We start from the raw sequence: 60948 nt of genomic DNA on the forward strand, positions 1-60948 counted from the left end.
TTCCGTTTCCACATTCGGATGTCATAGCAATGCCCTGCACTCGTAAACAACTCAGATTCGCTGTCTTTGCTTAACCAACTCGGCTCCTGCAGTAAATGCTGGAAACACTTCCCTACACAATCTGTATAGCAAAGTGCCAAATACGTTGAGGTGGCTATTTGAGTGCACGTTTATAGTGTCTGCAGACGCATTGGTTGGTTTTCTTTGGCAGAGCGTTTCCAGCCAGCTGAGTGGCAACCGGACTGACAGGACGGAACGAGAGCTGCTCCGTCTCCTACAGAAAGCGATGACTCACCGATGTTTCCATGCCGTCTATTGTGTGGCGTGGGCGGGGCGGCCAATAGCCGCAGCGGCTTTCACAGAGAGGCAAGTATTAATCTGCAGCTGTGTTTTCACATTGTGGCCGTGCAGGGAGAGCCTGCGATAAGTTCGTCAACAGGTGGATGTTTTTAGTGAACCCGGGGCTGAGCGCATCGTTTCAAGCTGAAATCACTGTGAAATGACTGTGTATACACACGCGCGCACACACACACACACACTGGTAACTTTGACATCAGTGTCAGTGTAAAGAAAATAATTGGACAGCAGAGGTTTTTTCTTTGCCCAGTCTGAATATAAAATACTGAAAAACGATGAGTTTCAGCCTCGACAGTGAGTTAAATTAAGGCGGCATCAGTGGATTAGTAATTGGTTTATACATAATGTGGAGCTGCTCTGGTCTGCTGTGGTTTCAATGTTCATCTACATTTGTCTTCAGAAGCCTTTTGCAGCTAATTACAGAAGGATTAGATTGAAATGTCAGAGTGGATAGATTTGTGATGGACTGGCCACATGTCCAAGAGTTACCTGATTGTCTTTTCTCTGACATTCATGTCAATGGATTATTTTTTTTTTTTTTACCGAATATAAAACATGATGCATACAAAGTAATTAGTCTCGAAACTAAACAGTGACAGGACAGACTGAGGCAGAAGCAGATCTGTGCCCAACTTATTATTATCATAAACAATCCTTCCGAATTATAGAAACAACAATAACAAAGTAGGTTCGATATAACCCACAACAAAGATTCATTCAAAGAGTCATTTGGTCATGTGACCTATTAGATATTAACTACACAAGCACTTCCATTGACGAATTCTGCTGTATTTCGAAGAAACGTCCCTTTACATAGAGATTATCATGAGGTTCAAATAAGCAAACATGGCAATTGTAAACAACCACCTGACAACAGGACGAAAAAAAAAAAAACAGAAATCCAACACGAGATATGCAATACCATGACAAAACAGAATGAATAGATACAAACATATACAAAATAAATGCAATAGATCCAAACATTAACACGGAAAATATCAAACGCAGATAAGAACTGCAGGAAATAACAAAAACGACCCCCCCCCCAAAAAAAAAGCTAAATGTTGACATATGACAAAACTTAGAAAAAAAATATGGAACACAAACATGAAAATAACAAAAAATAAAACAACAAAAAAGCACATGAAATGAATCAAAACAAATCCGACATGGACACAAAGTAGAAACTAAATAGTCTACACCAAAATCACTCCAAAAAATAAGATATACATCTTTAAACAACAGCCAGCATAGGAAGTAGTCAAAAATTGCTTCGGCGGTCATGACGACGATAAATTGATGGACGTTGCGCAGGTGAAGGACGAGGGAGAAAGTATGAATAAATGGGACAAGGAAAGAAAAGTAGATCCGTGAACTTGGTGCCAGAAATTTTGATCCTTGGATGTCGGCTCTTCCTCTCGTCGTTCACCGACGAATGGGGAACGCGAGCTGGGATCACACACTAATTCGGGCTCCGAGGAAAAACGCAGTGGGTTCTCATTAGAAAACGCTGCCCACACTAATTAGAGCCGGTCAACATCAGAGCCGAGGTCTGAACTCGGCCACTTCGCCCGTAAAGACGGAGCTAAAGACAGCGGCTCAAGTGCAGGAGCTTGATTAATGAAAGGAAATGCCATGAGGAGAAGAAGACCCGTCTACGGAGCGGGAATCGACCTTTATTAAAGCTCACATGGTCAACAGACTCTGGAATCCCCGGTCCTGACGAACGTGTCAGCAGAGGGATATTGCTCTTTGAGGAGTCACAAACGCTGCTGCAGTTTTTCACGCATTTTTTTCATGTTCATTGGACGGTTGGAGCTTGTTGACGAGTTTAATCCACGAGTCGAATGATGGGCTGCATTCCATTTAGCTGTACCGACTGAAATGTGTTTTCATGTGCAGGATACCTTCCATCTGAAAGCTTGAGAGATCGTTTCCCATTGGACTTTATACTGTAACAGAGCATTTAACGGTTTGAGTGACAATAATTCAAAAGTGTACGCGTATAAACAGTCTATTCAACGTCAACACTCACTGTTGTCAGGCAGAGCGCTTTTATTGTGGCGCTAATGAAAATACGATCTCTAACCAACTAAATTTCAAGTTAATACAATAATAATCTTAACTTACCGCCAGCTTGACGCTTTTTTTTCTTTCGTCAAAGGCCTAATGGAACGCTAAATGCTTGTGTTAAAACACTGAGATTTAATTGCGCCCTTGCAGGAAGTGAAGTGGCTTGTTTTTCCAGCTCATTGTTGGCGGTTCACCTTCTTCGTGCTGAATTATCCCTGTGAGACTGTCACTGCGCGGATCGCCGCTCTGAGAGCTTTGATAGTGCTGACGCAAATAAAATTTACTGTGAAGTCCATCAACTGCTGCTGCATCACCTCATCGCAACTTTTCTTGGTCTTAGTTGAGGATTTTCTCTCAAAGGCTCCACGAATGCAGAAAACTACCCCCCCCCCCCCCCCCCCCCCCTCCGATTTTGGACTTTTAGCGAATCGGAAATGTACTGACGTTTACAGACTGTATAACGATAAAATGAAATAATGCGGACCAGAATACAGTGTATATGTGCATGGAAAACGATAAAGAAAACTAGGAGACGCAGATTCCAGTTCAGGGCAAAAGAGTCCAACTTTAGACTGAAATCTGTAAAAGACCACGATCGTCTTCTGATCAGCCATCTCTTTCACCACGCTGTCCATGAGGCAGACATTGACGAGTTACCTTCAGCTGGAATCGCCGTGTTTTGCCACCCTCTGGGTAGAGTAACGCTCTCGGAACCTCTCGCTACACGACCGAACCACACCACTCCTCAGGAACGCTCGTCGAGTTTGGAGTTTGATCAGATCGATGTTCGTCACAAAATGGAGACTCTGATGCTTCTCAGCCAACAGCTACAAGCCGAGCACCGCTTCAGGTTTACAACCCAACAGGAAGCCGTTAGTCAACAGAACCCTTGAAGACGGGTGGGGGGGGGTTGATGAGACGTTGGCTTCGGTTTTGAGTTCACTGACGGACGGTGATTAAAAAGGCCGCCTGCCCATTAGCTGTTAACAGAGCTCCTGCTTGATTAATCAATGTCTATTTAATCCGAACTCTCCAGTGGTTTCCGGGCAACGTGGACAACAACCTGGTAACCGATGGTGACGAAGGATACCTCCCTCCTCGCTATGTGTTATTTTCTTTTTTTTCCTCTCGTCTCTGTAATCACTGCTGCTCGTCCACATTTGCTGTCGTCCAGCCGCCGCTGTGCTTCTGCCCTCCTTACCTGCTGCAATTATCTTTACCCAGTTCGTTGCTGTTCTGTGACACGCTGTCCTCGCAGAATAAGAAACTGAATCTCGTCAGCCTGTGTCTTCGTGACCCAACATGAATTAGCGTCATTATCAAAGCGATTGGAATATGAAGCGCTGTGTTGATGTTTAATCTCTCTCATTTTCTCGCTCCGGGAGATCTGCGTCTGAAACGTTCAGTGAGAGAAGTAATAAAAGATGTACCCATCAAACTCCAACATCTGAATGCATCTCGGAGTCAGACCTCCACCCATCGCTCGCCGGATGAAAGCGACGCCCTCCCGTTAGTCATGTAGCAAAAGCAAACGCCGCCAGCCTGCACACAAGAGAAACTGAATCTCTGACGTCCGTGAAGAAGTTTGCAAACTGCATAAATGACTTGGTTACTAAAACCAAAAGTGCTGACGGAGGCTTTATAGTTCACCACAGATCTCCCAGCAGCAGCATGTGGTACCTAATGGAGGCCCAGTGGAGAGAGAAATGGGAGCAGTGGGATGATTATTATGTTAAAAAGTTTACTGATCAGAAGAGGGATTGAAACAGACGATAAGACGCTCCCTTCCAACGAGCTCCAAAGCAGCCAAGGCTTATAAAGCTCTGTCTGTCCATTGGGGAAAGATCTAACAACAAAATGGCCCTCATGGGTTGATTCACTGGGATGTTGGTCCCCGTTTGTTTCACCACCAGCTCCAGCTTTCTCGCGCAGATTTTCCTTGATAATGAATAAATCCCAAGTAAGTTTCATGAAACTGGCTTTCTTTCAAAGTTTGTATCAGACTTCCCTCACAGGCTTTTACATGAAAGACGGCGAGGCTGGTGTGAAATTACACTTTTCAAAAAGTGCCTCAGTTGAAGCTGGTCAGTCAGAACGTGTTTGAAGAAGCCATTAGTTGGTATAAGACACGGACTATAAGACCGGTTCAACCTATTTGAAGCTTGATCCTGTAAGTCACTTGTACGTCATTTGAATTTATATTATAATATCTCATTGACTGAATCTCGATGTGAAATTAGGAATACACAAGACATGGTGACGCGTATGTCACCGTCAGTGATTTACAGACCAACCACCAAAAAATATCGCTCTTTTATGTTTCTGAATCAATTCTCACGTTAAAATAAGGATAATTACACTGCGGCTTCAATCTTTAGGTAGAATTCTTGAAAAGGTATATGAAAAGTACTATTTGGTTAAATTTGTGTAACAAAACAAAACAAAACAAGTGAGCATGACTCTCCTCCTCAAGGCGCATGGTAATCTGTTAATAATGTGTGTAAAGGTGGCCTTTGTCTTAAAGTTAGGAGTGGAGGATTAACAATGCAAATGGGAATGATCAGTAAACAAAACAGGAGCTGATGGAAATCAGCCCAAACAATAAACCGTGAAAGCTGCAAGCATGAAGGAGTTTCCTGCGGTTGAGTCATCAGGGGAGAAACTAACATACGGATTGTGTGCTGCTGTAACAATGAAGGATTTAAAAACCTGCTTTCTCCATGTATCCTTCCTATCATCATTTCTAAACAAATATTCAAGTAAATTTTGTCAACAAGCTTTTGCATTTTTGTTTTTCAGGCCAGATTCTTGAAGCCTGTTGTTTGTTAAGGCTTATCCCCATTGGCAACAGCGGCGGCGGCGGCAGCAGCTAGCCGAGCCGAGCCGCCGCATGCGACTCCAAAACACAGTAGTGAGGCTATAAATCATTGCGGTGTCCTCGACGCAGCAGTGCAGCTGAGCCGAGACGAACACAACAGGTCCTCCCTGGACGCTCAGACGTAACAGGCCAGGAGGAGGCTGGTTATTCAGGCGTGTGACACAGTCTGATCCCGGACTTCAAGTGTTGACAATAAACCGATGGAAACACAGCATGTCGTGGTAACACTACAAACCCCCCCCCCCCCCCCCCCCCAAAAAAAAAAGAAAACAGTTGGGCATATCTGGTTGCGGCAACCGTTTCCTGCTCATGTTTTTAGATTCTTCATTGATTGCCATGTGGAAATGACTTCTCTGTATTTAATCCGTCACATTGAAAGGAAACCTTTAGTACACGTATTAATAGTGCAACGCAGGAAGCTGATGGGGGGGGGTCGAGGCTCTTGGTCTCAAACCGACAAACAAGATTTTGTCAGGATTTGTTTATCTGAGAAAAGTTCCCTCAGAGGAAACTTAATGGACCTGACATAAGAAGCTGTCTTTCTAAGGCCCTGTTCACGCGGCAGGATAATCATGCCGTGTCTCCCCTTCCGACAATCTGAAGGACGCTCAGATCATCATGAGATAATCTTATCAGATACTCCTGCCGTGTGTTTTGTGGTAAGGCCGCTCTCGTCTGCTCGGAAAGGATGTCGTGATTGCTCCCATCTCGAATCGGGGATATTCAACATGTTGGATTGTTTTGGCTCGAGTTCTCACCGTGTGTGGTGTGGGGGGGGGGGGGGACCAGCACCAGCCTGTTGACTGTGACGCGTAGCCAATCAGAGAAGCGAGGTGACGTAGTGGCGACACACCACAAACGATCGTAGTGTCGGTCTCCCCGTTGTCAGTGCTAGCTTACTGGACGACGCAAGTTTGCTTGTGCTCAAATAGTCCGACGCTGAACCATGAAGAGTGGGAGAGTGGCAAAGTAAGAATTCCATTCACTGTGAAACCTGGCTGTTACTGTTGAGATGACAATAAAACCCCTTGAACCTTGAACCTTGAAGATGAAGGAGTAAACATATGAAAGCAGCCCACCAGACGGTGAATTCAGGCCCGAGGAACTCCAAGGGGATCCACGTCGATTTTTAACAACGAGATCCACTTGTATTTTTTCATTGAAAGTTAGTGCCTCCCCTCTGATTCATTCACTGGGGATTTCGCACTGTGTTTCCGTCAGAGTAACGGACTAACAGTGAGCAGTGACCTTACTGCTGGTGGAAGTGGCATCAGAGCCATTCTGCCGTTGTGAATTTGTAAAAAAAAAACAAAAAAAAACGAACACGTTGAAGGCTGCAGGTGGAGGATATGGATTGTAAAACTTTGCGCCGACAACAGCAGCAGCCGGGTTGACAATCAATGGAAACTAGCTCTTTTCTAAAAGACATGTACACAACGCTCACGGTCAATAGTATTTCTGCACATGATCAATTATAGTAACAATGGAGGAATCAGGAGCGGTTGTTCAGCTCATATATATATATATATATATATATATATATATATATATATATATATATATATATATATATATAGCTCCTATATATATATATATATATAGAGAGAGAGATAGACCGTATGTAGAATCATGAGGGACTGTTATTGGTGGATGGAATCGACTTCCACCCCAATGTCATCAAGGATCCGACTTCTCTTGGGCGTTTCTTTCCTCTCTTGCACTGACAGAGAGTTGAACTCTGGGAAGCCACTTTCAAAAACGTGCCGTCTTCAGTGACTCTCGACGCCGTCTTCATGTAAGCAAACACCCGAAAACCCTACTGACGTTCACAGTTTTCACTTCAAAATGTTGTGAAAACCTTTGTGTTAGAGGGCTGTCTGTTTGTCGGTTTGACTGGCAATAAGTACAAAGTTTGAATTGGTCATGAACACGTGGAAACGTGTCGGTATGGCGATGGCGATAAGTTACCTGTCGGAGGCTCTTCAGCATCTCCGTGGCCTCGTCCTGCTTGCCCTGCTTGGCCATCAGCATCATCTCCTGGATCATGCCGATGCGGCGCTGGTAGGGCGGCGGCGGCGGCGTCCCGCCTCGGCCCAGCCGGTCCCCCGACTTCAGCATGAGGGAGGCCAGGATGTCCCCCCGCTCCTTGGTAGGGGTCCGCTTCCAGCTGTGCTGGGGACTGGCCCCACCTGGCTCCTGGCCTTTGTTCTGCTTGGCTCCCATGGTGCCGCCTGGACGTGGGCAGGGGCCTGGACGTGGGCGGGGGCCGGAGCTGCCCCGCCGAGCCCTCCCGCTGAGGCAGCTGTGATTAGATGCCCCTGATGAGAGTCAGCAGCTGAAGGCATCCCAGGGAAGCCTCATGTCCACACAGTCCCACTCAGGTCTGGAGGTTCAGGGCTGGAGACTCGGGGTGTTTGGGGAACTAGTCATTCCCAGAGAGATGGAGCGATGGAGAGAGAGAGAGAGAGAGAGAGAGAGGCAGGCTCAGGTCGGGAACAGGTCCGGGGAGGCAGCCCGCAGCATGTCAGGATGCACGAGCTCCTCCGTGGCCCGCGGCAGCTTCCTATCCCGCACACAACTTCCCTCCGTCCCAACACTCCCCCCGCTGAGTCCTCCCGCGTCCTCCCGCGTCCTCCCGAGCGGCGGCGTTTCCTCTAAAACACGCAGCTCCGCGCGCGAGCAGGGGAGGTCCGGATGAGGTGCTGCGTGAAACAGGGCATGGCACTGTTTACGTCCCCCTGCGGCTAACGGCCGCGCTCCTGCCGGGGAGAGGGGCTCCACCCTGCCCGGAGCGGAGGCTGCGAGGCGGCGAGGCGGCGAGGCTGCGAGGCGCGGCGTCGGTCCGCAGAGACAGCGGGGCTGAGGAGAGAGGAAGGCGGACTGAGGAGTCTCCCGGACCGGGATTGGAAGATGCTCTCTGCCCGCCCTGCGTTCAGCTGAGACACGGGAGCGCGCCGCGCGTGCACCCGAGCATTGGTCCCCGCGTGTGGTAATGGAGCGCGAGCACGCACACCGATAACTTTGGATAATAATAATAATAATAATAATAATAATAATAATAATAATAATAATAATAATAATAATAACTATTATGCAACATTATGCAATTATTATTATGCATCGAACGACACATTTCCAAAGAAAAATATAATTATATAATTCTAAGTAAATTTTAGTCACACTCATATGTGGATTCATGTTTTAGTTCAAATTTGATTCTAGTGTAAAATAAAAAAAAATTAAACTACTTGATTGACTGACGTAACAATTAATACTCCAGTTTCATGCAATCAAATAATAGATTTACCAAATTTCCTTTAAATAATGTGTTGTTTCATTATTTCATCATTTTTTTGCAACAGATTTTTTTCCTTTTCCCTGTTCTCACGTATGATAATGACTTTGTGTGTACGTGTGTGCATGCATGTGTATGTACACAAACACAAACTCATAGTGTGGATAACAAGTTGCATATTTTAGCAAAATTAAACTACAAAACGATGCAAACATTGCAATTAAAACAAACAGTACAATAGAATCCTTATTTTAAATGGGCTAGAATAAGGATTTGCAGCCGTTTTGTCTTTCCTGCAAGAAAACTCTTGAGGTTTTCAGTTTGATTTAAATCAGAACTCTTTCTGGTCACTTTAATCTGTTTTCTTCTTTCTGCAGAGGAGTAATAGGTTTAACTTGAGTTAAACACTGGAGAGCTTCACCTCAACTTGAATCTGGTTTTATCATGGACAGCTTGACAAGAGTAAAGCAGCCAGACAGCATGATAATACCTCCACCGTGTTTTACAGTAGGTGGCCAGGGCTATTCTTTCTGTGTTGAGGAGTTTAGTGTCATCTTTATGTGCTCTACTATAGCCCCACCCTCCTCGACTTCAGCTTGGTTTAATGTTCGCTGGAAGAAGCTTTAAGATTTCTTTTATCTTCTCTGAAGTCAGGTCGGCACCGAATAGGTTCGCCTTCTGACACTGAGGGAAGTTAAGTGCTTGAGAAGATATTTATATGCCTGAAACCTCTTTTTAAAGAGTGTTTAAAAGATTTAGAAAACCTGCAATAAATGGATTATAGTTAGGTTGACAGCCTTTCTTTGTGCTCAAACTGAGACGAAAGTTAAACATTTTTACAGTGTGACAAGTTTCTGCTTGTTATTTAAAGGCAATTTCATTTTCCATCTTATACAGCTGTCACTGATTCATTCAGTCTTTGTGTCTTTTGTCTTTATTACTGTCCTCGCTTGCTTTTGCTGCTCGTCTCAGGATGACGGTTCTGTTTGGCCTTCTTAAAGTCTCCACTGCCATCTGCTGGTGGCTGCGTGAAGCGCTTTTCCTCATTTTTCATGTTTACAGAACCTGACCAAGGGATTCACTAATTTTGTCCTGCAGTTATTTACTCAGATTGACAAGAAGTAATTGTGTATTTCAAAACAGAAGGCTTGCATACATATCACTTCACAAATCTACCATTTTTCACTGCATCATAGACATGTCTGATATGGTTCTTATAATTTAAAAAAAAAATAGTTAAGCGAGTAAACAGTCTCCATGTGCCCAGTAAAAACATCTTGTGTGCAATTTCCCCATGATCCGTACTTAACATGTGAATAAAGCAGCCATAAGGACATGAAGGACCGACACTGAAGTGACTGGTGTATTTTTGAAAAGGAATATTTATTGGTTTTGCCTTTAATTACATCTCTATTTACAGTAGCATGTCAAACATCGCCTCAAATCACTTATCAAAACAGGAAAATTTTATTTTTCTATCCTCGACCTCTCACAGAAACGTTAGGCTCATAAAATCTAAATCCCAGGGAAGGAGACTTGGTTGTGGTTTTATTGTGGAGGAGCAGACATCCTCTCGTCTTCACAGCTCCACCAGGAGAACTCAACCGGTTTCTGCTGAATCACGGGAGGAGATTTCTGTTGATCTCATCTCAAAATGTACAAAGAGAAACACTAATAACTTAAAAAGTCGGAGGGAGGGAAGTCGTCGACACGCCGTGGAAGTGGAGCAGGAGGTTTTAAAGTACGATTAAAACAAAGAGGACGCAGAGATCCAACGAGACTGAGACTGGAAAACTGTGACGGTGCGAACCGGTAAATTTCTGCCGACTTTAAATTTCAAACTGGGAAAACAAAGATGAGACTTTATTTCTGCACTTATGTGACACATGATAAATGTAATACATGAACGATGTGCTCCGGTGTTGATCGTCAAGTGACAAAGTGATCCTCTTGAGTGAATTATGTCTCCTGGGTTGTTTTTCTAAGTTGTCATCGAGTCACCGCTCTGAAGTGGGAATTCCCAATATGGCAACTATGACTTTCCAGCTGCGTGAAGGCACCACAGCGTTTGGAGGTTATCCGTGTCCGGCGGTGAGAGGGAGAGAGAGAGCGAGCAACTGATGGGAGTCTCGTCACCCGCTTCGCGTCATAAATGTGTTTGGAGGTTAAAGAGCAGTTTTCCTGATCCACTGTGCTTCATTGTTGAGACTGAACTCGCCCTCAGCTGTGACCTTTGCAGCAGAAAAATAAAGAGTTGGAGGAAAGAGGAGCCTAAACGTTGTAGTGTGAGGAGACACCTGCCATTAATACTGCAGCCGATTGAGGAGGACAGACCAGAAACGAAGACTTTATATATTTTTTTTCATCCCTTTGACCCCGACTCATGCTAATCTCACGTGCGGGCCGCGTTACAGGAGAGTCCAAGACGACCCCAGGAGGGGCGGGGGTGGGGGGGCACGGCAGGTGGGGGCTAAAACGTGTAGCCAGCAGGGGGCGCTTTGTCGTCTTTGTTGCTCTCCAGGGAGAAAGGAGGAATGCGCACGTCGAAGTGGGAGCCGTCTGTCCTCTCGATACGAAATGTCCCCCTGAGCAGAGAGGAGAGAGACGTCAGGTTCGGAGGAGGAGGAGGAGGAAGAGGAGGAGGAGAGTGGACTCACCACATGTGACCACTGGGGGCTTGTAGAGAAACATGGCTGCTGTACTGGAAGGCTGGCTGATCCTTAGATAAAACCGGCTCCTGTCGTCACACACAAGTCAAACTTTCAGCAGGAGTGGGACATGAAGACGACGGGTATTAATGACACGAGTGATCTTTGTACTCATAACTGCAGTATTGCTACAAAGCCAGGTCACGTTAACCCAGTCAGTCAGTATTTTCAGCACCACAGAGCAGGAACACGTCTCTGGGTTCGGTCCTCATCAAATCCTTTCATTTAGTTTTCCGATTGTAACGCACTCTGCTTCTGAAGGCTAATGTTCCTTTGAAGGCTGATAAATCCACCCAGTTACAGGTGTGATGATGATACAATCTGGTTGATTTGCTTTGTCCGTCAGTGGTTATAACATTAGAACTGATCGGTGAAACATTTTCTACATATTTTCCAGACGTAGGACACATCCTGAACCAGATTATTCAGTCATAAAGTGCCTGGTTCAAAATAAAAACTGGACAGGATAAAATACTTGCATAGCTTATAATTGTGTGTGTGTGTGTGTGTGTATGTGTGTGTGTGTGCTGACCCGGCCCACCACTCCCCGTCCTCGGACCGTCTCCAGAGTTCCCGACAGGCTGAAGATCCTCCAGTGTCGCTCTCGGAGCTGAACCACCTCACTGCCCATGTTCTCCAGGCGGATACAGTAACGCCACTGAAACACACAAACCCTCTCAATGCACCTTGGAAACAACATGTACTAAAATGTTTGTGTTTATTAACATGCCTGATCAGTTTAGTCTGAGTGCAAACAAACACTTAAATCTGGCTGACGGCATTGTCTTTACCTCCAACTGACTGAATGATGCTTATAGTTGAAAATGACATGAAATCGTCAAAACATAAAATATGTCATTGCCAAACAAATATGTAAAGCAAGAAAAGTCTTTAGCAAGATTTGCTTTGAATTGTGTAAATTATTATTTGTTACAAGTCATACAAAGTGAATGTCTTCTGAATTATCGTTCATTTTTAATTAATTATCGCTCACCTGTAAAGTGGAAAAAAGCTTAAAACTCTTTATTATAACAGGTAATTAAATTGGACTAACGTGAAACTGTAATGAGTAAAATGCTTATTTTAAAGCCTGAAGAAAATCAAAATGCGAGTAAAAAAAATCCTAAATTACAATATTAAAAGAATTATTTTAAAAATGTACATTTATTTAGTAGAAACTGCAATCGAGGGGGAAAAAAGTGAATGAAATATGATGAAATGGAAAAAAAATCCCCAAAATCTAGTTTGTAATTGAAAAACCAACAACTTCCTCTGATTCAACTGGTGTGTCCGACACAGTGGACATTCCTCCGCAGCTCTAAAACAAACAAACAAACAAACCAACAAAAAAGCAGCTTCTCACCCAGTAAACGTGGGAGTTCTGGGCTTCCTGAGAACAAGAAGAAACAGAGGTTAGACTCCGGCGGTGGCAGTGTGTTTGGGAGCCGAGCTCAGACGGAGGCGCCACACACCCTCATGCCCATGTAGAAGGGGATGACGGTGACCCGGATGTTCTCGGTGGTCTCTCTGTGGACGTCCGACAGCTCCAGCCAGGGGTGGTTCTTCTCCTGCCACGCCTTCAGCGTGTCCCGGGCCGTGAACGGAGGAGCTGCGAGGTCCAGATGGAGGAAAGTTCACATGATGTGGTTTTTTTTTTGTTTGTTTTTTTAAACGGCAACCGTTCGAGCCGACTGCAGTTTCAACCCGACATTACGCTACAGAAACGTGGTATTTTTTGAGCGAGTCGAGTTGCCCTCTGTCGGCGTTGTGTGACGTGGCGTGCTGGAGCGCCGCGGCGGACTCTGCTCACACTTTGCGGGGTTGTACATGAGGAAGCGCTCGAAGAGTTCGTGCTGGATGGGAACCTGCTCGGTGGAGTTGTAGGGCAGGATGTCCTCGTGGCTCACGTAGTCCAGACCTGAAGAGACCAGCAACACCATGAAACACACAGACCACTGGTGAGAAATAAGACCCCCACAAAAAATAAATAAATAACTACAACCAATCACAGAAAAGAAGAGATGACGCTTTAGTTGAACGGGCCAAAGTGACTCAACACTGCCACCCAGTGTTCAACAGAAGCATGACATATGTGGCCCTTTAAATGTGTTTTTTTATGCAAGTGATTTGTTTTGCATCAACAAAGTCGATTCTGCATTTTTTTTTTTAACTGTTTGACTCACAAAAAAGAAGTTGAATCAAAGCTAATGTAATCCATTATTTGTCATTGTATAAAATTGGGTAGCCAATAAAGTCGTCCAATAAACTCATTAAAAAAAAACCCCACAAAATAAGGTGTCATCTTCAACTGACAAACCTGAATCATTAATTTTGTTTTTACCGACATCCTCAATTGTAATCCTTTGTGTTCTAATTGAAATTGAAATAACATTTAATTATCTTTATCAAAAAAAAAAGAAACGAGCCCAGTGCAGCTGAGGCTTCCTCACCAAGCTGCACGTGACACACACACACCTGGAATAGCATACAGCGCTCTGCTGTCGTCGTGGTTTGCCAGAAACGTCACCGCCTCCGTCTGGGATCTCTGAGACTGTCGGACGCAGCACAGACAAAAAAACAAACAAACAAAACATACCACTGAGACGCCGTTCCACCTACACGGCGGAGCACTTTGTTTACACAGTGTGTTTGTGGAGAAAAACGACTGCTCCTCCCGTTTGAAGGAAAATGCTGATATCATGTTAGAGGCAACAAGCGGGAGACGGGCAGGACTGCAGCTTCCACCTGCAACATTTTCCATTATCAATGTATGGAACAATTTAGAGTCCTTCGTGTTAAATCAGAAACTCAGGGTAGCGCCAGGACTTAAGAAAATAGTCAAAGATGGTTCCTCAATGTGTTGAAATTACAACATGAACAGTTGTAAAATGTCTGTGAATGTCCCTCTAAAGTGCCCTTACTCCTGATCACAGAGTCAGATGGGAGAATTGGCCCTGCTGGATTTGCAGTGGAAAAACCCCCCAAAAAACAAACAATAATAAAAGCCTCCCCTTAAAGGCTATAAGTAGTTTGGCTCCTGCCAGCAGGAACATGCTGAATGATTTCTCCATTTGTTGCCAATTTATGTTTCATTGTTTACCAAAGTTGAGCAGCGAGGCTCCTTTAGTGTTCACGGGTGGGGAAAAAAAAATCGACGCGCACACAAAGACTTGTTTTGTCCCCTTTCCAAGTAAAACCACCCTTCATATCTGTAGAACACTTTGTGAACTCGATAAACGTTTACTTGGCCATTGTCGTTGTTGTCCATCTCCTCACACGTGTCAAGAAAAAAAAAAAAAAAACCATGGACTGTGCATGCAGTCGAAGTGTTGTCAGACGGTTGCTGGAGGACTTACTATGTGAGGACAGTCTCTGGTGTCGATGAGGACCTGGTAGTAGGTGTGAGTCTTGCCCTTCACCTCTTTGGAGCCGTGGGCTCCCGGAGGCTCGGGCTTGCTGAGGGGGAGACACAATGGAAACGGTGAGCGACGCGAGCGGAGAGGCTTCGTCAGTCTGTTGGAGGCGAGCCGGTGTGGGGGGGGGTTCACCTGTCCGTCATGGGAGGGGTGATGTCCCGGTCATAGAGGCGGGCGTGCCACGGAAACAACACGATTCCCCTGTAGCCAAACACGCTGTGGAGGAACAGCTGAGGAGGACGACAGGCAGGCAGACAGACAGCAGGTCAACCATCCAGATTAGAAACGTGCGACCGCTAAAGGGATTAGCGCCACTTGACGAGATCACGCAAAACGTCCCGCAACACTAAATTTATTGCCACGACTTCAAAAACAATGCGGTGAAGACGTCAACAATGTGCAAGGACGTGATCTGAAAGAGAGAGATGAAGAGCGTCTCACCTGTCCCGTTTCATATTTCCCGTGCTGCTTCACGGCCTCAAACACGCCAACTGTTTCCAGAATCTTCCCTTCGGGCCTGTTCCTGCCACACACGGGCAACACCATTACAAACTGCAGCAGCGACACAAGGGCTCCCACTGCCAGCAGACGCAAGCGCAGCAGAACGGGCTGTAATCTTAATCACCGCTGGATTGAATGGAACACTTCAGATGACAGACAGAGTGGACACACAACCTAATAATCTCCAGAGTCTTCACATCAATATCCCCACGACACAAAAACACTCAAAGTGAATTTCACCGATAACAACAGCTGGTCACTTTAAATCAATAACATGCAGACTTGTGGAGAGCTGATCTTCCCCAGAGATGAGATTAATGGAGGTGGGATTTAATATAACACAGGGGTTTTTTTTAATGGCTGTGCTGCAGCGGAATAATCAGATTTTATTATGACAAATATGCTTACAGAACTGACCTTGTACAGAGATCGAAGCATAAATGGCTCTAGACAATATTTATCTGCGTTGCTTTAGCTCAAATAATTGAAGACCACCATGAGGGGAATGATGAAGAACATTCTTAAACTTCATGCCGTCTTAAAGTCGATTTGATTAAGTTAACTTTGGTTTCGTTTCATTTAATCACTTAAAGGTGACGGGGTGGGTTTCAAAATAATTTATAGATCACATGCAGGATAAACAGTCAAGTCAATGTCAGAGGACAAGAAACATCAGCAAATATATCTGAAGGAAGTGAAATGATAAATTGAAAATATTCCTTTGTACATGTCCCACACTTTGTTTTTTTTTTAGCTTCACTGAAACCTCAAAATGATTTATTGCTCAAAATGCCATTTTTAAATAAGTTCTAACATATAAAAGCATTCATGAATTGGACTTTAATTATATTTGAATAAAAGGACTTGAAACTATTTGCCAATACAAAACCAATCGTTGTTTTGTTTTATGTTTTTTTAATTGTGTCCTAACAGAGCACACTTCATATTCATGCAATAAATTATACATAGAGTAAAGAGTCAAACACACAAACACACGTGCTCCTTTTCCATTTCTAAAACAAACCTCACCAGAGTCAATAAAGTGCAGACAGAGACGAGCAGGGTTCTAAATTTATCTGCGGCCTGTGAGCGGCCTCGGCCAGTAACTCACCAACAAGCAGCTGCGACGGCGACGACGACAACGGAACACAAACAAGCAGTGAAGGCAGCAAGACGAGGCGGAAAATCTCAAGTAAAACAGGAGACGTGATGAAACAATGGAAAGGTTACATAAAGACGTCTCGAAACCTAAACGAAGCACAGAGATTAAACAGCTACTTTCTAAAAGTGTGCTTTCAAACATCACATGGACTCACTTGTTAATGATCGCTGTAAGACTTTAAGCTGTGATCCCACGTTTACACAGGCTGAGAGAGACTAAGAAAACATGCTGAGTCATGTTTGGAACAGGAAATTCAAACTGCAAACCAACTACAACTACTCAGACTATCAAAGTGCTGTTGATACTGAGGTTTCCCAACTCACCAACTACAAATGTTAAGAGAATATAAATCAACACTTCCTGGAATTTATGTCAATAGTTACTGTGGAATTTCCCTGCTTCGGTTTCAGTGTTAATGTTTTGATGAGATTACACACTCAAGGTGTTTTATTCTATTCAAGCTAAATTGAAGAGGATGAGAAACTCAGTGTATTTATACTTCATTACATTAAGATGCAATAGTTATTGTGATACTTGATAATAGTATTGACCAGCTACATCAATAGGATTCATGATAAACACTTATGTAGATTGTTATTCTGCCCTCTTGCCTTTAATTATCACGAGACGGAGGTTTAGTTTTTTTGCCACACAACACATGTAACATCTCCAGTTTGTCATTTTTAAAACAAACCAATTAGATGTTTGTCCACTTTTGGTGAAATAATTCGCTTTTCATTCTTCGGGATGAATGCACGATATATTGTGCGATCTTGACACACGTCTACAGACTTATCTACAAATACGCACACACATACAGTGTAGAATAGAATATATACATTTAAAACATCATTTCCCATAACACCAGACTTGTCCTGTATGTTTTAAGTTGCTCCCAAGCTCAAACGTCTTCACCCGTCCCTATGAAGGTCTGTGCATTTGCCATTGTTAATGTCTGTAGCGCATTATTCTCTGCATGTGCGTGTGGATTTGTTGGGCTTCTCTCTATATAGCTCCACATAGTCATTTCTAGGAGCTTTCAACAAATAAAGTTGAAGTCGAATTGAATTACAAAAAACAAACAGCCCCTCATAGTGTCCTGAGACGTTTCCACGTAAAACGGACATTTTCAAAATGTTGTCGCGAAGACATGAAACTTTCCTGAAAAGACAAAAACGATGCATTTTCACATGAAACCCCATGTCAACGGGCCCTCTGTAGAAAACAATCACTCATTTATATATGCATTTTGCAAGTGTCCCCCCCCCCCAGCTTTTCTCCACACTAAGCCTGAAATCTCCATCTGAGCAGCAGATTTTGTAAATAGTTTGTTTTTTCTGAACAGAAGTTTACATGAGTCCTTGAAACCATGAAGGGATTTAATTTTTATGGATGAAATGTTAGGAATTCTAAGAACTTACAGCGATATAAAACCAAACTTATTCAAAGTTTCAAGAAACAAGATAAATTGGAGTGACTGCATTAAATATTCACATCCCCCCCAAATTCCTCACATTTCCGTCTGGAATTGAGCCACAAACCAGAAATTCTACTAATTCAAAGTTACTTTTGCACGTTTTGATGATTTTAATACAGTTTGTAAAAATGTTTTAGTTGAGGATGAGGAACCACATAAACCAGTTAAAAACAAAACATATTTTAGTTTTACATACAGATGTCACAACACGAATACTCATACAGATGACTTTAATGTCCGTTTTTAAAGATTTGCCCTTACAAATAGCAGTGCTTTATCTTGCCCTTAATTTATATCAGCTTTTTTTTATTATTTTAGTTTAGTTGCTGGTTCAATTATGCATTGGAGTGAGTGCGATTGGCGGTGTAAAGTGCTTTTGAGGGCTACTCAAGCAATGAAGAAGCAACTTTATTACCCAATCCAACAATTTGCAGAGCAGAAATGCACACATTAAAATGCATTTCACTGCAAAACAAAACCGTTTCGCAATAGTGATCACTACTACATAATAGTGACCACAGCGCCATTCATAACTTCTGACTGCATCGTTAAACTTGACGACCGCCGCTGCCACTAAACGCGACGTGGCCACGGAAGCTCGCATAACGTGAAAACCACGTGTTTTAAAGACGGCCGGGATTGACAGACCGGCAGTTCCCACCGTAGAACCGAGATAAACGAGCTGACATGTCACGATTGGAGCTCCATCCGGCCGCTGTCAAGTCTTATCAAACGCACGCCTGGCTGCGCGCGCCGCACATTCACTGCACGTTTGACAAAGTGCGACAGGAGCGCGCTGGTTTGCCGCAGACTCTCGGCCGGACGTCGGGCTGAAGAAGCGGGGACTCTACTCACTCCACACCGGAGCTCGGGCACCACCCGGGGGCTCGTGTCCCTTCAGAGGTCGCTGCCCCGCGGTGCCATCTTCCCACCGCTCGTGCGTATGCTAACGACTTTAGCTTGCGAGCTGCGTCTCTTACCGTGACGACATTAGCCTCCGCTGCTGAACAAAGCTGGGCAGCCCACAGGCGCGGCACTGCTGCCGCGGTCTGAACGCCTCGAAAGTGCTGTCGGCCACGCTGAGGATCCGGTGCGTGTGTTTGTGGTTGTATTTACTGACGCTGCTCAGCAAGCCGCGGCGGAGCGCACACGCCGCCATCTTTCCTGCCCCGACACAGTCGCGCATGCGCACAGATATGGAGTTAATGATGCTGCCTTCAAGGAACCACGGCACAATGGGAAGAACGAGGATCAGATTTTTTTTTTTTTATTCTTATTATTATTATTGAAGAAAATTGCAATTTAAAAAAATATCTTCACAGCATTCTTTTTCTGCATACATTTCAAAGATACAAATTATAACATAGTTCATTGAATTATAAGGAGGCCTATTTCATTCACATGAAAAAAATAACAATGGTCTTTTTCTGAATTAATGAGATGATTATCTCATAATTATGAGAAATGTATATAGTATGATGTATAAAGTGTTTAAAGTGCACTTCCTTTGCTTTGGGGCTACAGGAAACTTGGAAATTTAGATCACAACTTTTCAGCATCTTTTTGTACTAAAGAGTTGCAAAACTGAGACTTTGTTAGAAGAAAATGGACATAATTGTAAATTGTAAAATTCTGTTATTGTGCATTGCGAAACATCTGTGACCATTTTCTGTTTATCTTTGTAGTTTGCAGTTGGAATGTGAATGTAAATGATTTAGCTTTGTGTGACATTATTAATAAAGCACATTTAATCAAACAGTCTATTTTATCTTGTCAGGTTGGTCATTGTTGTGTGTTTGAAATTGATAATTGAGCTCAAAAGTTGTATTGCATTCAGCAGACATAATATCTTCGGGATTAAGTTAACTCATGTTTACTGATAAAATGCATAGAAAGGGCCATAACTCTAAATTATGATTATGACTATGATTATGATTATTATTGTTGTTGTTGCTGTTGTTGTTACAGGAAGTTTTTTTCTTTTCTTAACGTTGAACGCACCACTCGTCTCACGTGTACTGCAATGAGAAAACATTTATTACATATTTGTATATTTATTTTTAAACACGAATTGACTAAACGAACCATTAAGAGAAGACCTGAGTAAATATGAAAATACATTTCTTTGAACGAAAAAATAAAAATTACTCCGAGTAGTCACGTGGCTGCTTGCGTCATCGTGTCACAGGGTAACAACAGTATGGCCGCCTGCAACGATGTGGTTTTGTACCTTTAGCTACATTTGTGCTCAAAAGCGAGATTTTAACCATTAAATATCGACGTAGAGGGTACACGGTCGCGTCTGTCGCGCTTCTCTGAGAACCGGCTGGGCTGCGTTGTGTTAAATCGTTGATTCGAGCATTATGGCTTCTGCTTTTGTGGTGGGAGATAAATTCAGGAAGAAGGTGAGAGAGCTGCTTGGAGACTCAGAAAACTCAGGAAAGTCATGTCTACCTGAAACATTGCGATCAGAGCTGATCCGGCTCCTGGACAGCCCGGAGTCAATAACCCTGTCCTTCAGCACGGCCAGACAGCTCAAGAAATACCTCCAGGATGCAGGTAATCTATTACTGGACCAGCAGTAACTTGCTGGTAACTGAGTACTATCATGAAGTTAGTGAAGCAGTGATGAATACTGCAGTTTATTTTTGACAATTATACGGCAGATATCCGCAAGTTTTAGCCTTCACATTTGAAATCCTCAAAAAAAAAACCTTTTCACAACAACATTTAATGTTTTTTTTACGCTGTGAAGACAATCCTTTTTTGTATTCATGAATGAGTTTTGAAGTTGACACATGCAAATAACGTTGATGTGAAAAAAACACGAGTTCTATTTTTAACAGTTTCTGTGCTGCTTTTAAAGAGAGGTGTGTGCTTCATATGCCTCTGATGGCAGGATTTCATCCTGAGAGTTTAATGAATGCTCAAATAGGATTTATTGCGTAAATCAAACTGTCTAGACATGTGACTCAGATGCGGGTCTCCTTGTGCTTCTCATTGGCGGCATGACTCAGTAGCTGCATGTATGATGGTGGTAAATGACCTTAAAATAAACGGCAGAAGTCAATTTCTTTCCTAAATCAACATCCCAGTTCTTCAGACTGACCGTCACATTGTTTTGTGCCTGTTGTTTTGTGCCTGTTGTTTTCTCAGGTCATCCTTTCTACCTGCACGAGCTGCTGGAGGACAGTTCAGTGCACCTGCCCGAGGTCGTGAAGCCGCCCAGAGTGAGTACGGCGATGGACAGTTGTAACTTTCTGATACAGGAGTGGATGATTCCAGGGGTGGAGGGGGGTGGGGGGTTCCTAGTCCCTGCTTGCTTGAGATCAAACGTGGAGAACTGCCCTAAAGGCTCCTGCTTTTGTCATTTTGTTGAGACTTGGTGTGTTCGCCACAGTTTTATTCTCACCGTCTTGTTTCAGAGAGTCATAGATCTCAGAAGCCTTTCACAGCCTCGTTTACAGGCAATCTGAGGGTGACCACAGATAAAATATGAATATTTGTAGGAGAATGAATGCAGTTTATAATCTGAGTAAGAAATGGTTAAAGATTCTTAAGTTGGCACATGTTCAAAATCAGGTGAAAGTCACTGTGTTTCTGTCATCCTGGGAGATTTTAATTCAATAAATTCTCAGAATAAATTCACTGCCTCAGAAACAACCACGCTGGAGCATTCCAGTTCATTACCACTGTACAAGTAATTGAATTTATTATTATATTTTTTTTTAAAAGGTCTAGAAATACATCAACAAAGCGTATTCTTTGATCTCAATCTCACAGGTCTTCTAGAACTTCCTCTCCAAACCTCTGTAAACATGTTTCTGAGCTGGAACGCAATACAAAAATCAACATCTGCACTTTTAAATAGATAAAAGTTTCAATAAAATATAATATTGTTGAGTCAACATTTAAAATCAAGCTGTTAGACAAGGTGGTGAGCTTTGTTAGTGCAAATGCCGTTTGCTGAGACACAGTTACCATGGCCCGGCCCGACGCCGAGGTGAGAGATCAGGTGTTGGGAGATCTTCAGATCCACTTAAACAAGTCAATGTCTCGTCCTGGTGAAGAAAATCAAACCGCGACCTCTGGGTTTCAGAACCCGGAGCTGGTCGCCCGTCTGGAGAGGATCAAGGCCAAGCTGGCCAACGAGGAGTACAACAAGATCACACGAAACGTCAACACGCAGGTACGGAGTCACACCCGGGAGGGCGAAGTTCAGTTTCTCATGGATACAATCCATTCCATCTGATATAGTTTAGATCCGCTTCCAAGGTAAATGACAAAAAATAAACCGATTTCAAACATCAGGAAATGTAGATACTCGTGAACAACAATATAAGAAAAAGTTGTCTTTCTTTGCACAAGCAAAATGCACAAAGCACAGGAGCATATTGTATATCAGTGTTTTTCAACCTTTTTTGAGCCAAGGCACACTTTTTCCTTTGGAAAAATCTGGAGGCACACCACCACCCGAAAATGTTAAAATTTGAAACTCTGTAGCCTATATTAACAATAGAAAGTCATTATCATCAATGCTTTATCAACAGGAATCAAATAAATACAGAAACAAGTATTTTCCAATTTCTTTTTTTTAATTTTTACCCACTCAGTGTGAAACCTGGACCTGATGGATGAACACAGAGCTGAGATCCTGGCAGGAATAGAAGACAGACAAACACCAACATGTCTAGTTCGGAGTTCAAATCCTCCCTTTTCGAAAACGTCTCCATCAATGTCACTGACACAGTACTTTGATACAAGATGGGAGCAGCCGCAGGTGGTGGAGATTAACCAGACTGACGTCTTTCAGTTTCAATTTCAAGGGCAAAGTTCTGTGCTGCCATCTATTGGTGAAGAGTATTTATACATGATTACTCTGCAACACACTGCTCTCACAGCTGACAGTGGCTGTGAGAGCAAATGATTTTTAGAAAGGAAAAGGAATAATATCCTTTAAAATGTGTTTAAACCGATGAGAGGGGACAATTATAGTCCACTTTTAGAAGTTCAAATCTTCCTGTATTTATTCAAGAACACAACTTTATTGTGATTAAACTGGAGGGAAAAATCGAACGGATCAATCACACATTTCGCCGCACGAATAAATAATGAGTAATTTGTCTCCAAGGAAATCCACCGGAATGGGACTTTAGCAGACTTTGGACGGGACGGTGAGTTTTTTTCACGTGTCCCAAGTAAAAAAAAAAAAAAGGATGACGATGATGCGTCCTGACCCATGTTTTCTGCTCGCAGTGCGCTCGGCCAAAGCCGTGGCGGTGACGGTTTTTAACTTCCTGGTGACCGTAGTGGCCACGTTCGCCTGCTCCTACATGGGCAGCCAGTATTTGTTCACCGACACCTCGGCGGTGAGTGTGAATGGATGTGGTTATATCCGAGAGTCCCCCCCCCCCCCGATGTCTCTCCCTGAGCGGACGTGACGAGTTTTGTCTCCTTTCTCCTTGACTTCCAGCGGGTGATCTCGGCCGTGATCGCCGCGTCCGTGGTGGGCCTCGCCGAGCTGTACGTCCTGGTCCGCACCATGGAGGGCGAGCTCGGGGAGCCATAGCGGCTCCGGGGACGTCCAGGGTTTTTTTTTTTTTTTTAATGGAGACAATGAAAGTGTGGAAACAGCGGCCAAGCTTCAACATCCAGATGCTTTGCTGTGAAAAGAGTGACGATTTCCACCTGGTTTATTCAAATTGAACTGTCGTATGATCAAAATGAATATCTGTCCTTTTAACATTCCACCTCCCCTCTTAGCTCACACGAAATGACTTGTGTTTCTTATTTATTTCCCTTTTTTTGTTGTTCTATCTTCTATATAGACTTCTGCCCAGGTTCATCCTCTGCTATGCACCGTTCTGTAAAATAATGATTTCTTTCTGTGGGTTCCGAATGTGATTGTTTAATAAAACTATTGTGAACAAAAAAAATGTGATTTTAACTTTAAAATGCAAAGTATAAACCTGCAGATCCAAAGAAATCTCCAGTATATGTGATGACACATGTATTGCAAAGTCCAACTACAGCGTCTGATTGAAGTCGAAAAAAAACCACTTTGACTCTTGGACATGCTGGTGTCGCAGGATTACAGGTGAGAGGGTGAGCCAGGCCTCTGGGAGCTGTGACGGATTTACATACAATGAACATGATGTAGAATATCGCCACCTTTTAAGCTGCTGTAATTTACGTCAGGCTTCAGAGAAACGGATAAAACTGAGTGTGAAAGTTCATCCCTGATCTCAAGCAGCACCTCGCTCGTCACCTTACGCGACCTCGGCTTGATTTTAGTTTTTTTTTTTTTGGCTTCAAGCTTTCACTTGTTTTGCCTTTTTTTTTTTAATAACCCAGCAGCTGTGACACCGTTCAATAACACAGCTTCTGTGCTGTTATCCCCTGACCTATTCCAAGTGAATTACAGAAACGGCAAACAGGCGATTATTGCGTTGATGGCGTGATCCGTGTGCATGGCCTCGACGGCACCGCAGTATCTTATTTTAAATATCCTTTATTTCTGATCCCTTCTTCTTCCCATGTGGGTTCATATTTTCTGTAAACTATCCCCCTCTTGTCAAGGACCCTCATATCGGACTGGAGGGATTAAGACTGTAACTACATCTGGAATGCAAAAAAACCCCCAAAAGTATCGTCCCAAGATCTGAGATTTGACACCCGGATTAAAGGTTTATTGAAAGATTATTTGATATTAAAGATTATTATGATATGCAGAGATAGTCCAGTGCTGTCCATCATATTTACCTCTCATGTAATATTTCTAAACTTAAATCCAAGCCGAATTACAGAGCTTGTAAGCTGATAGACCCTGAGCTCTGGCTTTAATTTACTTCTTATTTTTCATTCTTTTTTTTCTTTTTTTTTGCCTTCCTAAACCTCTGGTGCTTACTGCAGAGATATGAAAAAAATATATTTTTATTTAAAAAACACTATTATTCCTGTCATGGTATCTTACTACAAGGAATCATTTTAATCAGGATGTTTTGAAAGATAATACTCGACGAGGTCGAAGCATTAAACAGGCCACAGTTCAGCTCAGAGCTGGAAAAAACAGGCGCTGGGAGAGAAAACATGTATCATGTTCATTGGGTTTATTCAGCATGAATTCATTTTATGGAAGGTTTATACTGAAACGTATTGTATTCACGTGAAAAAATGTAAAAATCGACTCTGTTCTTCTGAATGAATCACATAATTATCTCATAAATTCAGAAAAAAAGAGAGCCAAATGTTTTCTAGAATAATTTTTTTGTCAGAATTATCAGATAATTATGTCATTAAGTCAGACAAACACAAGTACACTTTTATTTTTTCACGTGAATGTAGTGTGCTTCCGTAGGTTTAAATCAGATAACCTAAAAATAAAAATTGGCAAAAAAAAATAATGAAAATGTTAAGACTTCTTTATAATGTCAAAAATGTTCAAAGCTGACAAATGTTTTCAGAATTCATAACAAGACAAGTTTATTATGTCTTAATGGTTGATGGTTTTACATGTTTTCAACGGAAACCTTTTATAGTCTGTTTACATGACAATGATGATCGGTGCCACTGAAAACAGAACTTTTCAATATACGGCTCCTGAGGTGGAACTATTTGAAAACGCTCCGACAGTCTCTGTGGAAACGGGTGAAATGCAACTTTTCTGAAATGTTGATACTACACATGTGCTTATAGCTTAGCTACTGAAAGCTAAATTAACCTTAGAAGATTAACTGTGACTGATACTTGTAAGGAAAATTGTCCTCAAAGTATCCGGCAAACCTTTTGTGGGTAATTTGTAATGTTTTCATGAAGTTCTCACTCACTGTGGGCAATGATTGTTAAACAGTTGGACCGCTAATGGGAAATATATTAGTCGACACTTTCAGATTTTGATAACATATTTTTTATTCATTTGTATTAGATCCCCAAATTATATGAGCTGCAATTAAGTTATCAGATAAAATCTATGACATATGCACCAGTGAGTTACCTGATCTTTTATATTTATCTTTTAGTTATAAAATGAAGTGTAACTTCAATGATGATTCCGCTCAAGTCTGAGATGAAATAACACAATTTATTCTCTGAGCTGGTTGTTGAATGAACACGCACGAAAAAAACAAAACAATACAGAACGGGGTTTGACACATTGGTCGACAATCAGGACAGATTCAAACACAAAATGTGATATATTAGAAAATACAAGGTGCTGTGAGCCACACTGGGGTTTTCATTGGAACGATATCCAGAGTCATGATTGAGTTGACGGTCCTCGTCCAGGGTCGTCAGAATTCAAGAAAATTGGTCACGATGGCGGCGTTATAGATCAAATCTGAGATGTATCCCATGGAAGTCTGTGGTCCCACCTGCGGATGATGATGATGATGATGATGGTGGTGTCCCGGACCTTGTGTTACCTCCCAGTAGACCGGCTGGGGGTGGGACGGGACCACCTGATCCACCGAGCAGTGGCCTCCACCCACAGCGCCGCCTCCATAAACAACCTGATGAGGCGCACTCAAGCTCTGGGGCTTGAAGTTCCTGAAGGCCTGGTATGAGGCCCGGGAGCCGGCGGGCCGGTGGGCCTGCCGGGCAATGGGCTGAGGGAGGAACCCGGCCAGTGGTGGCGGCGGCGGTGGCGGCGGTGGCTGCCGGCCGGCCTCCTCCTCCCACGGCCGAGGCTCGGAGGGTTTGGAGCAGCTGAGCGTCGGCTGCTGGTGGAGGGCCGAGGACGACGACGACGTCACGGGGTTACTGTAGATCTGGATCCAGTCGGAGTAGATCGGTGGGACGTCCTCGCAGTGGTGGTTCTGTTCGGATCGGAAAATGTCTGAGAGGCTGGCGGCGGCCGGGTACGAGGAAGTCCCAGGACCAGAGGGGGGCTCCACAAAACCTCGACCCAGCGCGGGCTTCGAGGGCTTCTGGAATCTACCGGTCTTGATACTTCTGGCTCTTCTGTTCTGGAACCAAACCTGTGAGAACAGTTATAATGTGTAAGTCAGTCTACTTCACAATGTGTTGCTCCCAATGGGGCCAAACCAGTAGAAACACAATAACTTACTAAAGACAATCCAATATTCATTTTCAGTTTTAATGCAGAAAAAAAATACACTGACATTCTGAAAATGTTCACATTTATTGATCTAATGTCAACAAAAATGTTATAGAAACTACACGATTTATAAGGGATAAGTGTTTCTGCCCTTTTGAATAGCAATAATCTAGCAGCACCACACAATGTGAAGCAAATTGATGGTTATCACAAAACATGTATAATATACATATTGGAAATGACTGCATGAACTGTAATAAATTATGTTTATATGAACCTGCATTTATGTTTTGCAGGAAAAGTGCATCTAATTTCGATAAATTAACAAAAATAATTTTACATATTACATATTCTTTTATGACATATTGTTTTAAAAAACTTTTCTATTGAACAAAGCTACCGTGAGGGTTAGTTCAGGCCACATTGTATCATTTTCTAATGAAATGATGGAATATCTCATCTCACCTTGTTTATGTCATAAAGTTTCAAGTGAAAACACAGAAAACTGTGTAGTTTCATGTCGGACCACTAGTGGGTGCTGTTTTTTGTTTTTGTAATGAAAACACACACAATTGCGTGCAGATAACAATTTGCCATAAACATTAACAATGGGAGTACGTGGATGTTCCTATGGACAGACAACGAAGTTTAATTGGTATTTTATTTTTAGCAAACGTTCTGAAAACGCCTTTATGTTTGAAACCCCTGGTAAAAGTCAAACACACCAATGGAGTGTTGCATTGCTGTGTGTCAGCGTTTGCATTTTCATTTAACCTTCTTAGCCAAACTCCGCTTTGACTGATCGGGATCGTCTTCATAAGGTTGTCTTACAGTGGGTCTTCTAAAGATCTCAGGGTTAGTGGTTCAATTCCCATCTCACTGTATCCATGTGTGGAAGTGTCTGTGCGACACCTTGTAATGGAATTTAACCAAAAAAATAAAATCCCCGGCTGGTAGATTTGCTGTATCTTATCAAAAAGTACTAATCTCTTAGTCATATTTGGGTCAGCCGTGACTTTGTGGGACAAAATGTTCCTTTACTTTTTAAACAGTAATACCAGGATTAACATAAAAGAAGTTTGTCATCTATTTCCTGAGAAATAGTGTTTCAGGAATGAAATACATTCACTCAGTATAAAGTTTCCAGGAGTCATATGGTCACGTGTTGTCAGATAACGAGGATTGAAGAATTAGCCACATTATCCAACATATATGATGAACTTTATGTTAAAGTGGAATAACAGAGGAAAAAATAAAACATAGCCTTCCCTCGGTGAGCCTCATGATAAACCCTCAGCCTCACCTGGATCTTGCTCTCCGGCAGGTGCGTGTGCGCGGCCAGCCGCTCCCGGAGCGTGATGTCTGGGTAAGGAGTGACCGCGAAGGCCTGTTCCAGCTCGGACAGCTGCGCCCGGCTGAAGATGGTCCTCTTCCTCTTCCTCTGACCTTCAGGAGGCCCCCCGCCGCCTGCAGCCGCCCGGTCCAGCCCCGGTCCCGGGTCCGGTTCCGGAGAGGACGCTGCGCCTTCACTGCGGCCGTCTGACGCACCAGAGAACATTTAGAGAAACACATCTTTCTTACATCTCAGGGAATAAAAACATTATTTTTTATTTAAAAAAAAAAAAAAAAAGTGTAAAGAAATATACATTCACAAAATAAAACGATGCAATTAAAAAAATTATTAATTAATATTAAATAAATGAATAAATAAATAAAAGACAGAGAATACAATATATGTAAGTTTAACCACAGAAAAAAGTTATATAATAATCTATTGAATTAATCCAATTAATCATATAGTAACTCGTGAAATGCAAAATTCAAAAATGAATACACACCACCAAATACACATTCTATACAACAAAAATGCAGGCGTATTAATAATAATAAAAATAATAATAATAGTAATTTTCTGGATTTCTTTTACCTAGTTCAGACTGAATTTATCACGTTATGAAAATGTGATTTTTGAATAACTTCCAATGAAATCTATGTTCCCCCCCACAAGCCTTATATGTTAAATCATAAATAAAGTCACCCAAAGAAGAAAAAACACCTATAAAATTAAAATATCTATCTATCTATCTATCTATCTATCTATCTATCTATCTATCTATCTATCTATCTATCTATCTATCTATCTATCTATCTATCTATCTATCTATCTATCTATCCCAATGAAAAGTATAATAATAATAACATGATTGCAAAAAAACCCAACAATTTTTAGGATTATCTTTGGTTGTCTTCACTCTTACTTCAAAATAAAAGTAATGAAAACGATGTGAACAGTTTGATTTTGGCATGAAGCTCACCTTTACAGTGACCCTGCTCTTCAAACAGCACCTTGCAGTCCATCAGCTCTCTGGGCTGGCTGTGCTTCAGTAAAGACAAATCCTGGTCCAGGAACAGAGACATGCCTCACCTCTGCTGCTCGGCCTGATGCTGACGGCCGAGGAGGAGCCAGCTGCTTCTTATAGTCCTGATCAGATCACATCAGATGGGACACCATCACCTCTGTAATCTCTCGGGACTGAGAGGCTTGTTTTCATGTTCCATGACTCCACTGACTACTCTGACTGGAGGGTGGAGAGGTTTGGTGTTACCTCTTACAACAGTCAGTCTTCAAGAGTGTGTTTTTCTGTTATAAAAACACACTAATAGAATATATCCGTGCGTATGTTCTTTGAACATTTGTATCACAATAGGAGACGTGATTGATCTCCTCATGATATATCATAGTATGTAATCTATGCATAAATGGAATTTTTAATATATAAATATTTGAGTATTTTGCATATTCCTCCAAGTAGGTCATGGAGCTATTTAATCTACTAAACTCATAATGACCCCAGTTCCTGCAAAACAACTGGATGATATGTGAGATTATGACACTTGATAATCTTTGTGATGTGCCTCATTCTCTTTGCCACCTGGAGATCAGCGGAACGCTAAGGCAGACGCTTTCCAGGACACACGGGATCTTGAGAACATGTGAGGGCTCTATGCGCCGTCCTCTCTGTTGATTTATTCTTCTCTTTGTTCAAAGAACGGCGCTCAAAGGTGATGAGGTGGCGTTGTCGATGCTTCGTCCGCTTCTGCATCTGCACTCTGTAATCTGCAGAGCTGCGGCGGCATCCAGACAGCAGAGGCCTCCTGCAGATACACCCCTCTGGAAGGTCTCTGCATCGTATCCATGATCATGATCTCAAGCCAGCTTCTCGAATGCAACAACATTGATATATATATATTTAGTTGTCCAGAAGTCGGCAACGTTAACTGCACAGGACTTAACCCATGTTATCCATATCTGGTACAATACATATGAATCATCTAATGGTACCTGTTGGGGTAGGACATGAGTAAAGTGGGGGTTTTTTTGCTCCTCAATTTCTCTGTAGCAGTCACAGGACGAGACCTTTAGAGGTGGAGTCCAACACTTCAGTGGGTCAGGGTAGTTTGAGCCGGAGAAGAAGGAAACTAAACAACATCAACGAGGTCGTCATAATCTTATGGCTCACAAGAAGGTACGTGGTAAATTCAATTATTAACAATTGTAAGCAGATGCTAAAGGATAATTATGTTTCTGAAGATATGGGGCAAAATTAGACATCAAGCTCCTCAACATATTTTATTGTTTTAAAATAAATTATTTGTTTGTCCCTTAAGCCAGAGATGAATAGTATTTGCGCGTAGGTTTTCAACACAGTTTATTGTTTAATTTCACAAAATCTCAGTGTCACACAGTACATGTGGAAGAACATTTCCTAACTCATCATTTTTATTTTTATTTTTTTTTCATCATTTTATTCTCTAAAACACTGCAGATCTTGGTGATATTTACTAAGTTTTCTCTCCACTGGTGCAAAGGTTAGTATTCATTTCCAAACATGTGTGGTGATAATAAAGATTTGTACAACACAGCAACTTTACCGCTCTCTTTTAACTTCCAGTTTGCGTGGACTCAAACTGCAGACACACACTCATTCACACACAGTAAATTCCTCTTCTTCAAATGTGGCTGGAGGCAATATGTCTTTGGTGTTCAATGATCCGCCACCAGGGGGCGACACAGTCTGTTCCTCCTCAGCTTCGAGCTGCAGGCCTAGTGGTCTCCTGGGAGGGGGGGGTCTGACCTCTGCAGCTTCACTCAAACTTACGCAGGTGGTTGTAGAGCGACTGCACGTAGGTGAAGACGCACATGGGGTCTGGTTTACGTCCCATGATCATCATGTCGTCCACCTCGATGAGGCGGTCGCAGCCGGCCTTCAGTCTGCACACAGACGGAGACACGACATGGGTCAGACATGCTGGCGGGACACTTTTTAAATAATGCTGTCATTTACATAAACATGCAGGAATGCGCAAATAGATCAAGAGGTTAAAACGCAATCAGCGTGTTAATTATTAGAAAATACCCAAAATCCATCACTTCTATATTAATCAAGCATTTCCATTTATTGTTGATTAAAAAAAAGAAATGGCAGGGGGAGGATAATCAGCACCATGTGGTGACAAGGATGAGAAAACTGGATAAAAAAAAAGAAAAAAACCTTTTTGAAAGTAAGAATGTTCTATTATAAAAGCGTTTTGAAGACATCCAGTGACAATGTATATTATTAATAAACTTTAAAAAAATCATTCATTTTTTTATGACAGAAACTATATTTAAATTTAAAAAAATATATATTAATGAATAAATTATAACATCCTGTTAGCTTTGAGTGAATGCTGTTTCTCTCCAATTTTACCCCTAAATAAATAAATAAACAAACATCTTTCGTATATAAACTAAACAAAAACCCTAACATAAGTCTTGGTTTTGTTCATGTGCACCACTTTGACGCTTTGAATATTTCAAGACACAAAGTTGTGAAGTTATTACATGAACTAAGTTTGCTGGTCAGTTAGTTTGTTTTGTGTCATTGTTTGTAATATCAACACACACACACACACACACACACACACACACACACACACACACACACACACACACACACACACACACACACACACACACACACAAACGTGAGTTTGCATGTTCTCCTCCATAGTACTAAACACATGCATCTATAACATGATTGGTGACAACAAACCTTCCGGTAAAAGTACATATCAACTGCAACCAATAACTGGTAACTGCCCGTCATTTGCTCAATTATTGCTGATTAATTAATTTGCTCTCAGGACATGAAGCGGCGAGTGAGATTTCCTCCTGATCCACCAGTAGATCCACCAGAAAGAACAACAATGACTCTCAACAAACATGTTTTGAGGCTGGCGACGTGGCGTCACCAGAGAATATTTCCTGTTCTGTAAGATCTGTGATCTCTTTAAGAGGTCAAATCCAAAGCTGCGCTGTGGACGGCGGACTGATTGTTGGAATATTATTTTTTTCTTTTCAGTCAAATCAGCTTAATTCTGCTGCAGTGGAGGAATAAATACACCGTCAGATCAAGTGATTTTGTTTAAGCTGTGGCGTGTGTGTGTGGGTGTGTGTGTGTGTGTGTGTGTGTGTGGGTGTGTGTGTGTGGGGGGGGTAGGGTTGCATGCATGTTTGGTGTTTACTGGAGTCAAATCTATATAAAATCATCAAATGAATCTGAAAAATGGCAACAAGTGACAGGTGTGTTAAATATGAAAAAAACAAACAAAAACAAAACAGATCCCAAACAGCAGCAGGAGGAACATCCAGGAACAGATTCATTCATCAAGTCCTTCTCCTTCCTGTCATATTCTCACAATACTTTCATTTTGATTTGTTTTTGCCTTTTTGCATCTTTGAAATAAACAAAACCAGACATTCAAAGAAGCAAACAGACAAAAACCAGACAATGACTGTGACTTTCTGATCCAGTGGATATGAAAAAAAAACCCGACAAACAAACAGATGGATTGTCAACAGGTTCTGAAACTAATGTCATTTGTATGTTTGTTCTTTTGTTTTAGCTCTTGGTGATGCTGTTTAGTTCTAGTAAAACAACCCACTGAAAACGGTTTATTGGATCATGGAAAGTTAACCTTACATTAAAAAATTTTTTAGCACAAGAAATACTTATTTATTTACACCAACCATTTCCACCTTCTCCTTCATTTATCCAATAATTCATCTGTGAACTGCTGAGCATCCATTCATTTTTTAATTTTTATTTAAAACGTCAGTTTCCACTTTTTGACCTTTTTGAAAACAGCATTTTTGAAAACTGTGTGTATGTATATATATATATATATATATATATATATATATATATATATATTTTTTTTTTTTTTTTTTTTTTTTTTTTTAATTTGTCGACATGCTCGTGCCGCTTCCACTCACTCTGCCGTCCCAAACGCCAGCTCGAAGTTCTGCTTCCGGTTGGCGGGCGACAGCGAGCTGTAGTCGAACTCAACGGGGAAGAAGGAGTGGACCAGGGCGCAGAACGCCATCCCGTCGCTCCAACTGGACGAGAAGTTCTGGATGTCGATGTTCTGTGGGATGGAGAAGAAGGGCGGGTGGAGTTGTAAGACGATAAGAGGAGCCAAGTGGCCGAGGGAGGTGAAGGACCAGGGCCCGTGAACATGACTGGTGGTGGCTTGTCGCAGCCTCGTAAAGACGTTTCCCCGCTCGCTAAGCCTGATAGATACACCAGAACATATTCGGAGCGTGACAGTAAATTCATCTAAATTTGACACAAAACACCCCTCTAAATCCCTCTAAGTGTGTTAGTTGATCCGTCAGAAAATCACAACAAAACAGAAAACATCTTAAAAGACAGTCTTTATCACACATTTCATGTGATAAAATAAAAAATAATGAGCTAATGTAACATTATGCAGTGGTAAGGAAAACCATGTTGAGTAGATCTCCTCTGAGACCCGAGTTTTTGCATCCACCATGGCCCGGGCAGTGGTAAGCTTGGCCTGCTGGTACCTGTTAGCTGCCTCGGGAGCCCTTTGAGCCAACAACACCCAATAGGACTCCTTCTTCCACCACCGTGTTCGGGGGTTGCTGCCACGACAGGCGCCAGAGACCCTGTGACCACAGCTCCGAGCAGCAGCTCCGATTATGGAAGTTGGAGAACATGGTCCACTCGGACTCAATGTCTGCAGCCTTCTCGGGATCCGTGAGAAGCTCTCCCGGAGGTGGGAGTTGAAGACTGCGGGAACAGAGGTTTCATCCAGGCGTTCCCAACAGACCCTCATAACACGTTTGGGCCTGCCTAGTCTTTTTCGGCTTCCTCCCAGTCCAGCGCATCCAACTCAACATCAGGTGGTAATCGGTTGACAGCTCTGCCCCTCCCTTCACCCGGGTGTCCAAGACACATGGCCCGAGATCAGGTGACACTGTCAGGAGTCACACACCTCGCTCCAGCACCGGATCCTCTCTGGCACTCCTGCAGGCAATCAGCTAATTGATTGTCAAGCAGTCTTAAGCCCTGCAGGGAGGTGGGTCCGGTGCCAGAGGATTGCTTAGTCTTCAATCCGTGTGGAGGTGAGTCGGTGTTGTCCTCCCCGGGGAGTGAGTGTCCTCCCCGGGGTGGTTCCCATTCCCGTTCCCGTTCCTGTTCCGACGCCAGTTCCAAGAAGCCCCCCAGAGATTCCCCGGGTCCCGTCCCAGCTCCAAGAAGTTCCCCCCGGGTCCCGTCCCGGCTCCAAGAAGTTCCCCCGGGTCCCGTCCCGGTTCCAAGAGGCCCCCCCAGAGATTCCCCTGGGTCCCGTCCCGGTTCCATGAGGCCCCCCCCAGAGGTTCCCCCCGGGTCCCGTCCCGGCTCCAAGAAGTTCCCCCGGGTCCCGTCCCGGTTCCAAGAGGCCCCCCCCAGAGATTCCCCCGGGTCCCGTCCCGGTTCCAAGAGGCCCCCCAGAGTTCCTCCCGGGTCCCGTCACCGTTCCAGCTCCCCTTTCCCTGTTTTCACAATAAACCTTACTGTTTGCAAACAACTTTCTGCTTGAGGTCTGCTTTTGGGTTCAGGACACTCCACGCGCCGGCCCCCAGCCGTGACAGACACGACCACAAAAGCCCCGTTTCCAACACACAAAAGTGCGGAGATGGAGCGGAGCGGTACGGAGCGGTACGGCAAAGCGAAGCCGGAGCTCGGCTCCGGTACCCGTTTCCACCGTAGAGAGGAGCTTAAAAAGTGGGTGGGGCTTAAGAGCTCCGCAGATATGTGATGTTACAACAGAAAAGAAAGTCGTCAGATCTAGATTTTATGAATCCTCTGTTGTTTTTTACATCCTCCACTTTGCACCTGTTTAGTTAACTGTTATTTTTTGCAGCGGAAAAAAAACTACTTATTTTTTGCCGCAACTTCCGTGTTTATTCTGAGAGAGCGAATGCTCCGGCCACTTGCCGGCGACTTGAGGCGACGTGGTCAGTGCTGCTGCATTGCGGGGACTGACCGCGGACGTGATGCAGAAGCGGAGCTGCCGGAGCGCGATCAGCACCGGAGCCGAAAGCTCAAGGCTCCCGTGTCCCAGACGTGCATCCACGCCACTGCACGCGCTATGCTGCAAACAGAAAGTTCCAACGCGATGCAAAGTCCCGAGCCCCAGTCTCCCCCATCTCAAGTCCGCTCTTTCTCCACAAACACTAAAGTTGAGCACTAAAGAAAAGAAAAGGAAAAAAAATGGTGTCTGTTATGGACGGGAGGCCATTCCTACCCCTTCCAAGTCCATGTGGGTGTTGAAGTTCTTCAGTAGAACAATGGTGACCCCAGTTGGAGCACTATCCATCACCCCTCCCAGGGACTCCAAGAAGGTGGGTATACTCTGAACTGCTGATCAGTCCATAGATCGAGACAACAGTCAGGGACCTGTCCCCTACCTAAAAGCATTGGGACGCAACCCTCTCATTCACTGGCGTAAACTCCAACACATGGGTTTATGTTTAAGTAGTTTGTTATGTTGTAAAAACTGGCCTACAGTCCACCCCCCCCAATGTTTTTCACCACCAGCCGCCACTGTTGAATAGAACTCTAATGGATTCATGGTTTCTGAAGAGTCTGATCTTGATATCTTTGCCACCTCGAAAAACCTTCTTAGCCTCTTCCACCATCTCTCTGGGTTCTAACCCTAACCCTAACCCTAACCCTAACCCTAACCCTAACCCTAGCCCCCCCTGTTGCCATTGTTTAGTGCTTTTTGAGGATTTGCCTCCACATGTTCTTCTTCTCTTTCTTGGCCTGGAGTTCCTCCTCCAAGACCTGGTTGGCCTCCTCGAGCCTGACCTTGTCAGCGTGGATGGTCTTCTTCTCAGCACGGAGGGCCTCATTTTCATTGAGCATCTTCTCCTTCTCTGCCAGCAGCATCTCCTTCTCTGCCAGCAGCATCTCCTTTTTTGCCTTGTGCACCACCTTGTGCTTCTCCTTCTCTTCCAGCAGCATCTCCTTCTCTGCCACCAGCATGTTATAGTAAATCTGGAAGTTGTTCTTCTCTGCCAGCAGGTTCTCATTCTCTTTCACCAGCATTTTATACTGAGTCTGGACGTTCTTCTGCTCTGCCACCAGCATGTTACAATGACTCTGGTGGATCTTCGTCAACTCCAGCAGCATCTCCTTCTCCGCTTTGTGCTTACCCTTCTCTGCCAAAAGCATTTGCTTCTGTGCCAGGTGCATCTTCTTCTCCACCACCAGGGTATTACACTGACTGTGGAGGGTCTCTTTCTCACAGAGAAGGTTCTCCTGCTCTGCCACCAGGGCGTTACACCGAGTGTGGAGGGCCTCCTTTTCATTGAGCAGGTTCTCCTGCTCAGCCACTACCGTAGTGTACTGACTATGGAGGTTCTCCTTCTCAGCCAGAACTGTAGTGTACTGACTGTGGAGGTTCTCCTTCTCAGCCAGAACTGTAGTGTACTGACTGTGGAGGTTCTCCTTCTCAGCCAGAACTGTAGTGTACTGACTGTGGAGGTTCTCCTTCTCAGCCAGAACTGCAATGTACTGACTATGGAAGTTCTCCTTCTCAGAGAGCAGCCTGTCCCTCTCCTCCACCACCTGCTGGAGCCTCTCCTCCAGAACTGTGAGCTTCACCCTCCTCTTGTCATTTTCGCTCTGTCTTTTTATGTCATTCAGCTCTTTAGAGGAGAGCTGGAACATTTCAGAGAGACTCTCAAATCTCTTCTGGAGTTCAGCATTGTCTTGGTGACTGCCAGCGAGCTGCTCCTTCAGCTGGACCACTTCTTGATTGAGTTTCTTCTTTGTCCTTTGAGCTGAGTGTCTATCCAAGGACGCTTCAGTCTTCTTCTCTCCGTCTTCCTCCACCACTCTAGCAACCAGCTGGAGTCTCTCCAGTCTGGATTTTTTTTTCTTCAGCTCCTCTTTAATTTTCTGTAATTCCGGGCAGTTTGAAGCATGTTCCTCATGGAGTATTTCCTTACCGGAGTTCATGAGTTTATTGACACGACATTGCAAGGCCGTCATCTGCCGAGCAATGATCGGGTAAGAATCACAGGGAGGGCCCTGGTTAAACCCTTCTCCGTCTCCAAGAATGCACTGTTGAAACATTTTCAATACTTGTTTTAAATAAGGTTATTAGTGAGGTGGCTTCTCTGCAAGCTAGTCTGATTGCTCTGTCTTTGCAAGTGAACAGTTGAGATGTGATTGCTAATCCAATGTGGCCTCTTGTTTTTCACATTTAATCACCCTTTCATCTGGATGACATCACTCTTCATCTGGATGACATCACTCCTTCTGGATAACTTCACTCTTTGATCTTGATAACATCACGTGATGTTTGCTTTCAACTTGGGGTCAAACCCATTAGATCAAAGTCACTCTCAGTGCTGGCATACTCAGTGTTTGCATACTCAGTGTTTTTGTTTTGGCTTTATGTTTCAGAAATTGTCCATGATATCAATATATTTTTCTTTGTTAAAGATACAGTGACTCAGGGCCTCTGTAGAGGGGGTGGACTGGGTACAGCGCTGGCATTCTTCACATCTATGCGTTGAAGTGAAGGATTACTATAAAGAAAGCATGTGTGCTCTTTGATGCCCAGTTCTGCTTAAATAAATGAAAAATACCACTCAAATATGTGTCACTTGTGCATTTGAATGTGTTGATGCTGGAAAAGGTGCAGACACTTTTTACTCACATTTGTAGCTCTTAATTCTTTGCTGAATTTCAGAGTCACATCAGTAACCCACTGAGCAAAAAGTCCAAAACATGTCTCAAAGACGTCATCGCTATTCATTCAGAAGACGTTGCAAGAGGGGCCAGAATGAAAGTTTTTTATATGTCTTTTCTTGGATGTTGTCTGGATGTCTTTTCTGAACATCATAATATACGTCAATATTTGACATCCAGAAGATGTTCTCAGAAGAGGCAGGAATTAACAGGTTTTTTTATATGTCTTCTTTGGATGTTGTGTTCACGTCTTGTCTGAACGTTATATGGACGTCAATGACAATACAAAAAAAAAAGAAAAGGTCATCAGTCTTACACAGGACACACACAAACAGTCAATTTAGCATTACCATTTACATGCATTTTTTTGGAATGTGGAAGGAAACCAGAGAACCCTGAGGAAAGACATGCATACTGAATTTGAACTGTCTGTAAAGTGAGAGCATGAACCAGTGCGCCAATGAGACAACTAAAAATGACTCTTGACAGTGCTGATAAAACATTTGCTCAGGCACACAGTTTTATTCACAGGATGAAAGGTTATCAAAGTTTCTCCACAGAGACTCAAAAAGTTCACAGACTTGCGACTAAAATTTAAAGATTAAGCATTAAACTTCACATGCTGTCCCCTCTTTCCTGTCATGATCTACTTCCCTAAATATTTTAATGACAAATAAATAATTATACAAGCAGTTGGACAGCTTGTGACCTGTTTCTTATAACTGATTCTGGATGACTTAGATGTCCATCGTTTTATTTTTTTAATATTTTATTTGTTATGTGTAATTTGTCAATTCATTATGGTTGTCGAATAAACATCCAGATTACAGCCTGGATGGACGGACGTGTCTTGGACGTCTATGGACATTGCGTGCTCAGTGGGTAGATTCACCGCTGTTGCTGCATTGCCATTTGTACATAAAACCAATGCAGCATATTTTAAGCTTTCGAGAAAGGCAGCCAAGCTGGTTGTATTGCCTCTAACTTTCATGCAAAGCGAGGATTATTGTTTCCAAACTCATTTGACGAGACTAGTTCTGATGTGGTTTCAATGGGAGCAGACTGGTCTCGTACCTGGTAGCCGATGGTCTTGGATCGGCACCACTCGAGGAGAATCTGTTTGATGCTGCTGGCACTGGACACCCCAAAGCTTTGTGAACGCTTCAGTTTGGGTTTGGAGTCCACCGTTTGCTTGGGGCGACTGTGCAGAGAAAAGAGAAATAAAGACACTCCCAGAGCTGTAGCATTGGTCTAATGTGATCGGCGTGATGTCGCTTTTACCTGTTGTTGGCCTCAGAGTCGAGTCTTTCAAAGATGGATCGACGGGCCTGAGCTCCAATGTTACGGGGTAGAGTCTGCGATCTTACCAGCTCCCGGCGCCCCGGGGCTCGCTCACTGCTCGGGGGGGGGGGGGGGGGGGGGGGTAAAGGTCAGGCATATTTCAGCTATCCTGACAGAGATTCTGTCACCATCAACTCACCTGTCACCGTGCAGCAGCCCTGAATACGTCACTGATTTAGCAGGAGCTGAATTAGCCTTTTCTGCAATAAAAGGATGAGAGGATATATCATCAGCTGTGTTTTTTTTTTTTTTTTTTTGTTTACAGTCTGACACGTTCTGAAAAAAGACCTCACCATGAAGGGTGGGAGATCCCAGAGCTCTAGTGGGTGTTGGATTCCAGGTCTTCATGGAAGACGACTGAAAGCAGAGAAATCAGGGCGATTTTAACTAAAACATGAGTCATATTAAAGGAGGATTGATTGAACTCATGGTGAGTCCAGCAGCCACCTGGTGGTACAGGAGTCTCCTCTCCAGCTTGGGGTTGGTTGATGCTTCCAGCTGATTGGTGTGAAGGCGAGGCTTCGCACACTGGAGAGGAGGACGGAGAACCGACGGGGCTGCTGGGAGCGACGGGGGAACCTTTGAGTTCTGCGGTCTTGGTTGTGGCGTTATGGGGAGGTGGGCATGCGCATGGCGACCGGGCTGTGTGCCCATGTGGAACTCGTTGGGTGGAGAAATCTTTCCATGTACTAACACCGAATGTTCTGCTTGAGAAACAAAAGAAGGCAATGGAAACAACGATTGCTTATCAAGCTGCACAGCATTCATGTTTATTCCAAACTAATTCGAATTTAGCCTAACGCCACAATTTTTCATTGATTATTGATAGCACGCAACCTTTTTGCACCAATGTGAACGCTTTTCCAAGAATTCAATGTAATATTTTTTTTATGTGATTATATGCATGTTGACATGCTGATGATTCGCAGTGGCGGGTTGGACAATAGAGCACCAGGGCGCTGCCCCCTCCAAAAGAAGCAAGAGGATTTATTTTTTTCAATAAAATATATGAATAAATTGTAATACTGTCAAAATTTGTTTATGCCAACAAACTAACATTGGGATATGAACTGTATTCACTTCATTTTCTACAGATAATTTTCAATTAAAGAAAACATTTCTTGGATTCTCTTTCTCTAGTAGTGTGTGTGTGTGTGTGTGTGTGTGTGTGTGTGTGTGTGTGTGTGTGTGTGTGTGTGTGTGTGTGTGTGTGAGCAGCAGGGGGCGCTGAGGAAAGCCACCCAAACAACCTCAGCTCTGCAAATGTAAAACTATTGTTTTCCCCCTGTAGGCCTAGTACCCGTGTTCGCAGCGTGTCCATTCTCCTGTGCAGCATGTGTTGGGACGGGGTCGATTTCTATCGGCTCCTCTCGCTCGATGCTCTGAAACACACAGTGAGAAACAACAACTTTAGTCACAATTGACATTGATTGGTGACCACCAACACAAACGGAGACTACAAGACGAAACTGACTTTTCTAAAGTCAGCGAAAGTCCCACAATGGAGGTAAAAGCTGCACTTGTTGACTGTTTAATTTTGTTTGGGTCGATTTGTGGAAACACCACTTTATTGTGTTTGGATGGCAGACAGAATCGAGGCATTGTGGCCGTCGGGGGAGAAAAAAAAAAAAAGAAGACATTCTGATGAGCTTTGTGAGTCATTGTTTTGCTCTCAAACGCACACAGAACAAAACAATCCTATAAAGTGTCACGCCACAGCTTGGCTCACTTAAACAAAAAAAAAAAAACATTGAGCGGCGACCTTGGTGAAGCTGGAAGGTGTGAGAGACACTGGGGCGAGGACGTCCAGTGTGTCCCTCTTCTGATAAGACCTTACAAGTCTTTGTTATCAATCTGACATCTTAACAGTTGGAATCCCTGCCAAAAAAGCCTGACTGCTAATGTGACTTGAGATCAAGTTTAAATGTCAAACATCATCAGTGTCCAGGCTTTCTTTTTTTGTGATCCGATCCGTGCTGACTTTCCTCCCTTCAAACACAGTCGGCCTCGCGGGACGGCTAATCACCGTCACCACCAGATACTTCTATCAGACCTCTTGATGCACGCTGCTGCTGACCCACATAGGTAGCACTTTGAATGCGGATCTGCCAGATAGACGCAGAGCTCAGGGTGTTGATGGTCCTTCTGGCACAGAACAACACCGCTCAGTCAGGGTCTGCAATTCTGCTGCTCTGGAGTCCAGAGGAGGCTCTTAACTCCGACAGCGACTCCCTCCAGCTTCAGAGAGTTCTAACACGTTCAAAATAGGTTTACTTTGTTTGCACACTTCAAAGAGACTCTTATCTCCTGGCTGAAAATGGTTAACATGGACTTAAAACGTGAAAACAGCTTAAGTGGCTTAAAATTGTGGCTAAAAATTAATATATACGGTCAAATGGAACAATCCTGTGACAGACTGGTGACCTGTCCAGGTGAACCCTGCCCATGCCCGCTGTGGCTGGGCATTTTTAGCCATTTAAAAGCTACAAGGCCAAGAAAATTAATTAAAAAAATAAAATAAAATAAAGAAATAACAAAATAAAACCTAAAAACACTATAAAATGCACAGATCCTAAATCACATCAAATCAAATCAAAACCACATCCTCAGCTCTTTGGAAACTAATTAATGAACAGATGGTTATATTTCAAATGGTCACTTTGGAATTAAACTGAGTGTAACTGGGAAGATTAACTACTGGAATGCCGAGGCATCGTCTTTGTGTTAACGTCAGTGTGTTTGGAAGCAGGAGCATGAGGTTGGAAACCACAGAATGAACACAAAACGAAGTGACTCTATGGAAAACTCTAACTCAGCCGTTTCACTGAGCCAGAGAAGGAAGATAAGTGGTTACTGGAGCGTCTTTTATTTTCAAAAGCATTGTCGGGATACATTTTCCCTTTCCTCCCAGAGACGGCTCAATCCCAGAGATGTGGTCATCGTGGAAACGTCATCATTTTCGAAATGAGCATCCGCTATGTGGTTTTACTCACGCGAGCAGGTAGCTTCAGATGCTAACAAGTTTTAAAAACCAAGCATCATTCATGAAGTCTGAAAGTAACTCAAATTAGTAGCATCTGGCCTTGTTACAAAAAAAAAAAAAAAAAAAAAAAATGCACTGCGATGCTAATATGTACTTTTCTTAATTTCGTGGACATTTTAACAGACGACACAGACTGATGGGAGCTTTTTCATCAGAAAACAACTTCAGTTGATACCGATATAATACCGGTTCCATACAATACGATACGATGCCATGCCATGCCACGCCATGCCATACCATACCATACCATACCATACCATACCATACCATACCATACCATACCATATCACACAATACCAATACTATGCCGATTCTTTGAATAAAAGCTTCATGTGTGAGAATAACCTTATGCTGGGTTAAGAGAAAAAAATGTTGAGGGTAACCAAGGAAAATTGTATAACTTCCTATTTTTTTTAAATAGTTTTGAAAACAAGTAAGAAATTCAACCAAAAAATTTAAGTGCGTGTGCGTGTGCGTGTGCGTGTGCGTGTGCGTGTGCGTGCGCGTGTGTGTGTGTGTGTGTGTCTGGGAAGTGGGGGTTTCACTTCATAAGCTAGTGATAACACACATGAAAAGGAGAAAATGATGACTCCTGGAGAAAATATCTGTGCATGATAAGGTGGGGGAAGCAGAGGGGAGTCATTTCAGTTTGGGAATGTACACAGAGGGGCAGTGAGCATGTGTGTGTGTGTGTGTGTGTGTGTGTGTGTGGGGGGGGGGGGGGGGGGGGTTCTGTGGAAACAGCTGGCTATGAAGGAGGAGGAGGACAAACTAGAGGCTTCCCACATCTTCCCACATCATCAGGCGCCCACTTGGGGTCCGCGGGGGGGTAACGTGATAGTGGACCCTCTGATGTTCCTGTTGACTCTCTGGTATCTCGAGGTCTTATTTGCTGGCAGAACACTGACGATTCCCGGGAAGTTCTCCGAGCTTAAGGTGGCACGGGTCCGTGGACTTGCTGCACCCTGAACAACCGTGCATGCAATTGCATAAACAAATATTTTGGCGAAACAACGTCATGGTGATGCTGAACATCTGATATCTGCTGGAGTTGTCACATAACAGGTTTAATATTGTATCACCAGGGGGCTTTTCAGCTTCAGAGGTCCTACTTTAGCTTAGATTCAAAATCTATCCTCACGTCCCAACTTTCTTAATCTGAACTTTTCTAAAAGGTAATATAAATAATTTACACAATCAAATACAAATGCAGACAACAAAGGAAAATCTAAAAGAAAAAAAAATCCCAAACACAAAAAAAAATCCCACATATTGTTTGTAAATTAAAATCATCCAGACTCAGCTGTGTGTATTGTGCACAGCAGAGTTTACATAATGCCTGCACAGCCTCATTCCACTCAGTGAGTTTGATTCACCACCGTCTGGGGTTCTTTACGGCTGCAGGGCCGCAAGGAGGCACCTAATTCACCTCCAAGGAGGGCCGGCTGAGTGCTGCAGCGATCTGAGTGACCCTTCAAGTGTCAGACCTGATGTTAGCAGCTGCTACAAAGCTAATATTTATCGACGAAGGAGTCAATATATAATGTGCAGTCCGCTTAAAAGGTTTCCCCGTCTCAAAAAACGAAACAAAAAACCCCCAAAGCAAACATATTGATATGAACAAAGTGTTGACATGCAGCAATTGTAGTCAAAATATAGAGCTGATAGTGTGTATTTAAATTTAATAGTGAGAGTTTAGAGTGAAAAGAGAGTTTAGTGTTAAAAGAGAGAATTTAGAGTTAAAAGGGGGAGTTCAGCATTAAAAGAGAGAGTTTAGAGTTGAAAGTGAGAGTTTAGAGTTAAAAGAGAGAGTTTAGAGTGAAAAGTGAGAGTTTAGAGTTAAAAGAGAAAGTTTAGATTTAAAAGTGAGAGTTTAGGGTTAAAGATGAGAATTTAGAGTTAAAAGTGAGAGTTTTGCGTTAAACTGGAGAGTTTAGACTGAAAGGTGAGAATTCAGAGTTAAAAGTGAGAGTTTAGCGTTAAAAGAGAAAGTTTAGAGTTAAAAGAGAGAGTTTAGAGTTAAAAGAGAATTTAGATTTAAAAGTGAGAGTTTAGGGTTAAAGGTGAGAATTTAGAGTTAAAAGTGAGAGTTTAGCGTTAAGCTGAAGAGTTTAGAGTTAAAGATGAGAATTTAGAGTTAAAAGTGAGAGTTTAGAGTTAAACTTAAGAGTTTCGAGTTAAAAGAGAAAGTTCAGAGTTAAATGAGAGAGTTTAGAGTTAAAATAGAGTTTAGATTTAAAAGTGAGAGTTTAGAGTTAAAAGTAAGAATTAGAGTTAAAAGTGAGCATACAGAGCTGATATTGAGTGTTTAGAGTTGATAATGAGAGTGTGTTTAATTGCTCTCACACCAACAATCAGCATCGCGGCTGCAGCTCTTGCCATTTATAAATCAGGAATCAACTTTTAAAGATATCGCCTCGCGCGTCAGAGCAGCGACACAACTCACGTTTTCCATATTGGCCGACACGTGTGTATTTGCGTTCATGCTTTACTTCTAAGTGGCTGTGAGCAGGACTAATCACATCCACGTGCTACCAAAATAGACCAAGCAGAGCTGGGAGAGGAGCTCTGCATGTATCTACAGTGCAGTACAGATTGTTTGTTAATATTAGAGACTGAGACAGACTGAATCACCTCCTTAGTCAGGTTTGCTATTTGTAGTTGTTGTAATACATTGAGGGCTCATAAACACACACTGACAGACACACAGATGAAACTTCTCTCCCATAAAACCCCCACAATCCCGTGAACGCAGACAAAAGCTTACTTTTTTATTTTTTGGGGGGTCTCGGGAGAACAACAAATCCCTGATTCCCCGAGTGTGCGTCACTAGGCCGTGAACCTGGAGCTATAAAATATTTGGACATAGTAAAATAGAGCAGGAAATTTGGAAAAGCCTCCAGTATGAGCGCAGAGACAGAAGAGGGCTGGAAAGGAAAAAGGAGTTTGGCCATGGTGGCTTTTTCCCATTCACATCATTTGGGGTCATGTTCAGGAATGTATCATCCGTATAAAACATTTATACATTTATAAACCTGAACTGGAGCTTTTCCATCATTCGTTCAAAGTTCAAAGTGAGAGTTTAGAGTTAAAAGAAAGAGTTTCGATTTAAAAGAGGGAGTTAAGAGTTAAAAGTGAAAGTTCAGCGTTAAATGTGAGAGTTTTGAGACAAACTCATGTGTCTCTTCAGCTCCTTTGTCATAGATTTCATGCAGCATTCAACTTTATATAGAAATGTTTTTGGCTGTTTTTTTCCCTCATCTAAATATTGTAGCCTTGCAGAGAATCTTTCAAAGTGAAATTTATGTTGCTCCTTGAGGAGACAAATGTGACATTTCTAAAAAGATATTTCTATAGTTTGTCAACCAAAATATGCATCGGCTCACATCAGGAAGCTGATGGATTGCAAGAAATGGCTCGGCAGAAAAATGGATTTGGTCAATGTTAATGATTAATTTACTTTCACTTTCCGTCTGATATGACGCGAAGGTGCTAAATGGACAACAACAAAAAAGTGAAAGAAATGCTCAAAGTAGCTAAAACTGCATCAAAACTTAAAAACGCACAACCGAAATGCAACAAAATTTGACTTGGAAACATGTAAATGTAGCGTAACGCTAAATACAACATTCATCCAGTTTCCAGTGTAAACTGTGATAAAGGTATGAAGGCAGTAAATGTCACCGCGCTGACTGTTGGACGTCCCTGCAAGGAGACCGGTGTGTTCAAACAGGAGGAGGTATGAGGCTGCTGTCTGAGCGCCACCGCCTGTGTTTGGTCAGAAGACATTGCTCAGCCATCAGATGCGTCTTCATCACCATCATTGGCTTGAAATATGATGTGTAATCGTTAAATATTAAGATAGTTTACACCTACAGTTGATCAATGGTGAAAGATTTATGATTCCCATATTTAGGAAGTGTAAACCAGGTTGTTTTTTTTTGGGACACAAAACTTCTATTTGCTTGTGACATCACTCAGTCTTTCATCAGCACACTTTCTACAGAATCCTAGACTCCGTTTGACAGGTTCTTTGTGCCAAACCATTTGTGTCCCAAATTGTTTGCTTTGAAATCTGGAACTTGACGATGATTAGACAGATTATCCCTTCAAGTAATACCCCTTCTAATTAGAGTCGTTTGAATTCCCACAAGGTAACTAAATGTCTTTGGTCAACCTGTTTTCCTCCTCAATCCCTTCTTATCTTAACCATTTGTTTTTCATGCTGTGTCTTCTTTCTTGCTCTCTTTCGGTACTATTTGAGTGGCACATTGGTGCGAACAGTGGAGGCAGTTGTCAGATGCACAAACAAACCAAAAAGAAAAGGTTTTCCATGATAACAGAAAACACCGTCACCATTCTTCACTTCCTGTTAAACAAAGACAACATCAGTTTCCTTTCTATCACAGATTTCACTATTATCAAGAAATGACTCTATGGCCAGCACTATTATTCAGTGTCGCATATTACGCAAGAAGCATGTTATCATGTGTAACAGCTACTGTGTTGCTCTCAGGAGGAAACGGCGACGGAGATTTCCCACTCTGTAATTTCCCCCGGCGAGCTCTATCGCGGAATCCTCAGTGAGGAAGGAGGACGCGCTCAAACCACCTGTTCTTCAAATGCATTCCCACAGCCTACAATTTCTTCCCAGGGGGGAGAAGGGAGAAAAAAAAATTGGTAGGGAACAGCACTTTGGGTTGAAGGTGGAAATTATGTACAGCCTTTGAACTGCGAAGATATAAAAAGTCTAATTGCAGGTGAGAGTCGCTACATGCGCAAGCTACAATCTCAACAAGTCGTCCGCTGCTGTGCTCCTACTTCCCTGATGTGTTTCAGGTCAGGACCACTGGCAGACGGCGGGTACAAGTAACTGTCTCTTTTGGTCGTCCAGTTTTCTATTCCGGATCCTTTTCAGTCCAAAATGTCGGCGTCGGCGTATATTTTGCAACTTCTATTGTTCCGTACCAAGTTGTGGATACAGCACGGCGACAAAAAACGAGAAAAGAAAAAGAAGCTACTCCATGTTCCTTCACGACTTTCCTTAATTTCACGAGAAAAACCCATGAACATAATTATTTCCCTGAAACCTCAGCAGTAAAATCTGCTTGAACACAATGGATTCTCATCTGTTGTGTATTTGTGATAGGTGCTGACGGCCTGCATCACCCTCCCACATCTCCAATATATCAGCTCGACAAGTCTAGAAGGGAGTTCAACCTCTCCGGCATCTCACTGAGCCAAATAGAAGAATTGTCACTCCAAAGGGTAACACATGGTACTGCACATTTATTTGCTCAACTCTTTCCCGATCCTCCTTTTCAGCTGCTCCTTGTCTGGTGTTGGTTAAATCTGATTTTCTTCATATATAGGATTCGTGGAAGAAGAGCACTGAATCGGCTTCTGTGTCTTTCAGGCCAGGAATCAATGAAAAATAGGTCTCGTCGCCACAGGGAAAAGATTATTTTTCACCGTAGCGTCGGGCTCCAACATATGGCAACAATAGAGAGCGACTCCTCCATCTTACTCCACCACCTTTTTCATTTATCTTCATCTGTTCCTGGCAAGTACGAAGGCAGTACATGGGGGAGTCCGACCCGCTGACCTCCAGCAGTTGAGGGATTACAAGAAGTGAGTAACTCCTCTCCTTACATTTCCTTTCCAAACAGCCTAAGAAGTGTTGTTAAGTTTACAAAAAGTTTTCTCAACATTACGTTTCATGTGAGACAAACAGGACACGGTAAAATTCTGTAAAGTGTGGAGTGAATCCAGCTTCACGTACCTGCATTGTGTATCGGTGTAAAAGCTCCTTCAAACTCAAAACCATCAACTCAATTACCAAACGTGTTGACCCATGTGTTCCTAGTTTTGCATGGGATATGTGCTCTGGTCCAAATAATCTGGCCCATCTGGGCATTTGTGTTCACAGTAGGAGGGGAAAGTGATGTTTGGTGGTGAGAAGATGTTTTGATTTCACAACAAATTACCGAGGAACACAAACATTGCCAGAGAGCGTTCAAGAGCAAACATACTTTCGGAGTCCACGTCATTGCCCGTGTCATGTTAATAATCCGTCCTGGGGCCAGACTGCTCTGCTACCAAACTCGTAAACACACACATGCTACGAAATGTAATCACCCCAAGAGTCTGAGGGAGTTTACACAGTGCAGAGGAGGTCTGCTGTAGTTGCGTTTCCACCAAAAACTAGCCACAGCTAAAGTCATTTTTTCATTTATTTTTTTGCATTCAAGCAACTAATTTCTTGCAAAAAACGCTTCTATGCATGGATCTTCTACAGACTTACAGTTTAGGGCAAAACATCACATATACACTCACTCTACTGGGCAATTTAGTGCTACTGATAAACCGAAACAAGTAAACATCTATGTGGACTGTGGCAGAAATGCAAAAGCAGAAGGATAACCATCTATCAGAATCATTTTAACCTGTCCAGGATACACCCTGGACAGATTCCCAGAGAGACGGACGACCACACACACATCAAGGGGCCATTTAGGGTCACCAATTAACCTCAACTACATGTTTTTGGACTGTGGGAGGAAATCAGAGTACGTGGGGGAAACCCATTCATGCACACAGATGGGGAGAACATGCAAACTCCATTTAGAAAGGCGGCGAGGTGAGAGCTCTAACCACTGTACCACCATGTGGCCAAATGACTGGGTTGCAATAAATAATGTCTGCGTGCTCTTTGCATCCACGCACTGAATTCAAGCTGGCAGGATTTTAAAAATGAAAGAAAAATTTGATTATATTTATTTAAAAAAAAAAAAAGTGTGATCCGCTGCTTCAAACGTTTTAGCTGATTTCTAGTCCTAATAATGGAGGCCACCGGTTGAGGATTAGGAACGAAAAACTGCTTTTGCTTCAGAAACTCCTGGTATGAAATGTAGATGCACATGTAGTGGATAAAAACAAAGCAAAATGACAAAATATCAGTCCTGTCACAGCTGGTGTAAATTAGAGGTGAGAGGAAAAAAAAGAGTTATTCGGAAGAAGAAACCTCAAAGCACAGAACCTAAACATCATATACTTCTGTCCTAGACAATAGTATGCATTAACATCACTGCAACCTTTTATTAAAATCCAGGGGGATATTTATCCATATAGTGCACATTTATGGGTAATGCCAAAGTCAGCCAGAATACTACTTTAACAATATGTGACTATTTGATGCTCTTCGTAAATGTTGAATTGGAAGCCTTTTAATGAGAGCCCTCTAAATGCAGTTTGCAGTAACAGAAATTAAAGCAATATCATAATGTTCACCAAATGATAGTGTTGAGCAGAACGTCTATAAAAGCACGAGATACAATAGATTTTAATAATCTTGGTGAAATATAATGTCGAATTTGGGCTCAGTTGACAAACTTTTGATTGTTTTTCTATAATTATACAGTGATATTTGAGTTACATCTTATTCAATCACTGCAAACACATTGTCAGTTGAGGCTTCTTCATTAATTGACATTTTTTTTGCCTCCCAGTGTGTGAGCGGTGCATCTTTCTCTCCAGGATTCCTTCCACTGCTCTCTCAGCTCGGTGGGAAGATTTAGCATGTCATCATCTCACCTCCGTCTCTCCATCATGTCACCTCTGAGGACTTCACCCTCACCGTGATTGACAGGAGGGCAAATTAACTCTGAGTCTTGTACCTGTGTTTGCTGGGCTCTACAAAAAAATCCCTGTGTGGCCATTATGTGGAGGACGCCCCCCCCCCCCCCCCCCCCGTAGAAGGAGACTTTACAATGTTACGAAACCTCAAAACTCCAGGACCCCCTCACTCATGACCCTTTCCCGGTGTCACTCGACCCCTAAAAGTGATTTTGCTTTAAGTGCCTTCTGGGCGCTCCTCCAAAACACTGGAGCTAAATGAAATGGGTGAAGTATTCCCAGGACGGCTTGAGCTGACCTTAAAGTCTTATGAGCTCCTGAGGTCGGACTTCCAGTCAGGCTCACTGGTTCCAGAGCGCTGTCCCGGTCACTTATTAACCTGTTTCCACAGAGATGATGACGGGAACACGGCCTATTGTCTGGAAGTCATTAAGAGAGCCAGGGGTAGCCAGGGAGTGGCTGCATACCTCCGTTAAACCCCCCCAGCATGTGTATGCACTACTTGCTCTCGTTTTAGCTGTGAGCTGTTTTCCTCCTTTCTGCTTCTATATCAGTCCAGATCTATTAAAACTGCTAACAGCACTGGAAAAGCATCCAAAATAGCCGCGATAAGCAGTTTGCGTTGCCAAACCGCTCTGACAGCCGCAATAACAGAGACCTGATTGACCGCGCAGGAGCGCGGAGATGATTTGGAGTACGTCTAAACGCGGGTTAAAGTTAATTATGATCTCAAGGCCAGCAGGTATTTGTGCGAATGTGTTTGTATGCTTGAATCTCTGTTTTATGTCTTGCTCCTAGTGTATTAATAGCCACAAGGAGGACGGGAGGGGGTGGTTGGTGCCAGGAATCCAGCCTCAAAATGCAGCCGAGATGGGAGATGGGGGAGGGGGAAGAGTGAGGAAGGGGCTTCAGAGAAGAGTGGCAAAGTTGACCTGTTGCTGAGTGTCTGCAGGACTCGTTCAGACTGGCGGTTCATATGCGTTTCGACTGATCTGATCGCAAGTGGCGAGCGCTCAAGACACGAGAGGTTGGGCACAAAAGGCACCTTTCACTCATAAGACTCCCCGAGGTGGTCAGGGACGCCCTGTGACCTCATGACGGCGGCGTCGCAGGAAAATATGTCATACGTAACACCTAAACGTCAACCTGTGCATGATGTTTTTATTTAAGAGAATGCGCCAGGCTGAGTTAGACAGTCTTTCCAAAGCACTTCGGGGAAAAGAACATGGACATCCGTGCCTGGCGGTCTGCAGGGACATGGTGCCTTATAGTGACCAGGCAGAGGAAGCTGGATGACTCATAACATTTAGCAGAAGTGACGTAGAGGGAGTAACACAATTCCAATCTCAAGTGGTTAGACAGAAACTCATGATACGGACAAATGTAAACATTCTGTATTTGGCACGTGTGGTCAGATCACCTGAAATGCATGTTAGCGCCAGACCTGAACTGGCTCTCAATTACAAAGGCAAAGACTCACTTCCATTGTTTGTGACTAATTAAAAAGTTGATGTGTTCCCTTCATACTGGGGCTTGAGTTTGGATGAGAACGGATGAATCTGAATGACAACAATATAAAGTGCATCAAGGACTGCTAATGGAGTGGAAAAACTCTATATGAATGAAATAATCATACCATCACGACCGACATCTGCTCTAAACAGCTGCATCAATTAGATCCGGAATATCAACACAAGACATGGTGACATAATATTTCCTTAATGCTATACTCCTTCAAATTGCCCAAAACAACATTAGCGAGCTGCTGCTGGATCTCTTTACACACTCCAGAAAAAAAATGACGTCAACTCACAGTGATGTGTGTGCGCGTCCATGTACGAGTGCAGAACAACTGTGTTTATGCACATGAGCCCCCCCCCCCCCCCGATTTATTGCTAAAAGAGGCTCCCTGCATGTGAATGTGAGCCGGTAATCGCAGAGTAATTCTGTTTGGAAGGGGATCAGTATGTTTAAGTGCCCCGAACACACAATCTATCCATCAGCCATTTCGCAGACTGTGACTAAACTAAAACAGGCTAAATATTGCTGCAGTCTGCCACTTATAAGTGTGTGTGTGTGTGTGTGTGTGTGTGTGTGTGTGTGTGTGTGTGTGTGTGTGTGTGTGTGTGTGTGTGTGTGTGTGTGTGTGTAGGTAAAGATAAGAAGCAGATAGCGTTGGGTTGTGTAATGTCGGCGGGAGACAGAGCGTGGGGGAGAATGGATGGAGATAGATGTGAAACCATGCGGAATTTGTTCCACAAATCAAAACATCAAGCCGTTAAATTGCTGTTTTGATGCTGAAAAGAGACAAGGTTTAACTTGTGAGTGTCAGTATGTGATTACTGTCACATGGACTTTTAATAGCTCGGTATAATTGCAAAAAAAAAATAAAAATGAGACGAGGGTTGAGACAATGGCGAGCTTCTGTCTCTGACAGTGCAGATGCTCCTCAGAACTAAAACCACATTTTCCCGTAAATCCTGTTGCCTCCTGTTCAGAATCTGTAAAAAAGCAATTTGTCTTCCATTCCTTCCACCGTCTGCCACCACCAATGAAACCCTTCGCTCAGTTTGTACCAGACAGTTGACAGTGAAAAACGCCGCAAAAATACACCGAGCGATGGTTTCTGATGTTTAATTTGGGACGTGGAGCACCTAAAGCAGAAAACTCATGTGACAGTCTGGAGCTGAGCCCGCAAAGAAAACACATCCACGATTCCCAACAGGGTCAGATTTTTCATCTCCAGACAGCAGCTCTTATGTAACGTCTGCTGCGAGTGTTGCACTGAGCCCGAAAATGCATCATTTTCGCATTCTTGTTTCAGACAAGTCTCACTTTTTGCACTGCAACGTTTGCAAATGAAGTCCGGTTACACGGAAGAGGCTGACATGCTGAAAACGATGTAGTTTTCATGCCGTGCCAATCATGGGTGCCGTTTGTCGATTTTGTAACGAAACCACACACACATGGGCACAGAGAATAATACGCTATAAACATGAACAAAGGGGGTGAGTACACAGACTTTCTTATGGACAGGTGACAAAGTTGGATTGCTAGTACAGGTGACTCAATCATCCCAAGGTCCTAGGACCATATAGACTGGGCGCTAGGACACCCTGGAGCTCGTCACTGTTGTTATTGTCCATCTACTCGTACATATATTGAATAATTATTTACTGCAGCCAGTCCAGCTGCTTTTTTACATTTTCTTTTGCAGTTTCTACAGTTTCCTCCATCTTCATGGAGTCGGAGTGTATTCAGAAAGTTGCATTTCCAGTGGCTCCAAGCATCATTTGTCACACTCACACTCATCATGGCGATTGACTCATTTGCTCACAAAGACAACAAAATGAGATGAAAAGCCCAAGAAAAAGCCAGGATACGGACCTTGAGTTGAAATATCATTTATTTTAAATACTTCTAATTTGACTTGTTTCAAAGTTTAAAATGGGGAAAGAGATCTTGATCTCAAGTGAAGCGTGTCAGACATACAGTATCGACTGGGAGTTAAAATCATGAGTGAATGCAGGAATGAGAAAGGAGGACTGATTCTCTAATCCTTCCACTCCCAGTGTACTCCCCGATGAAGCACGGGATCCCACACAATGGCCCATTGAGGCGGCTGCTGCAGCGCTGTAATGGTAAACAGTGCCGTTGTCTGCTAGTGTGTTCGTGTGTGTGTGTTCGTGTGCGTGTGCGAGAGAGAGAGTGAGACGTAGAGGAGAGTTTTGAGGTGGAAACAGTCGGGGAAGACGAGACGTTGTCGAGAAGGTCTTTGTCCTAATCCTAATCTCAGCTAATTCTTGTTGGCCAGAAAACACACACACACACACACATGCACATACACGCGCGCAGCTGGAATTCCATTCAAGAGTTTTTATGTGAACTCTGCCGCAGGTAATCAGAAAGAGGCAGGCAACACATTGTGACAAAGCTTCTCATTTACTGCAAACCATAAATTATCATGTTGATGAGACGAGGGCTAAGAGGAACATACGTCTGACATGGATTCACTCAAAGAGAAGATAACGTAAAAAGAACAACGGCCTTGGGCAGTTCAGCTCTGAAATATCTTTTGGGAGTCTCAGTTTAAATGCAGCTTTAAAAGAACAAGAACTATTTGGGTTTTTATACATGCTCAAAGTAACTTGAAATAATCGAGAGAAATTCACAAGCTCATGATCATGACATGATTTTGAAGATTATTGTATGCATATTATCCAAATGGGAAGTTTAGCTAACTGAGTAGTCTCATCCCATCTGGTCTTTTAATAATTTTTTTTTTTATTTAATAAGAAGGCAAGTATTGTGGGACAATCCAACATTTAGTTTCCCCTGAATCAATCAAAAAAGGAAGAAAATTGTACCTGATGCATAAAGATGGGATTGCCAAGACTACGTTCAGACAAATACGAAAGCATATGCATGAACGTAAAGTTCCCTATAGACACTAAACTGCATCAAGAAATGTGTCTGTCCATATGGAACCACTGTAAACACTGTTGCATTTATGCCAGGCCAGTCCCACCTGCAAAGTAACAGCGCACATAAATACAGAAAAACACAAAAAAAGCAAAGAAGGCATGAAGTATTCACGTGAAATTCGGCAACACAGGGACAAAAATAAATAAATAAAGCAAAGACAGTGGCAATCTTGGACACATGAGCAAGACAACTGTCTTTTTGTTGTAAAATTCAAAACAAGCTGAGTTACATCTGTGGCATGAACTTTGTTGTTTATTTGGTTGAACGGGTGAGGAGTGCATGCAGGTTAAGGGAGAGGTGAGGCTAATACATCACCGTTCATCAGTCAGGTGACGAGGATGAATATTCAAATTTCTCAACAAACTGGAGCGCATATATCGATTTAAAAAGGATGTGGATCCACCTAAACCAATCTCCATGTGGACAGAGCCGAGAACGTTTCACACAACGCCAAATAAAAGTTGTTGGCTTTAAAGGACATGTTCGGGTTAGAAGACTTTATTTATTTATTTATTTATTTAATTGTTGGTTTCAAGTTTATAAATTGTATCTTGAAAGAGTAAACATGATGCTAATGTTTGACAAATATTTGTAAGTTGTGTGCGTGTGTGTGTGTGTGTGTGTGTGTGTGTGTGTGTGTGTGTGTGTGTGTGTGTGTGTGTGTGTGTGTGTGTGCGTGTGTGCGTGTGTGTGCGTATGTGCGTGTGTGTGTGTGTGTGTCATGGTACAGCTTGGCAGGTCAGTGTGACACTGCAGAGAAACAGCTGGAGAGCAGGATAGAAGACAGACGCGCACACACACATCCCTCTAGCACCGAGAGCTGCAGCAGGAATGTATGGAGTGTGTTTCTCCCTGTTTACCTGGGATGTGAGGTCCATACCTCGAGGGCCTACCACACATGTGAGGTCCAGGCGGCTTGTGGGGACTTATATTGAAATGTGAAACATTTATCAGCTACAAATTGGCAGTCGGGTAAATATTTCACCAGGTTGGGTGAGAATTAAAGGGAAATATTAGACGCCTAGTCACTGTGGTGAAGAGATGCTGTTCCACGTTTATTTTGAATGCAATGATGGTGCTTCTTATGCACAGGTAATATTGTTAAGGTTTGAGTGAGGGGCTGCAGCCATTGAAAGAGAACGGTAGGTCCATGTGGTTGTGTTGTCAGTCAGACCTGAACTTCATGCACTGCATCTGTCTTCCTGACAGACAGGTGAGGATTTGGCTCAAAACACAAGCTTGCAATTAGGATTTCAAACGGCATGAATGGATGAAAAGTCCCATCGGCTAATGATGACAACCTGCTGAGCGGAACCGCATCATGCACACAGCGAACCTTTGTGCGCTGGAGTATTATTCCAGCGCAATTTTCTGATGTGTGTGTATCTGAAGTGGTGTGTTTGGCTGACAGCGGGGGATCTCCCACAGCAGAGACACACAGAAACAATGGCACCCTTGTGTTGTTTAGCTCTGACCACATGATTTCACAGGAGATAACATTCCTCTGTTGTATCCTCCACATAGCTCGGTAATTACAGATACAGGAGGAGCAAGCATTTGCATAATGTGTGCATGTGCATGCATGTGCATTCAAACACTTTTGGGTCTATTAGGTACCAATATCATGATGTCTGAGCATGCATTGAGCAGTAAAAAGAAATTGGTGTTACCTCCAAAGCTGAATAAAGCTATAGTGCCTATAAGGAAGAGTAAAATTCATTCCATCTCACAATAAATTGTTGGGAATTTGATTTTTTCCAAACATTTTTATCTCTATTGATTGACTCTTTATAGGGGGAAAGTAAAATAGATGGAAATAGGAATTAAAATTTTTAATATTAGTACAATATTTGAAGACTTTAAAGCGATATGTTCACCATTACTCAAGAATTTTAAGACCATATCTCTTGTTAAGTGGTGCAAAATGGACCAATATCACAAATATCTCTATAGCTATAGACTGGGTGCTGTTTTCCTACAATACAATGTGGGAATTAAACTAAACATTTATTATTTGTTTTTTGATAATAGATACAATCACTTGAGGTAGGCTGCTGTGTACATTGCTGATGTTAAAGCACGTTTGATTTGCTTATACTGTTTTGAGATACATTTTCAATCAAGGAAAAGTGGTCAAATTCTATCATTTTAAATATATCTTAAGAAACACAACTAAAAAAATAATGCCCATGTCAACCATTGGCAGTAAAATAAAAATAATGTGAATACTTTGATGATTATTCTCGTATTTCCTTGAACTAACCATTCAGAGGAAAACGTCAAGAAATCGACAAGTTGCCAGATATGGTTACATGTCCTATAAAGGGTTTAGTGTATTTCTAATGTAATTTCATCATCTTTAAGTGTAATCATTGTTTCATCCAAGAAATGTATACTATGGAAAATGTAAGCACCCTCACACAGTCAAGGCTTCTATTGCCCCTTTAATGGAAAACCGGTGGACAATTACTCACTTATTCTTGCTGGACATACACAACAACATTCCTTCAGTTTAAGATAATTAACGATGAATTGGCAAGTACAATTCATTCTCAATCTACCCACTACATTATTTTGGTTTTCCATTGCTTGAAGGGTATGTAGAGAATTAGATCTACTGGAAGATTTCTTTTGGACTGATGTACTTTCATTGTCATTAAGGTCCTCTTGAAATAATGAAAAATGCTGAGACACACCAGCATCCATCCATCTTTTCTACACACTCGGCATATTAGCTAATGTTGTGAACACATCTGGACTTCTGGGGTTCATCGAAGAGCGAGTTCAGAGAAACAAACAATTACTCACATTCACACTTAAGGTCAGCTTCGAGGCACCAATTACTGCAACCAGCATGTCTTTGGCTTGTGGCAGACAGTACACAGAAAAAACAAAACCCCACACATACACGCGTATGTATAAAGTGTGACTGCATTTCACGCAATCCAGGATCTGTTTAGTCATAATTAAAAATGTTGCAATCATTTAAGCGAAATATCAATTATTGAGTTGTGTCTCCTGAAAAACAGTATTCTTTAACAGAATCAAACTTTTTTTTAATAAAAAAAAACAAGAAACAACTACTGCACTTGGTTGTTTATATGACTGTACATGTGTGTAATGTGTTCCAGACTTGCATCGGTGCTGATTCTACACCAAGACATAATACAGAGCTCCAGCACAGAACAGCTCCACTCCAAATAAAAATGACAGCCTTAATACTGGTCTCACAAATGTCAAACTTTCCACAGCAGGACGGTCTGGTTTGGAAGTAAATAACACCTTCCGCAGGCTCCTTCCTGTCTTTCAACCTTTGCAGTGGAGCTTTGAAGTGCTTGTAAAGCACAACAGTTTGACATGCGATTTCCCATCTTTGATTTCACTACCGAATATATCAATGAATAAATGGTGTTATTAGCACGTGTTGATGGATGCATGATAACTGTGCAAGTGACAGCTGGTGTGCATGGTGACATACGGCTTTATAGGGAGAATTATAGTTCAGTGTTCTGAAATGTGCTCGTTATTTTCCTGTAAAATCACAAATTCAAGAATAAGAATCTTGAAAGATTTTTGTTTCCTTACCCAATAATCATACACCCTTGATGAGGAGAGGACAGAAAAATCATTTTTTTCTCTCATTAAAAGCAGTTTCAGTTACTGAATGGGACAAGAAAAACATAAATCTTGGCAGTAACTGAGCAACCAGGGAGCATGACAACTCTGAATCAGCCAGTCTGAGATAAACTGTGATGACGTCAAAGTTATTCAAGCAGTTTAAAAAAAAAAGTAATAATGTGTTGGCTTTCCAGGAATTGGGACTTTTTGGCTTTGCTGGCATTTTTTTCTTTTTAGTTTTCTTGGTGAAGTTTGAAAAACCTTCACACAACCATGAGATCAAACTAATTAAATCACTCAGGCAAAGCTAAATATATTTCTCACAATAGGACCCGTGAGGTTTACACACACAGCCGACATTTCACAATGCTGATTTCACATATTTGGTCAGGGTCTTTAAAACCACAGAACCACACTAACCTCACCTCCCAGGAGCCTGCTCTCCTCAAGTTACTGTACCTCATAAATCCTTAAGCATCCTGGCAGAAGGCTATTGTGCTGCCGCAGTGACAAACCCAGCAGCGCCTCTACTCAGCTGCTGCACAACCTCCAGCCCTCAATCTAACTCAGTCTGCCTCTGCGCCACAGAAGTAATCATAGCTACTGGTTTCCTCCACGTCGACCTTTAGTGCAATGTATGGGAGATGATTTCGGTGTACTACGACTAAAACGGGAGGAGCTATAAAACTGGAATTTTGAATAATAAAAGTGTACCTCCCAGGAGAAAGTGACTGTACATGAAAAGACTGCAAATGAAGTAGTTTACAAAAAAGTATTTTCATATTGAGTTATGGGTTTACCACCTGAATGAATGAAGGCCTGACTGAAAGCCACTGAGCACATGTAGATGATAATCAGCGGAGTTTAAAACGAGCTACTAAATAATCCTGACAGCCGGCAAATAATAACAATAACGGATGAAGATTGACACAGATAGAGATGGTATTAAAGCAGTAAGAGGTTTGAAATCACGAAATAAAAATAGTGGATTGTAAAGCCAGTTAAATGTTGAAAACGATTCTCTAACATACCCTTTCCCTCTTTATGGCAGACAAAACTCATTTCAGAAGGTAAATAATGAAAGTGAAGAAAGCTGAAATCACTAAAATTGTGGAGAAACATTGGATTGTAGATGGAGATTAATGGATTAGGTGGTGTGAGATGACAACTTACATTTTTGATTAATGTTTAACATAGGAAATAACTTCCAATTTATGATCAAAAGCTCAATTGACAAAAAAAGTATATAGAAATGTATAAAAAGAAAGAATAAAAGAAGAGCTTGTTCTAAAAGAAGAGCTTGTTTGCACTCACATTTGTCTTGCTGGACACAGCGAAAGTGGCTCGGCTGGAGAAGCGGGTGATGGAAGGGCTGCTGCTGGATGCCGGGCTTGTCACCATGGAGGACACTCTGGAGCCGGCAGGAGGACTGCTGGAGGTGGGGGAAGAGGAGAAGGTCGCAGGTGGGGACGGCGGGCCGGACTGACTGCACAGGTTGCTGTGAGTCTGTGCTGGGCTCCCCATGGCGGTGGTCTGGATGTGGAGGTGACCCTGGCTCTGAGTGTGGGCCTGACCCTTCCCATAGAAGACCTCCTTGATCTCCTGATGGTTCTCCTGAATGTCATTGAGGTGGTTCTTGTGGTTCTGACTGCCGCTGTGGTTGTTGTTCGACAAGGAGCTCCTGTTACACGAGAGCCCGCTGAGGAGCTCCACCTGTCGGGCGAGAGTCTCCAGCTGACCCCTGAGCTGCCGGTTCTCCTGCTGGAGCTGAGCCACGGCTCGCCCCAGGGGTCCGCTCAGGTTGGCCGTCTCCTCCAGGCGACGCTCCATGCCCACCTTGAAAGTGCTGACGTCCAGGTGGATCTCCCTGATGGCGTCCCGCAGAGTGTTCTCGTACCGGGTCAGAGCCGCGCACACGGTCTCCCCCTCCGGGGAGGAAGATCGGGGGCGACACAGGTCGCCCATCTCTCCCATCTCTGCCAGGGTTTGGGCTTCCATCAGCACAACTCTGTTCACAGGCCGGACAGACTCACAGTCTGCGTCTGTGGGAGATCCACTGCTCCCTCAGGGTTTGTCTGGGAGTGGGCGGCGGCCTGATGGTCAAGGGTTGGGAGGTGAAAGTTTACAGGGAGTGGGGTGGGGGGGGGGGGGCAAAGGTCTGGTTAGCGTTATCCTCACTCCTTGAGCTCTGTCCTGAGATAGGACAGTTTTGACTGAGTCTTCTTTAGTTGCTCTCGAGGTCTCAGTGCCTCGCTTCTGCCTGAAAACATAAATCAAATGTCAATGGTCAAAGTCTTTAAAGGTTTCTGCTGAAGACGAAAGACAAGTTGCAAAAATGGAACAAGATTGTAATCAACACAGAGCTGCAGGTCTGTTTCACTCAGAGCTGATATAAACGTACCTCAGCCTTGCCCTCCGGTTCAGCTCCTCAGCGCTAAACAGCTGGAAGAATGTGTGTCTGAGTGTGTGTGTGAGAGAGTGTATTGCGAGCTCTGCTCTGCACTGCCGGCACTCAGGATTGTTTAAACTCTCAGGTTGATCACTCCTCTACCCTGGCCCGGAGGAGGGAGGAGAAAAGGGAGGGTTAAGGGAGTAGGGCGGTGGTTGAGTGGAAAGTAGTAAGAGGGAGGGTGGGAGGTGGACTTGGTAACGCTCTGTCAACTCTGAGCAGTCTTTCCTCCTCCTTTATATCACCGGCGTGTCTTTTTCTCAGTGTCTTCAAGTTTAAGGAAGATGAGACAAAGACAAAAACGTATTTGTAAGTCTATTATCAGAGCCGATCACTCCTAAAGTAGCAATTTGATG

The 60948-nt window shown here is 43.0% G+C and overlaps 5 protein-coding genes across 5 annotated transcripts in view; 1 reads left to right on the forward strand and 4 right to left on the reverse strand.

Annotated features, from left to right (window-relative positions):
- Window positions 1–7531, reverse strand: part of lrrc75a (leucine rich repeat containing 75A) — a gene marked incomplete at both ends in the record, with an annotated part of 35557 nt that extends 28026 nt beyond the window's left edge. The window contains one exon of the mRNA XM_080513201.1: window positions 7277–7531. Coding sequence (XP_080369327.1) covers window positions 7277–7531 — 255 coding nt within the window. The remainder of the gene's footprint in view (window positions 1–7276) is intronic.
- Window positions 7532–9975: 2444 nt separating this feature from the next.
- Window positions 9976–19027, reverse strand: poldip2 (polymerase (DNA-directed), delta interacting protein 2). Its single transcript, XM_080502527.1, has 11 exons — window positions 18848–19027; window positions 15169–15244; window positions 14860–14957; window positions 14668–14767; window positions 13787–13862; window positions 13122–13229; window positions 12784–12920; window positions 12675–12701; window positions 11844–11969; window positions 11261–11340; window positions 9976–11188 (listed from the first exon to the last, which is right to left on the reverse strand). Exons 1-11 carry the CDS (start codon window positions 19024–19026, stop codon window positions 11074–11076), a joined length of 1122 nt encoding a protein of 373 aa, XP_080358653.1. The 5' UTR covers window position 19027; the 3' UTR covers window positions 9976–11073.
- A 1055-nt stretch (window positions 19028–20082) lies between these two features.
- Window positions 20083–23722, forward strand: vma12 (vacuolar ATPase assembly factor VMA12). The gene is made up of 6 exons (XM_080514311.1): window positions 20083–20426; window positions 21024–21097; window positions 21967–22056; window positions 22999–23041; window positions 23124–23236; window positions 23341–23722. Exons 1-6 carry the CDS (start codon window positions 20231–20233, stop codon window positions 23434–23436), a joined length of 612 nt encoding a protein of 203 aa, XP_080370437.1. The 5' UTR covers window positions 20083–20230; the 3' UTR covers window positions 23437–23722.
- Window positions 23723–26155: 2433 nt separating this feature from the next.
- Window positions 26156–29340, reverse strand: sebox (SEBOX homeobox; the record flags this gene model as incomplete). Its single annotated transcript, XM_080510720.1, has 3 exons — window positions 26156–26842; window positions 28226–28461; window positions 29238–29340. 3 exons carry the CDS (start codon window positions 29338–29340, stop codon window positions 26156–26158), a joined length of 1026 nt encoding a protein of 341 aa, XP_080366846.1.
- A 1281-nt stretch (window positions 29341–30621) lies between these two features.
- smtnl (smoothelin, like) lies at window positions 30622–60658 on the reverse strand. The gene is given in 12 exon segments (XM_080512918.1): window positions 30622–31195; window positions 33242–33393; window positions 39096–39222; window positions 39303–39416; window positions 39502–39562; window positions 39656–39689; window positions 39691–39973; window positions 39975–40001; window positions 40003–40066; window positions 40663–40744; window positions 59458–60403; window positions 60545–60658. Coding segments are annotated over 11 exon segments (1755 nt in total). The 5' UTR covers window positions 60142–60403; window positions 60545–60658; the 3' UTR covers window positions 30622–31068.
- Window positions 60659–60948: the final 290 nt, after the last annotated feature.

This window comes from Blennius ocellaris, assembly GCF_963422515.1.
Source record: "Blennius ocellaris genome assembly, chromosome: 2".
In the NCBI taxonomy this organism is placed as follows: Eukaryota; Metazoa; Chordata; class Actinopteri; order Blenniiformes; family Blenniidae; genus Blennius; species Blennius ocellaris.

What these genes read in the sequence shown, in the direction of transcription:
- poldip2 (XM_080502527.1), bottom strand. Translation starts at nt 19,026, where the DNA reads ATGGCGGCGTGTGCGCTCCGCCGCGGCTTGCTGAGCAGCGTCAGTAAA. An exon ending in CATGTACAACCCCGCAAAGT is followed by an intron (nt 12,921 to 13,121) that starts GTGAGCAGAGTC and finishes TGGACCTCGCAG; the next exon opens with CTCCTCCGTTCACGGCCCGG. An exon ending in CCTTCTACATGGGCATGAGG is followed by an intron (nt 12,702 to 12,783) that starts GTGTGTGGCGCC and finishes TCTTGTTCTCAG; the next exon opens with GAAGCCCAGAACTCCCACGT.
- vma12 (XM_080514311.1), top strand. Translation starts at nt 20,231, where the DNA reads ATGGCTTCTGCTTTTGTGGTGGGAGATAAATTCAGGAAGAAGGTGAGA. An exon ending in CACGAAACGTCAACACGCAG is followed by an intron (nt 22,057 to 22,998) that starts GTACGGAGTCAC and finishes TTTGTCTCCAAG; the next exon opens with GAAATCCACCGGAATGGGAC. An exon ending in AGCAGACTTTGGACGGGACG is followed by an intron (nt 23,042 to 23,123) that starts GTGAGTTTTTTT and finishes TTCTGCTCGCAG; the next exon opens with TGCGCTCGGCCAAAGCCGTG.